Source organism: Cetorhinus maximus, chromosome 14 (genome assembly GCF_964194155.1).
Source record: "Cetorhinus maximus chromosome 14, sCetMax3.hap1.1, whole genome shotgun sequence".
Taxonomy (NCBI): Eukaryota; Metazoa; Chordata; class Chondrichthyes; order Lamniformes; family Cetorhinidae; genus Cetorhinus; species Cetorhinus maximus.
Window position 1 is genome coordinate 113,668,359 of NC_135892.1, and position 71,091 is coordinate 113,739,449.

The following is a 71,091-nucleotide window of genomic DNA, read 5'->3' on the forward strand; positions in this document are numbered from 1 at the left end:
ATTCCCAGCATCTACTGTTTTTACTTCACAAATTCTAGCATCTGCAGCATTTTGCTTCAGTCCTCAACGCAGTGTTTATATGTGAGTGTGTGTGTGGATATGCATGAGTGTGTGTGTTTGGGAGAGTGTGTGCATATGTGAGACAGAGTGTGTGTGTGTTTGTGTGTGTGTGTTTGCGTGTATGTGGATATGTGTTTGTGCGTGTGTGTTTAGGAGAGTGTGTGTGAGTGTGAGTGTGTGTGTGTGTGCATGTGTGTGTGTATGTGTGCGTTTAGGAGAGTGTGTGTGACTGTGCGTGTGTGTGAGTGTGCGTGTGTGTTTAGGAGAGTGTGTGTGAGTGTCTGTGTGTGTGTGTGAGTGTCTGTGTGTGTGTGAGTGTATGTGTGTGTTTAGGAGAGTGTGTGTGACTGTGCGTGTGTGTGAGTGTGCGTGTGTGTTTAGGAGAGTGTGTGTGAGTGTCTGTGTGTGTGTGAGTGTCTGTGTGTGTGTGAGTGTATGTGTGTGTTTAGGAGAATGTGTGTGACTGTGTGAGTGTGCGTGTGTGTTTAGGAGAGTGTGTGTGACTGTGCGAGTGTGAGTGTGCGTGTGTGTTTAGGAGAGTGTGTGTGAGTGTGCGAGTGTGAGTGTGCGTGTGTGTTTAGGAGAGTGTGTGTGACTGTGCGAGTGTGAGTGTGCATGAGCATGTGTCAGATACAAAACTTTAAGCAAGCATGAGAAAATTCTGAGCCAGCATTTTATTTTGAACTCCTGTTTCTAATTTACTCAAACCAGCTGCAATTCATTCTGTCGAATTTCCAGAAAATTGAAACCGGTTGAACCTAGGGTTGTTGAACTTGTACTGGAACTGAGAAGCAAAGGGCTTACTGTACACGCTTTGAAGAAGGAAACAGGGCGTGTGCTGCACAACATCACGGCAAGGAATCTTGCAGCAATCGGAGTTAATCCCCTTTCATTCTCCGCACCACAAGAGTGAAAAAACACACTGTGTACAGTCTGGAAACAGTGATGTTGATTGATAAGTTAAAGTGATCAATCTCCAGGACACTGCTATGTGCAGCACTGGAGAAATATCATTGGGGCATTTAAAAAGTTTGTCCTTGTTTCATTTTCTTTGAACAGATGCTCTCTTTACCAGATATAAAAAAATGAAAATGGGAAAAAAAGGCTGTTTGGCTGACAGTCAAAGAGTCTGTTTGCTTTCCAATTGGTGTAGGAAGGTGGTGCGTCATGAGGATACATGTTTTGGCAGACTAATAGCTGGAGTGTGGGCTCAAGTCATGTGATGAAACCTTCAGGAATACATTTAATCACAGTTGGGGTGGTAACGGATGACAGATCCTGTCGTGGGTGGGTAATTGCCTCAGTATAATAACACTCAGGTAGTGATGGTCACCATCCACCCCTAGGTGTCTTCCTGGGGTCCAGTTCCAGAACTGCACATTTCTCCTGAGCTTTAAACTGAGGTCCTTGCCTCCTCTTTAGGATGGAGGTAAAAGATCCCACAGCTCTATGTTGAAGAGGAGCAGGGGAGAAATCCCCAGTGTCCTCAACTAACATCACTGAAACTCATTGCTGCTTTGGGATCTTGCTGTGCATTAAGCAATTGTTATGTTTTTTACGTTACAACAGTGACCGCACTTCATTACTGCATCACTGGCTGAAAAGTTCTTTGGGATGTCCTGAGGTAGTGAAAGGTGCTATATGAATGCACAGCTTTCTTTCCTCTTGTTCTTTATCATCCAAATGTTCGTTCTTCAATTGGAAGCCAGTTGGTTGGTATGAGCAAACTATCTGACCTTTGCATTGAGTAACAGTTGAGTCTTAAATGGCCTCACTGGTCAATGGGTAACTTCTTGCACAGATAATAGGGACACAACAGCCTCTAACTCATCTCCAATGCAACAACTTGCATTTATATAGCGCCTTTAACATAGTAAACCACCCCAAACTGCTTCAGAGCAGTGTTAACAGACAGAAACAAACAGGGCAGGAAGTAGCACTTAAGTGGCCGTTAATTGACAGCTTACGGTCCTGAGTTGGGGCAAGAGGGGCTGGGCAACAGTTGGCCCCGCCCACCCCAATGTGAAAGTGCAGCGAGGTCCTGGGTGGGCAGGTAGGGGGTGGGAAAGTTATCTGCAGAACTGTGCAGACCCCTCCACCTGTAAACCCCTCTGCGGAGGAACACAAAAATTCTGCCCTTGGCATAAAATGAGATACAGGTAGCAGAGTTTTGGATATGGTTAAGTTAGTGTAAGGTGGAAGGTGTCAGAGCAGCCAAGAGGGTAATGAACTAGTCAAATCCAGAGTAACAAAGGAGTAGATGCGGATTTCAACAGCAGCTGGGCTGAGGCAGAGGGGCAGAGTCAAGTGATGTTATGGAGCTGGAAATAAGTAGTTTTGGTGAAGCGTGGAGATGCAGTTGGAAAGGCATCTTGGGATCAAATATGTCAACAAGTTTAAGAATAGTCTGGGTCAGCCTCGGTGTGTTACCAGGGAGAGGGATGGAGTTTGATGGGTAAGGAGCAGAGTTTATGGTGGGGACTGAAAACAATGGCTTTTGTCTTCCCAATACTGGAACATGGGAATACTGGAGCAGGAGTAGGCTATTCAGCCCCTCGAGCCTGCTCTGCCATTTACCTAGATCATGGTTGGTCTTCTACCTCAATGCCACTTTCCTGCACTATCCCTTACTGCCATTGGTATCTGGAAATCTATCAACCTCTGCTTTGAACATACTCAGTGACTGAGCCTCCACAGCCCTCTAGGGTAGAGAATTCCAAAGATTCACCACCCTCTGAGTGAAGAAATTCCTCCTCATCTCATCCCTAAATGGCCTGCCTCTTATTCTGAGGCTGTCTCTCCTGGTTCCAGACTGCCCCAACCAGGTGAAACATCTATCCTGCATCTGCCCTGTTGAGCCCTGTAAGAATTTTGCACACTTCAATGAGAATACTACCAACTGGGTATTTATTCTCTAGAGTTTAGAAGAATGAGAGCTGATCTACTTGAAACATACAAGATTCCCTGATTGAGTGGGTTGGCACTGAGGGCTGGAGTTTCCAGGGACCTTCAAATAGTGGGGGGACCTGGATCTGGAAGTCCCGCCTCTATTCCAATAAATCCTATTTTCGCAGGGGGAGGGAGGGAACTCAACAGGGCCATTTGAACTTAATGATGAGTTCAAACAGACCTCAATTTCACTGTCCTGCAGTGTGGGAGTTATGGACCTTCAGGAAAGAAAGGGGTCTTGACAGCGTAAATGCTGAGAAGTTTTCTCCCCTTGTGGGAGAGTCTAGGACCAGAGGACATAATCTCAGAGTAAGGGGGGGGGGTGCCCATTTAAGACAGAGATGAGGAGGATTTTTTTCTCCCAGAGGGTTGTGAATCTGAGGAATTCTTTATCGCAGAGGGCTGTAGAAGTTGGGTTGTTAAGTATATTCATGGCTGAGGTAGATAAATTTTTAATCAGTAAGGGAATAAAGGGTCATTGGGAAAAGGCAGGAAAGTGGAGTTGAGGATTCAGATCAGCCATGAACTCATTGAATGGCAGAGCAGACCTGATAGGCTGAATGGTCTTATGGTCATCTGTGCTCTTGGAGGGTGGTTAAGGTCCGTAGAACTGTCAAGTTATTTAAAAGGCCAGCCCTTTAAAAAATTGAAATAAAGCTGCCTGACCTTGTCTGTGTGGGTTGAAAAATATATTTTCTAGTAATTTCAATAGTTGTTTGTTGAGATAAACCTAAGTGCTATCATTATAAAGGCTTGGCTGCTGTTCATAGCCTATAATTATCATAGTGGGGGGCTATAAGTTCACAGTTTGATTGAAAACTCAAAGAGGTTATTAAAGGATTAGCTGTCTCTGATGTGCAGTTATGAATACAAATGTTTACTTCTAAGGGATTAAGTACTTGAGGATATTTAAATGTATTGAGTGGGCTTTCATGAATGGGTCTTTTTTATATAGTGAACTCTATAATAACTATTTAGAACTTTATTTTATCTCAGCATGGATCCTGAGGTCTGCCCATGGTGGATACTGGGTAAGTTGGCAAGGAGGATGTAAGGGCAAAGGGTGGTGGGCAGGGGTCATGAGTTTGCATGGATTTGCACTAAGTTGGCAAAGGGGGTATGAGGACCCATGGGGATGGGTGGGGGTTCATGAGTTGGCATATATGGGCATGAGGAGTTGGTGGAGGGGGTTGAGAGGGTGTGAGTGGTGAGGGCTAGAGGGCTTAATAGCTAACAAAACAATTTGTTCAAGTCCCAGAGAACCAAGGCAGACCTTTTAAGCAGCCTGCCTCACATTCGGCAGTCCCTGTGGCAGTCTCTGATCTGCGTCCAGGGGCAACCAGCCCAATTCCACCCCACACCCTCCCCCCTGAAGTAGAAGTTGTGCAATTTGGGGCACTTTTTTCTGAGATGGGTGCACCAAGTGGAGAAATTTCCCAATTTGAGCTACCCACCTCAGGAGCGAAAATCCAGTCCTGAGAGGTTGATTCCCCTAGCTGGGGAGACTAGATTTTCAAACTAAACTTTAGGGAATGGGGAGGGTGGGTGCCTGGGGAGGATTCTGCCACCAAGTGACTCTAACGCCTGAGGAAATGTTTTTGAAGGTTTCATTGTTGGGTCAGGCTTCAGGGCTGCAGGAGACCCTGGGCTTCTCCTACTCTAATCCCATTCTGGCCATGGGCAGAATTTTACACAGGTTGTGCGGGCATGTGCCCAGCCCAACAGGCATGTGTAATCGCGCAAGAAGACGTCAGGGTGGCGTTTGGCATCATTGGGCACTCACGTGATATTTCGCTGGGCGGGCTCACCCACCAACAATTAAACGGGCAACTAAGCCCGTTAAGGGAGCAATTGAAATCGATTTTTTTGTGGCCCATCCACTTATACAGTTGGTGGACGGGCCAATGGACCAGGCGGCCTTTACATTTTCGCTGACACCTCGATCCAGGGTGGGGTGAAATGTCCGGGTGAAATATAATAAAAAAAAGAGATCAGGGGACTGATGTTTTTTTGAGCTCTGCTGTCAGGTGCTTGAATGTGCTGCATAGACACAGTTTGGTGCATTTTTTTCTTGTCATTTAACCTGTCCAGGTCAGCAGCTCCCTGAGGCAGCTCCACTGCAGCTGTCCGCCTTCAGGGAGCTGATTGGAAGCGCCAGCCCACACCCTCACTTTTGTCCGCACCCGCTCTCTTCCTGCCACCCCACCCCCCTCTCACCCCCCGACAGCATTGAGGCTCTCTCAGTGCGTGCTTCACACTGCCCGCCCACTAATTGGCCAGCCAGCAGGAAGTTGCATTCGGGCAGAAGCTCATTTCACATCCGCTTCTAGGCCCGCCGATCGCGGACGCCTGAGGAACGTAAGATTCTGGCCCATGATTCCTTCCGGACACTTCACGGGTCCGTTGGGTCCATTCCTGCCACCACCTGTCCTGCTCAGGTTATTCCCAGCCATTGGCTCACATCATTCCTACGGGAATCACGGACAGTGTATGCTATAAGACCTTATGTCTGTTTCCCCCTCACCCTGTCTCAATGCTCAATCCAGGGCGTTGGATTTTGTACCTTTTGTAGCTTTTATGCCGCAGTCTTTATTGAGAAAATGTCTGTTTTCCAGCAATTACATTGTTGTTTAATCTAAATAAAGATCCTTCCATAGGGAATAAAATTGCTTTTAGCCACACTGGTTAATTTTCGTGTCTAACTGAGATTTAAAAAAACATGAGAAAGAGAGATAGAAGAAAGAGAGAGAGAGAAACAGGGAAAGACAGTGAACGAGGGAGAAGCAGTAGGAAAGGAACCGATTGAGAGGGAGAGAGATAAAGAACGAGATATGGAAAAAGAGAGAGGGTGAGACTGACAGAGAGGGAGAGAGCGAGACAGAGAGAGAGAGAGACAAGAGGTAAAGAGACAGTGAAACAGTGAGAGTGAGAGAAAAAGAGGGAGAAAGTCGGAAATAGAGTGAGGCAGAGAGAGATGGGGAGGGACACAAGTATAGCTAAATGAAATGTTATGGAACAAATCCATGACTGAGTCCAACTGAATCTATAGATGAATGAACTGTCTGGGCTAAATGGCCTGTTTCTGTGTTGTATATCCCATGTAACCTAATAGGAGAAGGGATTTACCTCCTCTTGTTAATGGGATGTGGGTGTCTCTGGCAAGGCCAGCACTTATTGCCTACCCCGAGCTGCAGTGAGAAGGTGGCAGTGAGCTGCCTTTTTAAAATGCTCAGTGTGAGTGATGTCGATGCATCCACAGCGCTGTAAGAAACGGAGTTCCAGGATTTTGATCCAGCAAGAGTGAAGGAACAATGATGTAGTTCCAAGTCAAGATACGCGTGACTTGGGGTAGAATTTTCTAGCCCCCCTGCGGTGGGTTTAATGGCGGGCAGGGGAGGACGATGTGGCAGGAACTGAAAAATTGGTTTCCCTCAGGCGAAAAACCAGGGCAGGAACATGTGCTTCTACCCGTCATTGGTGAGTCACCATTCCTGCCAGAGGACTCTGTTAACTGTTTTACATCCCATTAATGGGATGTGGATGAAGGTCCAACCGGAATCCTCAACCCCATGTATTACTTTCTACGCCGCCGGTGGGATATTACAAAGGTCCGGAACACATCCAGACCAACGTGGCATGCACATGTCGGACTTACCTGCAAGAAGGCTTGGGGCAGCTTGCGGAGATCGGAAGGGAAGATGGAGGTCTCCAGCGACCGAGGATCCTGGGGCACCATGTACAGCAGTGGGTGGGTGGAGCGTCCACCAGGAGTGTCTTCGAGCTGCAGCAGCTTCTAGGAGGTGGATCCTCTATCTTGAGGGTCTTCCAGGAGGTGGATCTTTTTCTTCAATGGTGAGTAAGTTGATATTCAGATGCCTTTTAAATACTGCACCCTGATATGGATATGGATATGACCTATCCAACCTGTCCCACTGCGCAAAAAGTCAGGAAACTCCTGAGTGCATAATTAACTAGGCCAGTGTCACCTGATATGATGCAAATTCCAACCAGCCTTCGCAGCGAGAAATTCTCCCCCTTCCTGCCCTCACCAAGGAACTTAGCCCCGGGATGGTTGGAGTTGACGGTGTTCCCATGATGTTGCTTTCTTGTTGATGGAGGTTGTGGATCCAGAACATTCAGTCAAACAGATCTGAATCTATTACTGCAATGCATCGTGTAGATGGTACATATCACAGCAACTGTGAATCAACTAGAATGGTGAGAATTCATCACAGTCCTGACTTGAACCATATAGATGGTGGAAAGGCTTTGAGGGGTCAGAAGATGAGATACTCACCGCAAAATACCTAGTCTCTGACCTACTCTTCTATCCACTCTGCCCGTGTGGGGGTCCAATTAAACTTCTTGCCAATGGTAACCCCCGAGATGTTGGTGGTGATAGACTCAGCGCTGACGGTGCTGTTAAAGCTGTGAATTTGGTGGGTGCCATGGTCTCATATTCCATTTGATTTTAAAGGGATATTCACCAATGTTTCTTAATCAGCTTCTTTCTGCTGTGATGCACTTTGAGTTCTGATGAAGCAGCAGCCATTTTGTGTAGACTGGTGCCACAGAATTCCACTCTGGTGAGATCAGAATTGTGGAGCCACTGATGATAATCCACTAACCCCATTTGATGACGTCAGATGCATGTAATTACTCAAAACATGTCCTCAGTTCTAAAATCAGACCTGAGGCATATGCTTTCATCACTCTGACTTAGTCTAGTGCCAGGGTCCATTGGAAATGACATATAGCTCTACAGATCTAACATTCTTGTATTATTCCATAGGATGTGGGCTTCACTGGCTAGGCCAGCATTTATTGCCCATCCCTAATTGCCCTTGAGAAGGTAGTGGTGAGCTGCCTTCTTGAACCGTTGCAGTCCATGTGGTGTAGGTACACGCACAGTGCTGTTAGGGAAGGAATTCCAGGATTTTGATCCAATGACAGTGAAGGAACGGTGATATATTTCCTAGTCAAGTTGGAGGAAGGAGGGAGGGGGGAGGAAAGGAGGAAGAGATGACGGAAGGAGGAACAGAGTGAGAAAGGGAAGGAGAGAGAAGCAGGAAGGAAAGACATTAAATTGTTTATTGCCATTCTAATCCCTGTGTATAAATGATTCAGAAGGAATCAGACAGGAGCATTGAAGAGCAGCATTATACACTACTTGCAAAAATCCCAAAATACTTATCATGAATTACTTTTAGAAAGTGCAGTGACTGTGAGTCAAAGTGTGCACAGCAAGACCCTGCCAATAGCAATGAGGTAAAGGGATAGCTTGTCTGCTGTTGGCAAGGTAGGTTGCGAGAAATAATAAGGAAATGAGAGGGGATATTGCAGGAGGGAGAAGGGAAGGCCGGGTTCAGTAAGTTTCCAGACCCACGCAGGCCTCTTTGATCCTTCAATGACCCTGCAGCCTACCCTACTTGACAAACCCTAGTAGAGATGTGGAGTTTTGTTGGAGAGGAACAGGCTTCTCTCCTAGAGCTGAATTAGCCTAACTCCGCCCATGGGTTGTGATGTATTTTGCAGAGGTACTGCCCCACCATCCACCCAGATATAAAAATCAACATCATCTGACTTCTTAGCCAGATATTCCTCAGCAGCAACAGCTACCATTCACAGCAAACTACCTTCACTGTCTGTGTCCAGTTCATAGTGTAAGTTAGGCTGCTCACTGCTGTTCAGAAGACAAGTTCATGTGACATTTTTTTACCTCCACACGGTAAGCAATTTTAGAGAATCTTTTCTCACCTAAATTAATTCCAAAAAGAGAAAATACATTGGGATCTGAATTTATTCCAAGCTGTTTTAGTTATGGAGATTAATCTTTTCAATTAAAATCTGTTGTCTTCAATGTTGTTGTTGTGTGAAGTAAACGTTTGTTCCCTGACTGTTGAAGGCGTGATTCACACTTTGACTGTACACGTGATTATATATGTGTTCCCCCCAAATCACACAGGCTCTGTGTGTGTGTATAAGTTCCAGTCCTAGTTTAGTGTGTGCTGTGGGTGTGAGTTATCAACTTTAAACTGGGTGAGAAGGAGAAAAGTTTCACTCGAACAGGGTATTGTCAAACATTTGAAAGGAGGTGTCCCTTTTGGAATGAATGTTAGCCCGTGGGTGGCAGACTCATTTTGTAATTAGTGATACTCTATAAACTCCCCTCATTGTTACAAACCCATCCACAGGCTTCTCTGAGTTAAGTTCAATGTGAAAGAAAATTAGTTCTGAATTTTGTCTCTGAACTGATTATTAGCAATAGTGATGTGAATTTGGAACTGGCTGCATCACCAGGGAGTGTTTTGGTTTCGTTGAGGTCACTCCTGAGCCTGGCAAGCTTTACTCTGCAGTGATGACGCTAGAAGAGACATCCTTTCGCTGAGTGAAAAGATGTGTTTGGGAAATATAAGACTAACTTTAAGTGTACTTTCAGTGCAAACGCCTGTTTCCATAGTTACTATGTGTTGCTCCCTTCAGTTCATCCCAATGGTCAGTCCATTGGTGAGCTGCTCACACAGCCCTGAGAGAAAGCCTCTTGTCAAGCATTGGGCTGCATGGGTTATATTGGGAAGTTTATTATCCTTGTGTCTATTGATTGTATTTTTGTAGAAGTCAGTATGGAGCTGACAGTGAGACTGTCAATAATGTATCCTCACAGCTGAGAATTACACAGTGTTACACAGGAATTACAATATTACAAAATGGAAACAGATCATCCAGTCCATGTTTGGATTTATCCTCCACACAAGCAGTATCCTCATCCCATGTGCCTGCTCCTATTCCCATATCCCTCTCTTCCCTTCTCCTTCAATCACCTCTGTGACCCAGCCTGGCCTGGTCTCTGCTTCAATCAGTAACTCCAGTTTCACAGATTCACAACCCTCCATATAAAAGAGCTTTGCTGCTGTCTGCCTTAAATCTCCCTCACTTTACTTTCTATCTCTGTCCTTTCCTGGCTACAGGATTAAATATACACTCTGTCTGCTGATCGAGTATTTAAAACTTCAGGGACAAAATCTAAAAGGAAATTGATTGTGTTGAATGGGAAACCATCTCACTGCACTGCCCAATCAGACAGCCCCAAATATGAATAAGTATAGAACAGCACTAAAGGGTGATCCCCATTCCTCCACCCCCAACACCCCCAACACGTTGTCTCTATGGCAACTCAGCCTTACCAGTTTTCCATTCAGACCTTTGGAAAATGGAAGTACACTCCCTCTCTCATTACAGCATTCCCACTGGGCTGTTGTGGACACGGTGTAACCCCAGCGACATACCCTCTCTCCAGTGTGTCTGACCATTAAGGGCGGCCCCCAGAGATTCGGGTGCTCCTCCTTCACCGCCTCCCCCACACAAAAAACATGTTCCATTTGTTACTTATTAAAGTAGCAAAACATCCCAAAATACTTCACAGAAGTGATTATCTAACAAAATTTGACACTGAGCCACATAAGGGGACATAAAAATATCAAGAGCTTGGTCAAAGAGGTAATTTTTAAGGAGCATCTTAACATAGGAACATAGGATTTAGGAGCAGGTGTAGGCTTTAAGAAGGAGAGAGAGGTTCAGAGGTGGAGAGAGAGGGAATTCCATTGCTGAAAACAGATTGAAAATCGGGAATGTCCCAGGTCAGAATTAGATGAATGCCTTGGAGAGTTGAAGAGCTGGAGGATGTTACAGAGTTAGGGTGGGGCAGGACCATGGTGGGATTTAAAAACAAGGATGAGAATTTTAAAATTTGTAGATACTGATTTGCCTGGAATATGAATGCATGAAGTGGCGGCACAGTGATATACAGTCAGGAGGGAGTTGCCCTGGGAATCCTCAATATCGACTCCGGATCCCATGAAGTTTCATGGCATCAGGTCAAACATGGGCAAGGAAACCTCCTGCTGATCACCACGTACCGCCCTCCCTCAGCTGATGAATCAGTGCTCCTCCATGTTGAACACCACTTAGTGGAAGCACTGAGGGTGGCAAGGGCACAGAATGTACTCAGGGTGGAGTCCTTCAATGTCCATCACCAAGAGTGGCGGTAGCATCACTACTGACCGAGCTGGCCAAGTCCTAAAGGATATAGCTGCTAGACTGGGTCTGCGGCAGGTGGTAAGGGAACCAACAAGAGGAAAAAATATATTTGGCCTCATCCTCACCAACCTGCCTTCGCAGATGCATCTGTCCATGACAGTATCAGTAGGAGTGACCACGGCACAGTCATTGTGGAGACGAAGACCCGCCTTCAAATTGAGGATACTGTCTATCGTGTTTTGTGGCACTACCACTGTGCTAAATGGGTTAGATTTCGAACAGATCTAGCAACTCAAGACTGGGCAGCTATGAGGGACTGTGGGTCATCAGCAGCAGCAGAATTGTACTCGAATACAATATGTAACCTCATGGCCCGGCATATCCCCCACTCTACCATTACTATCAAGCCAGGGGATCAACCCTGGTTCAATGAAGAGTGCAGGAGGGCATGCCAGGAGCAGCACCAGGCATACCTGAAAATGAGGTGTCAACCTGGTGAAACTATAACACAGGGCTACTTGCATGCCAAACAGCATAAGCAGCAAGTGATAGACAGGGCTAAGTGATCCCACAACCAACGGATCAGATCTAAGCTCTGCAGTCCTGCCACACCCAGTCGTGAACGGTAGTGGACAATTAAACAGAAGGAGGAGGCTCCACAAATATCCCCATCCTCAATGATGGAGGAGCTCAGTACATCAGTGCAAAAGATAAGACTGAAGCATTTGCACCAATCTTCAGCCAGAAGTGCTGAGTGGATGATCCATCTCCGCCTCTTCGGAGGTCCCCAGCATCACAGATGCCAGTCTTCAGCCAATTCGATTCACTCCACGTGATATCAAGAAATGGCTGAAGGCACTGGATACTGCAAAGGCTATGGGCCCTGACAATATTCCAGCAATAGTCCTGAAGACTTGTGTTCCAGAACTTGCCGTGCTCCTAGCCAAGCTGTTCCAGTACAGCTACAACACTGGCATCTACCTGGCTATGTGGAAAATTGCCCAGGTATGTCCTGTGCATAAAAAGCAGGACAAATCCAACCCGACCAATTACCTAAACAAAAACAGAATTTACCTGGAAAAACTCAGCAGGTCTGGCAGCATCGGCGGAGAAGAAAAGAGTTGACGTTTCGAGTCCTCATGACCCTTCATCAGAACTGAGTGAATATTAGTAGAGGGGTGAAATATAAGCCAATTACCAATTACCTCCCCATCGGTCTACTGTCGATCATCAGTAAAGTAATGGAGGGGGTCATCAACAGTGCTATCAAGAGGCACTTGCTTAGCAATAACCTGCTCACTGATGCACAATTTGGGTTCTGCCAGAGTCACTCAGCTCCTGGCCTCATTACAGCCTTGGTTCAAACATGGACCAAAGAGCTGAACTCCAGATGTGAGGTGAGAGTGACTGCCCTTGACATCAAGGCCGTATTTGACCGAGTGTGGTATCAAGGAGCCCCAGCAAAACTGGAGTCAACAGGAATCAGGGGGTAAACTCTCCGCTGATTGGAGTCATACCGAGCACAAAGGAAGATGGTTGATAGAGGTCACATTCCATGAATGAATTTTTAAAAAACCATCAAGTGACCATTCCCAGGACAGCATTGGCAATCCCCTATGCGTGTCTCTCGACAAACCTTGTGGTAAATGGAGAGCAGTTACATTGGATTTGCCTTGGGAATTACACTGATGTTATACAAAGAATTATGTTACCTCAGAAATCTGTTGGAATGTAATATAGAGGAGGAATTCTACTCAAAATCCTCAGGTGTCCATAACAGTTAATCTGTGCAGCATATTCTATTATCCGCAGATTCATTTGATGTCTTATTTGTTTGTTAAGTGAAACCTTTTAGCATATGTAAAAGGTTTCTTTTCTACTTCCTCAGTCCAGACTGGAAGGAATGCTGAGGTTATCAACAAAAAGGGACAACCATTTCTTTACAATGACCTGAATTATTTGGGTTTGGTTTTGAAGGGGTGAAAGTGAGGGGCATCACTGAATTCACAGGTATCACTGCAACTTGATTACTTTGGTCTCAAAAGCCAAACAATTTCTGAATTTTGAAACTTTAACAAGGAATTATCTGTGAGAAGTTATGGAATATGTGGAGCGTTCGGCTGGTGTGAATTACCTCCCATCACAACCACTATCTCCCAGAGTCTGACCAGAACAATCATGGAAAACCTTTAATCAAATGGCAACATACAAAGAACTTTCACAAGCCGCCATTGCTTGGTTAAGGAGAGTACTTGATTCAGTCAGCTACCATTGGTGTCTTTTCTTAGTTTTTAGCAACTCTACCCACATATCCATTCCTGCACCTACCTGCCTCGCCAAATGTGCATCTACCAAGAATAACTATTATAGACACTTCCACCTTGCACATTAACAAAAAGGTACAAGTCCTCGGAACTATCCTTATTGATGTTTGTATTAATTACCTTTGCATTATCCATGAATTCTTAGATTTGTGATCTTTATACCAGACAATTTTAGGGAAGTACAGTACAAGGTCAATAACTGATTGGTAAGACATTAAATTAAATTAGTCCCCTTGTAAATAGAAAGAAAAAATACATTCATATCTCACCTTTCACAACCTCCAGACATTTTAAAGCGCTTCACATTGCAATGAAAGGCTCTTAAAGTGTAGACCCTGGTGTAACATAGGAAATGCAGCAGCCGATTTGTGCACAGCAAGCTCCCACAAAAAGCAATGCAGTAATACCCAAATAAACTGTTTTTGTGATGTTGTTTGAAAGTTAAATATTGTCCTGGTCAGCAGGGTTAACTCCTTTGCAGCTTTCAGATGGGGCCCTTGGTTTACTGTCTCACCTGAAAGGTGGCACCATGGACGGGTAGCTCCAGTGAGACTGTCAAACCGGAGATTTTAAGTCATTGGAGTGGGACATAAATGAGCAATTTTCTGACTCAGGTGAGAGTGCTTCCAACTGATCCATGACAAACCTGACAAAGAATAGTGACTGTGTTCTGAAGTATTGGCAGTTGATTCAAGTACCTAGTCCCTAAAGTTCTACATGAGGCAGAGACAAACAGTTCACATCAGCATAAGGGCATTTATAGAGGACAGGCTTTCCATTTTAAAAGTGAGACTTTATTATTTAGCTACAGCAGGGTACCCGAGGAAAAAAGAACAGGAGATTCCAATCCTATGAGGACCTTGGACTTGCTGCCACTTCCTGCCCAACAGGGTAAAACTATTGAGCTGCCAGAGGGCGGAAATGAGGTGGACAGCGTAGCTGCATGTTGCCCCACGTTTCCTGGCATATCAGCAGGCACAACTGACCCCCTGACTGGCCATCCTGTGGGGAACCAGGGTGGATTTTGCCTGTCTGCAGTCAGTCTGTGGGCCAATTGGACTTTGTGATAAAGTTGGATCAATTGTGGGTATGTAGTCTGTAGACATGAAGAATGTGCGTCAACCACTTGTCCCTTTACCTTCAACCTCTTTACATACCTCCTCTTAAATGCCTCCTCTCTCCATTGCCACCTTTAATCCCCTTCATTACATTCCCCATCCATATAGCCTCCATTCCCTAATATTTGACTCCTAATTGACACCCACTTCCCCTGCTCTTGGATGTATTATTTCTGCTACTTGACCCTCCCAGACAGTCCTAACCCCATTAGCCCCCTCTAGTACAGCTTCTCGCCCACTCTCTGATCCACAGTAATAGGTTATTTTCCTCTTCCAGATCTGCTATCCCCTCGGGTAGACATCTGAATGGCCCCAGCTGATGCTCAGCTAAGTCAGTTCTGGGAGTGATGTTTGTACAATGCAGAATACCAGAATTTTGGGATGTTGATGGCTGCAGACTTTTCCAGAGGATATTCTTGTAGCCCTGTGGAATGTATCAAATCAAAGAACTAAATGGCATCAGACCCATTACCCCCAACTGAACACCTTGAGCTGTTCCAGCTGTGGATGATGTGAAACACCTGAGGTCTTCATGTACTTGAGTAATCAGCTGGGGAGATGGAGATGGTTTGTGATGGGACATTGGTTCTGTGTTATTTACTGTGGCATGGTTCCTATCACTGGTTGTACTGAGCCGGGTCTATATTCTAAAAATGTGTTGGAAACCGGGAAATAAAACTGAAACCATACTAACCGCTCGCTGGTTGCACTTATACGTTGCAGTCAGAAGTTGCACTTGGACACGGGGTTTGGGCTAGCATGTGAGTTGGTGACCCCTCCTCCCCACTCCAATGGGTGGATTATGGAGAGCCCATAAACTCTCCCACTGTCAAGGGCTTCCCCTCTGTTGGCTTTGTTACACCAATTGCAGGAGCCTCTCAGAATGTTAACTGACCTGAGAATCTTCCAACACTTCACACTGTTCTCCAAGGAAAGGGTGTGTAGGTACCAAAGCAGCAAACAACTCATTCTTAAACCAATTTGACTGCCGTGCCTCATGAGAGAGGCTTGATAGATTCATCAAAAGGCTTGATATCACTTGGAGAATCTAAATTTGGGCTGGAGGTTGAGATATAACGCACTAAACAAATAAATTCTTGGGAATTAATCTCGAGGCAAATATGCTGCCTGCGAAAGAGCTGCTTGTTTTCCCTTGATCCTGCTACCCGAGTGCTCGCTCAGCCCAGACTGATGGTGATTTTTGCCATCTTAACAATCAGAAGAACCTGGAGCAGGAAATGCAAATGCCGCACAGTTGTAGCAGTGAACAGACTTGATGGATTGGGGTTAAGTTGCATTGAGATGTGTTATTGGAGCAGACAGGTTAGCTGTCTCTGAACACATTGCCGGGCCTGGGACCACTTGAACATTGGATGGTGAGAGTAGGAGGTTAGTTCATTCAGCACTGACATTGTCAATTGAAAACTATGAGAAGTCACCAAAAACAACTGTCATCATTGGGAGGAAATAATAAAGTCAATACTGAGGATAATGTAATGGACAAGGCTGTGAGAAAGTATCTCATTCTTGCTCTCAGAAATCTCCCCAGATGTTTTATGCGCCATGAATTAAAGGTTGATAGTTTAGTGGTTATGTTACAGAACTTGTAATCCAGACCAATTATCCAACAAGTGTGATTTCAAATCTAACAACTTGCAATTTGAGAACTTTAATTCAGTTCTCAAAAACTTGGAATTAAATAGCTAGTCGGCCTCAGTAAAAGTGACCATGGGCAGAATCTTCTGGTCGGCCTGTGGGGGTAGGCCCCGCACGGCGACATGTAAAATGACGCGCGGTGACATCGGGCGTGCGTCCCGACGTCACCGCACGGTGTTCCGATCTTCCGTTCGGTGGGCACGCAGCGGAGTCGGCTGCACACCCACCGAACTGTCAAAGGCCTGTTCAGACCATTAATAAACTAATTAAAGCAATTGTCAGGGCTGCCTGTCCAACTTTAAGGTTATCAGGGCAGGTGAAGAGCCCAGGCGGCCTTCGCATTTTTCATGAAACCTCATCCACGGGCGGGATGAGGTTTCATGAAGGGTTTATAAATTAAAATAAAAATTTTAATTAAAATTCATAAACATGTCACAGCTCATGTGACACTATCACATGAGGGGACGCGTCTAAATATTTTTTTTTTCAATGTTTCATACTTAAATTAATCTCCCTGAGGCAGCTCCGTGCTTCAGGGAGATTTCTGCACTCTTTCGCGCGCAGGCCCCAACTCTCCCTCCTCCCCCCGCCCGCACAGGTAGCGCTGAACGCTTCTGGGTGCGTATCACACTGGGCGGGCCTTAATAAGCCCACCCACATAAAATGGCAGCGCGCAGCCAATCACGGGTGGCGATCGGATCCGCGCCTGCTCCCGACCGGGAGAAAATTCTCCCCGAAGAAGTTCTCTGACTGTAGTAAAAAACCAACTGGTTCACCAATGTCCTTTGGGGAAGGAAACTTACTGTCTTTTCCCAGTCTGGACCTTTGTCTGACTCCAGCCAAAACCAACATGGTTGGCTTTTAACTGCTGACAAAAGTGACCCCGAAGCCACTGAGGTGTATCAAACCTTCACTGGACTGCAGTGGTTCACCAAGAAGGGCCACAAACGCCTCCTCAGGCCAATGGGCAATAAATGCCATCTTCGCCAGTGATGCTGAGAATGTTCCCATACAGCTAAATGTGTCAAGCCGTGTGCGCATAGCAGGATCTCACCATCATCCTTGGCGTGAATAATCGGTTTGTTTTTGCTGATGTTGATACCTAGCGCTGTAATGCGGGGTGGGGGGGTGGAAGATTAGCAGAGACTTGTTAGAATATGGGGTGGAATTTTACACCAGCAGGATTTTATGGCCCCGCCCAAGTCAATGGGCAGAATTTTGACCTTGGCGGGCGGGACGGGATGGGCGGTGACAGTCGGGAAGCTGAACACCCACCCGCGATCGAGGCTGGAAGGCGATGTTACGTTGGCGGGCCTGCCCAGCGTGAAACATGGGCAGCAGCGCTCAGTGCTGAGTGCAGGGTGGGGGGAGGATGGTGAGGAGGGCGAGTGCGAACTTGGTGCATGCGGGCAAGTGCACGCCCGAGAAACTCCCTGAGGCACAGAGCTGTCTCCAGAAGATAAAGAGTTTTCAGAAAAAATAATAAAGATTCGAAAAATGTAATAAAACATGTCCCCACATGTGATTCTGTCACACGAGCAGGGACATGTTACAAATGAAATTTTAAAAGTTTTTATTTTATTTTTATTCGATGTTGGAAACCTCATCCCGCCCGCTGCTGATTCCTGCGCACGCTTGCCGACCAAACTATCGTGTGACTGGGCGTTGACATCGGGATGTTCGCCCGACATCATCACGCGTCATTTCGCGCTGGAGCAGGCCTGGCACACGCCCACCCACCCACCGAGCTGAAAATTCTGCCCCCTTGGAGTTTCGAATGGCTTGCTGCATATCATGGCCTCACTCCCACCGCAATGGGACCGGAAAACTCTGGCCCATGGATTTTCCAACCGGAACCAGAGGGAAGCAGAAATACACATCAGCTTTTAAAAAATAAGTAGGTCAATATTTGAAAAATAAGCGTTTTTTTAGGTAATTACTTAGAATTACATAGACTGGAAAAAAAGCAAGAAATAGGCCATTCGGCCCAACTCATTGATGCTGTTGCTCCACTGAGACCCCTCCCAGTGAGTTCCACATTCCCCCCACTCCCTGGGTAAAGAAGTTTCTCCTGAATTCCCTACTGGATTTATTAGCGATTGTCTTATAGTTAGAATCCCCCAAAAATGGAAATATCTTCTCCCACATCTACCCTTTCAAAACCTTTCATAATTTTAAAGACTCTACCAGATCATCCCTCAGCCTCGCCTTTTCTAGAAACAAGAGCCCCAGCCTGTTCAGTCTTTCCGGATTGTTATGACCAGTCCAACAGCTTTCAGTCGGAAAGCCTACATTCTGAACACATCTTTCACCATGGGTGAGAAGATGGACAGGAAAAGGCCCAGATCTGAGTTGTGCTCACTGCCTGTTAGATACCGGGAATGCACCTGCACTGACCTCATCCACGTGATGGACCTGGTGTCGTCAACTGACCATCTCATCAGGGACTGCTTCTAAACTTTGCTGTTGTCAGGTTGTTTTAGGAAGTAAGAACAGGAATAAACCATTCAGCCCCTCGAGTCTGCTCCACCATTCAACAAGAATGGCTGATCTATGCCTCAACTCCATTTACCTGCCTTTGTTCCAAATCTGTCTCGATATTCTTAAACAACAAAAATCTATCGATCTCAGTCTAGAAAGCAGGTCTGTCTTGAAACCGTCAGCATCCATGGCTTTTTGGGAAAGGGTGTTCTAGATTTCCATTGGTGTGAAGTAGTGCTTCCTGACATCACCCCTGAATAGACCGGATCTAATTTTACGGTTATTCCCCCTTGTTGACTCCCCCCACCAGAGGAAATAGTTTCTCTCTGTCCACCCTAACAAATCCTTTAATCATCTGAATCACCCAATAACCTTCTATACTCGCAGGAATTAATATAAGCCCAGTTTGCCTTCATAATTTAACCATTGAAAGCCCCATTAATTAAAAAAAACAAAACTACTTTAAGTGTTTCTGATAAAGATACCAATTTAGACACAAAAACGTTAAAGCATAACATTAATTTCAGAGAGTGGGCAGTAATCTCTACCTTTTTCAGCCTTTTCTTTTGATAGCTGCTCTGTTTTTGATTGGAAAATTTTACAATGCTATTGTGATTCTGGAATGCAAATTTGACCTATAGTTGACTTGGAGCATTTAATAAACAGCATTTTCTTCCTAATCAGTCAGTCTCGCCAAAATCACAGAACTTCCTGTTTGTGTGTTTCAAGGTTTTGACCACAGGCAGTATAAACGGAGACTGACGGAGAGTGCTTAAAAACTGCACAGCCAAATTTCTGGAAAAAATAGCAGACGCACGGACCAGATCAGCAGCTGGGAGGCTGGGCAAGTGATAGGGAATCAGCCAATCGCCTCTCACACCGGCAGCACCAGTGAAAAGCGAGGAGCCCTGGGGGAGACGCTGAAGATAGCAGCTGGCAAAACAGAAAGGGAGTGGTTCAGCTAGTGAGTGTGTTTAAACTATAGTGTAACAGGCCTCCTGGATTCGATCAGCAAGCACAGCCTTCCGACCATCCTCAGCTCCCCAGGTACATTATTACTGAATGCCTCACCTCTCTCCTGACTGTTTAATTATCGTTTGCAGCCCCACCACAGGTATAGAAGCAGGCCAAGCTCCAGCATGAGTCAAAGGAGAGAGAGAGAGAGCAAGCGGCCGGGCTTCTGGGTTCAGTCATAACCCTGTCAACAGGCCGCATTTAATGATGATAATGGATACAGCAGTAACCAACACATAGCAACTAACTTCAAGGCAAATAGAGCATGTTGGTTGTCTGTGTGTGCGTGTGGGGGTGTCGGTGTGTGTATGGGGGTGTTGGTGTGTGTGTGGGGGTGCTGGTGTGTGTGTGTGGGCCTGGCTGTCAGTGTGTTTGTGGGTGTGTGTGGATGTGGCTGTCAGTGTGTGTGTGGGTGTGTGGGGGCGTAGCTGTCAGTGTATTTGTGTGTGTGGGTGTGACTGTCAGTGTGTGTGTAGGTGTGGCTGTCAGTGTGTTTGTGTGTGTGGGTGTGGCTGTCATTGTGTTTGTGTGTGTGTGTGTGGCTGTCAGTGTGGGTGTGGCTGTCAGTGTGTGTGTGGGTGTGGCTGTCAGTGTGTTTGTGTGTGTGGGTGTGGCTGTCAGTGTGTTTTTGTGTGTGTGTATGTATGTGGGTTGGCTGTCAGTGTGTTTTTGTGTGTGTGTATGTATGTGGGTTGGCTGTCAGTGTGTTTTTGTGTGTGTGTATGTATGTGGGTTGGCTGTCAGTGTGTTTTTGTGTGTGTGTATGTATGTGGGTTGGCTGTCAGTGTGTTTTTGTGTGTGTGGGTGTGGCTGTGAGTGTGTGTTTGTGTGTGTGTGTGTGGACGTGGCTGTCAGTGTGTTTTTGTGTGTGTGCGTGTGTGGGCGTGGCTGTCTGTGTGTGTGTGTGTGTGGGCGTGGCTGTCTGTGTGTGTGTGTGTGTGGGCATGGCTGTCAGTGTGTTTTTGTGTGTGTGTATGTGTGTGGGCGTGGCTGTCAGTGTGGTTGTGTGTGTGTGTGTGGCTGTCAGTGTGGGTATGGCTGTCAGTGTGTGTGTGGGTGTGGCTGTCAGTGTGTTTGTGTGTGTGGGTGTGGCTGTAGGTGTGTTTTTGTGTGTGTGTATGTATGTGGGTTGGCTGTCAGTGTGTTTTTGTGTGTCTGTATGTATGTGGGTTGGCTGTCAGTGTGTTTTTGTGTGTATGTATGTGGGTTGGCTGTCAGTGTGTTTTTGTGTGTGTGTATGTATGTGGGTTGGCTGTCAGTGTGTTTCTGTGTGTGTGTATGTATGTGGGTTGGCTGTCAGTGTGTGTTTGTGTGTGTGTGTGTGTGGACGTGGCTGTCAGTGTGTTTCTGTGTGTGTGCGTGTGTGGGCGTGGATGTCAGTGTGTGTGTGGGCGTGGCTGTCTGTGTGTGTGTGTGTGTGTGTGTGTGGGCGTGGCTGTCTGTGTGTGTGTGTGTGTGTGTGTGGGCGTGGCTGTTAGTGTGTGAGTGTGTGTGTGTGTGTGTGGGCGTGGCTGTCAGTGTGTTTTTGTGTGTGTGTGGGCGTGGCTGTTAGTGTGTGAGTGTGTGTGTGTGTGTGTGGGCGTGGCTGTCTGTGTGTGTGTGTGTGTGGGCGTGGCTGTTAGTGTGTGAGTGCGTGTGTGTGTGTGTGGGCGTGGCTGTCAGTGTGTTTGTGTGTGTGTGTGTGGGTGTGGCTGTCAGCGTGTTTGTGTGTGTGTGTGTGGGCCTGCCTGTTAGTGTGTTTGTGTGTGTGTGTGTGTGTGTGGGTGGGCCTGGCTTTCAGTGTGTGTGTGTGGGTGTGTGTGTGTGGGTGTGGCTGTCTGTGTGTGTATGTGTGTGTGAGTGTGGGTGTGTGTGTGTGTGTGTGGACGTGGCTGTCTGTGTGTGTGGGGGTGTGTGTGTGTGTGTGTGGGAATGGCTGTCAGTGTGTTTGTGTGTGTGTGTGTGTGTGTGGGCCTGGCTGTCAGTGTGTTTGTGTGTGTGTGTGGGCCTGGCTGTCAGTGTGTTTGTGTGTGTGTGTGTGGGCCTGGCTGTCAGTGTGTTTGTGTGTGTGTGTGTGGGCCTGGCTGTTAGTGTGTTTGTGTGTGTGTGTGTGTGTGGGCCTGGCTGTCAGTGTGTTTGTGTGTGTGTGTGTGTGTGTGGGCCTGGCTGTTAGTGTGTTTGTGTGTGTGTGTGTGGGCCTGACTGTCAGTGTGTTTGTGTGTGTGTGTGGGCCTGGCTGTCAGTGTGTTTGTGTAGGCCTGGCTGTCAGTGTGTTTGTGTGTGTGTGTGTGGGCCTGGCTGTCAGTGTGTTTGTGTGTGTGTGTGGGCCTGGCTGTTAGTGTGTTTGTGTGTGTGTGTGTGTGTGTGTGGGCCTGGCTGTCAGTGTGTTTGTGTGTGTGTGTGGGCCTGGCTGTTAGTGTGTTTGTGTGTGTGTGTGTGTGGGCCTGGCTGTTAGTGTGTTTGTGTGTGTGTGTGTGGGCCTGGCTGTCAGTGTGTTCTTGTGTGTGTGTGTGGGCCTGGCTGTTAGTGTGTTTGTGTTTGTGTGTCTGTGTGTGTGGGTGGGTGGGCCTGGCTGTTAGTGTGTTTGTGTGTGTGTGTGTGTGTGTGGGCCTGGCTGTTAGTGTGTGAGTGTGTGTGTGTGCATGTGGGCCTGGCTGTCAGTGTGCTTGTGTGTGTGTGTGCGTGTGGGCCTGGCTGTCAGTGTGTTTGTGTGTGTGTGTGGGTGTGTGGGCCTGGCTGTCAGTGTGTTTGTGTATGTGTGTGTGTGGGCCTGGCTGTTAGTGTGTGAGTGTGTGTGTGTGCGTGTGGGCCTGACTGTCAGTGTGTTTGTGTGTGTGTGTGCGTGTGAGCCTGGCTGTCAGTGTGTTTGTGTGTGTGTGTGTGTGTGTGGGCCTGGCTGTTAGTGTGTGTGTGTGTGTGGGTGTGTGGGCCTGGCTGTCAGTGTGTGGGTGTGTGGGCCTGGCTGTTAGTGTGTTTGTGTGTGTGTGTGGGCCTGGCTGTCAGTGTGTTTGTGTGTGTGTGTGTGTGTGGGCCTGGCTGTCAGTGTGTTCTTGTGTGTGTGTGTGGGCCTGGCTGTTAGTGTGTTTGTGTGTGTGTGTGTGTGTGTGGGTGGGTGGGCCGGGCTGTTAGTGTGTTTGTGTGTGTGTGTGTGTGTGTTGGGCCTGGCTGTCAGTGTGTTTGTGTGTGTGTGTGTGTGGGCGTGGCTGTTACTATGTTTGTGTGTGTGTGTGGGTGGGCCTGGCTGTTAGTGTGTGAGTGTGTGTGTGTGCGTGTGGGCCTGGCTGTCAGTGTGTTTGTGTGAGTGTGTGTGTGCGCGTGTGGGCCTGGCTGTCAGTGTGTTTGTGTGTGTGTGTGTGTGTGTGTGTGGGTGGGCCTGGCTGTTAGTGTGTTTGTGTGTGTGTGGCCTGGCTGTTAGTGTGTGTGTGTGTGTGTGTGTGTGTGTATGTGTGGCCTGGCTGTTAGTGTGTATGTGTGTGTGTGTGGGCCTGGCTGTTAGTGTGTTTGTGTGGGCCTGGCTGTCAGTGTGTTTGTGTGTGGGCCTGGCTGTTAGTGTGTGTGGGTGTGTGTGTGTGTGTGGGCATGGCTGTCAGTGTGTGTATGTGTGTGTGTGTGTGTGTGTGGGCGTGGCTGTCTGTGTGTGGGTGTGTGGGCCTTGCTGTCAGCGTGTGTGTGTGGGGGTGTGTGTGTGTGTGTGTGGTTGTGTGGGCCTGGCTGTCAGTGTGTGTGTGTGTGGGTGTGTGGGCCTGGCTGTCAGTGTGTTTGTGTGTGGGCCTGGCTGTCAGTGTGTTTGTGTGTGTGTGGGTGTGTGGGCCTGGCTGTCAGTGTGTTTGTGTGTGGGCCTGGCTGTCAGTGTGTTTGTGTGTGGGCCTGGCTGTCAGTGCGTTTGTGTGTGGGCCTGGCTGTTAGTGTGTGTGTGTGTGTGGGTGTTGCTGTTAGTGTGTGTGTGTGGTTGTGTGTGTGTGTGGTCCTGGCTGTCAGTGTGTTTGTGTGTGTGTGTGTGTGTGGGCGTGGCTGTCTGTGTGTGTATGTGTGTGTGAGTGTGGGTGTGTGTGTGTGGGCGTGGCTGTCTGTGTGGGTGTGTGTGTGTGTGTGTGTGTGTGGGAATGGCTGTCAGTGTGTTTGTGTGTGTGGGTGTGTGTGTGTGGGCCTGGCTGTCAGTGTGCTTGTGTGTGTGTGTGTGTGGGCCTGGCTGTTAGTGTGTTTGTGTGGGCCTGGCTGTTAGTGTGTGCGTGTGTGTGTGTGTGTAGGCCTGGCTGTCAGTGTGTTTGTGTGGGCCTGGCTGTCAGGGTGTTTGTGTGTGTGTGTGTGTGTGTGGGCCTGGCTGTTAGTGTGTTTGTGTGGGCCTGGCTGTTAGTGTGTTTGTGTGTGTGTGTGTGGGCCTGGCTATCAGTGTGTTTGTGTGTGTGTGTGTGTGTGTGGGCCTGGCTGTCAGTGTGTTCTTGTGTGTGTGTGTGGGCCTGGCTGTTAGTGTGTTTGTGTGTGTGTGTGGGCCTGGCTGTTAGTGTGTTTGTGTGTTTGTGTGGGCCTGGCTGTCAGTGTGTTTGTGTGTGGGCCTGGCTGTTAGTGTGTGTGTGTATGTGTGTGTGTGTGGGCGTTGCTGTCAGTGTGTGTGTGTGTCTGTGTGGGCGTGGCTGTCAGTGTGTGGGTGTGTGTGTGTGTGTGGGCATGGCTGTCAGTGTGTGTATGTGTGTGTGAGTGTGAGTGTGGGTGTGTGTGTGTGTGTGTTGGCGTGGCTGTCTGTGTGTGGGTGTGTGGGCCTTGCTGTCAACGCACGTGTGTGGGTGTGTGTGTGTGGGTGTGTGGGCCTGGCTGTCAGTGTGTGTGTGTGTGTGTGTGTGTGGGTGTGTGGGCCTGGCTGTCAGTGTGCTTGTGTGTGGGCCTGGCTGTCCATGTGTTTGTGTGTGTGTGGATGTGTGGGCCTGGCTGTCAGTGTGTTTGTGTGTGTGTGTGGGTGTGTGGGCCTGGCTGTCAGTGTGTTTGTGTGTGTGTGTGTGTGTGTGTGTGGGCGTGGCTGTCTGTGTGTGTATGTGTGTGTGAGTGTGGGTGTGTGTGTGTGTGTGTGGGCCTGGCTGTCAGTGTGTTTGTGTGTGTGTGTGTGTGTGGGCCTGGCTGTCAGTGTGTTTGTGTGTGTGTGTGGGCCTGGCTGTCAGTGTGTTTGTGTGTGTGTGTGTGTGGGCCTGGCTGTCAGTGTGTTTGTGTGTGTGTGTGTGGGCCTGGCTGTCAGTGTGTTTGTGTGTGTGTGTGTGGGCCTGGCTGTTAGTGTGTTTGTGTGTGTGTGTGTGTGTGGGCCTGGCTGTCAGTGTGTTTGTGTGTGTGTGTGTGTGTGTGTGGGCCTGGCTGTTAGTGTATTTGTGTGTGTGTGGGCCTGACTGTCAGTGTGTTTGTGTGTGTGTGTGGGCCTGGCTGTCAGTGTGTTTGTGTAGGCCTGGCTGTCAGTGTGTTTGTGTGTGTGTGTGTGGGCCTGGCTGTCAGTGTGTTTGTGTGTGTGTGTGGGCCTGGCTGTTAGTGTGTTTGTGTGTGTGTGTGTGTGTGTGGGCCTGGCTGTCAGTGTGTTTGTGTGTGTGTGTGGGCCTGGCTGTTAGTGTGTTTGTGTGTGTGTGTGTGTGGGCCTGGCTGTTAGTGTGTTTGTGTGTGTGTGTGTGGGCCTGGCTGTCAGTGTGTTCTTGTGTGTGTGTGTGGGCCTGGCTGTTAGTGTGTTTGTGTTTGTGTGTCTGCGTGTGTGGTTGGGTGGGCCTGGCTGTTAGTGTGTTTGTGTGTGTGTGTGTGTGTGGGCCTGGCTGTTAGTGTGTGAGTGTGTGTGTGTGCATGTGGGCCTGGCTGTCAGTGTGTTTGTGTGTGTGTGTGCGTGTGGGCCTGGCTGTCAGTGTGTTTGTGTGTGTGTGTGGGTGTGTGGGCCTGGCTGTCAGTGTGTTTGTGTGTGTGTGTGTGGGCCTGGCTGTCAGTGTGTTCTTGTGTGTGTGTGTGGGCCTGGCTGTTAGTGTGTTTGTGTTTGTGTGTCTGTGTGTGTGTGTGTGTGGGCCTGGCTGTTAGTGTGTGAGTGTGTGTGTGTGCATGTGGGCCTGGCTGTCAGTGTGTTTGTGTGTGTGTGTGCGTGTGGGCCTGGCTGTCAGTGTGTTTGTGTGTGTGTGTGGGTGTGTGGGCCTGGCTGTCAGTGTGTTTGTGTGTGTGTGTGTGTGGGCCTGGCTGTTAGTGTGTGAGTGTGTGTGTATGCGTGTGGGCCTGACTGTCAGTGTGTTTGTGTGTGTGTGTGTGTGTGTGTGGGCCTGGCTGTTAGTGTGTGTGTGTGTGTGGGTGTGTGGGCCTGGCTGTCAGCGTGTGTGTGTGTGTGTGTGGTTGTGTGGGCTGGCTGTCAGTGTGTGGGTGTGTGGGCCTGGCTGTCAGTGTGTTTGTGTGTGTGTGTGGGTGTGTGGGCCTGGCTGTCAGTGTGTTTGTGTGTGGGCCTGGCTGTCAGTGTGTTTGTGTGTGTGTGGGTGTGTAGGCCTGGCTGTCAGTGTGTTTGTGTGGGCCTGGCTGTTAGTGTGTTTGTGTGTGTGTGTGTGTGGGCCTGGCTGTCAGTGTGTTTGTGTGTGTGTGTGTGTTGGGCCTGGCTGTCAGTGTGTTTGTGTGTGTCTGTGTGTGGGCGTGGCTGTTAGTATGTTTGTGTGTGTGTGTGGGTGGGCCTGGCTGTTAGTGTGTGAGTGTGTGTGTGTGTGCGTGTGGGCCTGGCTGTCAGTGTGTTTGTGTGAGTGTGTGTGTGCGCGTGTGGGCCTGGCTGTCAGTGTGTTTGTGTGTGTGTGTGTGTGTGGGTGGGCCTGGCTGTTAGTGTGTTTGTGTGTGTGTGGCCTGGCTGTTAGTGTGTGTGTCTGTGTGTGTGTATGTGTGGGCCTGGCTGTTAGTGTGTATGTGTGTGTGTGTGGGCCTGGCTGTTAGTGTGTTTGTGTGGGCCTGGCTGTCAGTGTGTTTGTGTGTGGGCCTGGCTGTTAGTGTGTGTGGGTGTGTGTGTGTGTGTGGGCATGGCTGTCAGTGTGTGTATGTGTGTGTGTGTGTGTGTGTGGGCGTGGCTGTCTGTGTGTGGGTGTGTGGGCCTTGCTGTCAGCGTGTGTGTGTGGGTGTGTGTGTGTGTGTGTGTGGTTGTGTGGGCCTGGCTGTCAGTGTGTGTGTGTGTGGGTGTGTGGGCCTGGCTGTCAGTGTGTTTGTGTGTGGGCCTGGCTGTCAGTGTGTTTGTGTGTGTGTGGGTGTGTGGGCCTGGCTGTCAGTGTGTTTGTGTGTGGGCCTGGCTGTCAGTGTGTTTGTGTGTGGGCCTGGCTGTTAGTGTGTGTGTGTGTGTGGGTGTTGCTGTTAGTGTGTGTGTGTGGTTGTGTGTGTGTGTGGTCCAGCTGTCAGTGTGTTTGTGTGTGTGTGTGTGTGTGGGCGTGGCTGTCTGTGTGTGTATGTGTGTGTGAGTGTGGGTGTGTGTGTGTGGGCGTGGCTGTCTGTGTGGGTGTGTGTGTGTGTGTGGGAATGGCTGTCAGTGTGTTTGTGTGTGTGTGTGTGTGTGTGTGTGGGCCTGGCTGTTAGTGTGTTTGTGTGGGCCTGGCTGTTAGTGTGTGCGTGTGTGTGTGTGTGTGTAGGCCTGGCTGTCAGTGTGTTTGTGTGGGCCTGGCTGTCAGGGTGTTTGTGTGTGTGTGTGTGTGTGTGGGCCTGGCTGTTAGTGTGTTTGTGTGGGCCTGGCTGTTAGTGTGTTTGTGTGTGTGTGGGCCTGGCTATCAGTGTGTTTGTGTGTGTGTGTGTGTGTGTGGGCCTGGCTGTCAGTGTGTTCTTGTGTGTGTGTGTGGGCCTGGCTGTTAGTGTGTGTGTGTGTGTGTGGGCCTGGCTGTTAGTGTGTTTGTGTGTTTGTGTGGGCCTGGCTGTCAGTGTGTTTGTGTGTGGGCCTGGCTGTTAGTGTGTGTGTGTATGTGTGTGTGTGTGGGTGTTGCTGTCAGTGTGTGTGTGTGTCTGTGTGGGCGTGGCTGTCAGTGTGTGGGTGTGTGTGTGTGTGTGGGCATGGCTGTCAGTGTGTGTATGTGTGTGTGAGTGTGAGTGTGGGTGTGTGTGTGTGTGTGTTGGCGTGGCTGTCTGTGTGTGGGTGTGTGGGCCTTGCTGTCAACGCACGTGTGTGGGTGTGTGTGTGTGGGTGTGTGGGCCTGGCTGTCAGTGTGTGTGTGTGTGTGTGTGGGTGTGTGGGCCTGGCTGTCAGTGTGTTTGTGTGTGGGCCTGGCTGTCCATGTGTTTGTGTGTGTGTGGATGTGTGGGCCTGCCTGTCAGTGTGTTTGTGTGTGTGTGTGGGTGTGTGGGCCTGGCTGTCAGTGTGTTTGTGTGTGTGTGTGTGTGTGTGGGCGTGGCTGTCTGTGTGTGTATGTGTGTGTGAGTGTGGGTGTGTGTGTGTGTGTGTGGGCCTGGCTGTCAGTGTGTTTGTGTGTGTGTGGGCCTGGCTGTTAGTGTGTTTGTGTGTGTGTGTGTGTGGGCCTGGCTGTTAGTGTGTTTGTGTGGGCCTGGCTGTCAGTGTGTTTGTGTGTGTGTGTGTGTGTGTGTGGGCCTGGCTGTTAGTGTGTTTGTGTGTGTGTGTGTGTGTGGGCCTGGCTGTCAGTGTGTTTGTGTGTGTGTGTGGGCCTGGCTGTCAGTGTGTTTGTGTGTGTGTGTGTGTGGGCCTGGCTGTCAGTGTGTGTGTGTGTGTGTGTGGGCCTGGCTGTCAGTGTGTTTGTGTGTGTGTGTGTGTGGGCCTGGCTGTCAGTGTGTGTGTGTGTGGGCCTGGCTGTCAGTGTGTTTGTGTGTGTGTGTGTGGGTGGGCCTGGCTGTTAGTGTGTTTGTGTGGGCCTGGCTGTCAGTGTGTTTGTGTGTGTGTGTGTGTGTGTGGGTGGGTGGGCCTGGCTGTTAGTGTGTTTGTGTGTGTGTGTGTGTGTGTTGGGCTGGCTGTCAGTGTGTTTGTGTGTGTGTGTGTGTGTGGGCGTGGCTGTCAGTGTGTGTGTGTGTGTGTGGGCCTGGCTGTTAGCGTGTGAGTGTGTGTGTGTGCGTGTGGGCCTGGCTGTCAGTGTGTTTGTGTGTGGGCCTGGCTGTCAGTGTGTTTGTGTGTGGGCCTGGCTGTTAGTGTGTGTGTGTATGTGTGTGTGTGTGTGTTACTGTTAGTGTGTGTGTGTGGTTGTGTGTGTGTGTGGTCCTGGCTGTCAGTGTGTGTGTGTGTGTGTGTGTGGGCGTGGCTGTCTGTGTGTGTATGTGTGTGTGAGTGTGGGTGTGTGTGTGTGTGGGCGTGGCTGTCTGTGTGGGTGTGTGTGTGTGTGGGAATGGCTGTCAGTGTGTTTGTGTGTGTGGGTGTGTTTGTGTGGGCCTGGCTGTCAGTGTGTTTGTGTGTGGGCCTGGCTGTTAGTGTGTGTGTGTATGTGTGTGTGTGTGGGCGTTGCTGTCAGTGTGTGTGTGTGTCTGTGTGGGCGTGGCTGTCAGTGTGTGGGTGTGTGTGTGTGTGTGGGCATGGCTGTCAGTGTGTGTATGTGTGTGTGAGTGTGAGTGTGGGTGTGTGTGTGTGTGGGCGTGGCTGTCTGTGTGTGTGTGTGTGTGGGTGTGTGGGCCTTGCTGTCAGCGCACGTGTGTGGGTGTGTGTGTGTGGGTGTGTGGGCCTGGCTGTCAGTGTGTGTGTGTGTGTGTGTGTGTGGGGGCCTGGCTGTCAGTGTGTTTGTGTGTGTGTGTGGGTGTGTGGGCCTGGCTGTCAGTGTGTTTGTGTGTGTGTGTGTGGGTGTGTGGGCCTGGCTGTCAGTGTGTTTGTGTGTGTGTGTGTGTGTGGGCGTGGCTGTCTGTGTGTGTATGTGAGTGTGGGTGTGTGTGTGTGTGTGTGGGCCTGGCTGTCAGTGTGTTTGTGTGTGTGTGTGTGGGCCTGGCTGTTAGTGTGTTTGTGTGGGCCTGGCTGTCAGTGTGTTTGTGTGTGTGTGTGTGGGCCTGGCTGTTAGTGTGTTTGTGTGGGCCTGGCTGTCAGTGTGTTTGTGTGTGTGTGTGTGTGTGTGGGCCTGGCTGTTAGTGTGTTTGTGTGGGCCTGGCTGTCAGTGTGTTTGTGTGTGTGTGTGTGTGTGGGCCTGGCTGTTAGTGTGTTTGTGTGGGCCTGGCTGTCAGTGTGTTTGTGTGTGTGTGTGTGGGCCTGGCTGTTAGTGTGTTTGTGTGGGCCTGGCTGTCAGTGTGTTTGTGTGTGTGTGTGTGTGGGCCTGGCTGTTAGTGTGTTTGTGTGGGCCTGGCTGTCAGTGTGTTTGTGTGTGTGTGTGTGTGTGGGCCTGGCTGTTAGTGTGTTTGTGTGTGTGTGTGTGGGCCTGGCTGTCAGTGTGTTTGTGTGTGTGTGTGTGGGTGGGCCTGGCTGTTAGTGTGTTTGTGTGGGCCTGGCTGTCAGTGTGTTTGTGTGTGTGTGTGTGTGGGTGGGTGGGCCTGGCTGTTAGTGTGTTTGTGTGTGTGTGTGTGTGTGTTGGGCTGGCTGTCAGTGTGTTTGTGTGTGTGTGTGTGTGTTGGGCCTGGCTGTCAGTGTGTTTGTGTGTGTGTGTGTGGGCGTGGCTGTCAGTGTGTGTGTGTGTGTGGGCCTGGCTGTTAGTGTGTGAGTGTGTGTGTGTGCGTGTGGGCCTGGCTGTCAGTGTGTTTGTGTGTGTGTGTGTGTGTGTGTGGGCCTGGCTGTTAGTGTGTTTGTGTGTGTGTGTGTGGCCTGGCTGTTAGTGTGTGTGTGTGTGTGTGTGGGCCTGGCTGTTAGTGTGTTTGTGTGTGTGTGTGGGCCTGGCTGTTAGTGAGTTTGTGTGTGTGTGTGGGCCTGGCTGTTTGTGTGTTTGTGTGAGCCTGGCTGTCAGTGTGTTTGTGTGTTGTCCTGGCTGTTAGTGTGTGTGTGTATGTGTGTGTGTGTGTGGGCGTTGCTGTCAGTGTGTGTGTGTGTCTGTGTGTGGGCGTGGCTGTCAGTGTGTGGGGGTGTGTGTGTGTGTGTGTGTGGGCATGGCTGTCAGTGTGTGTATGTGTGTGTGTGTGTGTGTGTGTGTGTGGGCGTGGCTGTCTGTGTGTGTGTGTGTGGGCCTGGCTGTCAGTGTGTGTGTGTGTGTGTGTGTGTGGGCCTGGCTGTCAGTGTGTGTGTGTGTGTGTGTGTGGGCCTGGCTGTCAGTGTGTGTGTGTGTGTGTGTGGGCCCGGCTGTCAGTGTGTGTGTGTGTGTGGGTGTGTGTGTGTGTGGTCCTGGCTGTCAGTGTGTTTGTGTGTGTGTGTGGGTGTGTGTGTGTGGGTCTGGCTGTCAGTGTGTTTGTGTGTGTGTGCCCAGCAAACATTTTTCACAGCATAGTGCTGGAAATAAATAGAAAGCCTTCAGCGTACAAAAAAATCCTTGTTCAGGAAACAACTGGGTTGTGTGATTAAATTCAAGCCAATAACTGTTAGAAATGTTCAGCAAAGGGTTAACGGTTCAGAACTACCTGATGTTCAGAGTTGGATGCTGGATGCGAAGGGTGTAGTGGGGAATAGGATGTAGAGGGACAGTGCGGTAGGGATAGTGTTGTCCAGTTGGTTGGGGATACGGGGAGAGTGCAGGAAGGATGTGGGTTGTGTGAGGGACAGCCTGTTGGGGATGGGGGTTACAGAAGGAGAGTGTGGCGGGATTAGGAAGAGTAGAGAAACTCTCCTGTGACAAGGCCTGAGTACATTTCTGGAGGAATCTAAGGATGGGCAGTAAATGCGAGCCAACGATTCCAACATTCCGATGAACTTCAGAAAAATAACAGGCGCTTTTTCTAAATGGCACCATTTCAACAAAGAGGCAGAGTTCAAATAAAGCTACAGCAGAGAAAGACACATATGTTATACTGAGAAGGAAACAGAGGGGAGATGAGAACTTATTTTACACAGTGAGTCATTGTCTGAAAGAGCAGTGGAAGCAAATTCAATAGAAACTTTCATAAGGAAATCAGAGATATATTTGAAAATGGAAAATTCCCAGGGCCATGGGGAAAGAATAGGGGAATTGAGACTAATTAGATGGTTCTTCGAAAGAGCTGTCAGGCAGATGGGCTGGATTGAACCAGTCGGTGTGTAGCGAGGTGAATCCCTTTCCAGACAGAATGCCCACTCTCCAGTCTGAGTGCACTTGTGTTCAATGAGGTTCTGTGATCACATAAATACTTTCCCACAGCGAGAGGACCTGAATTGTGCCTCAGTCTGAACAAACTGGTTCTTGACCAGGACCATGGAGTTTTTAGAGGCATTCTCACAATCCAATTGGTTAAGCATCTTCTCGTCGATGTGAACTTGCTGGGGTGTCAGCAGGTGGGATGACTGAGTAAATCACTTCCCACGCACACAGCAAGCCTCTTCCCAGTGTGACTGCACTGGTGAATTTCCAGCAGGGATGGGTAATTGAATCCCTCCCTGATGTGCTGTAAGAATTAATGATTTGAAATGACTGAAGCCTGGGACTAGTTGTAGAGGCGCAATAACTCAAGGCATTGATCTGATATGTTTTTGAGAAAGTTTCTTACCTAAAGGTAGCTCCAGGGATTGGATGACCTGATGTATCATGGGCATAATGTCAAAGGCTAACACTCATTATCCTCCAATCCCCATGGCAGCATCAAACAGGGGTGGGGGGTGGGGGAAGGAGCAGGGCTTGGTGGGTGGGTGGAGGGAACAGGGCTGGGCAGGGGTTTGCGGGGAGGGAGCAGGGGTGGGTAGGGAGGGTGGCGGAGGGAGGTGAGTTTGGACAGAGATTCTCGGAGCACCTGCAGGGACAGAGTGCATAGTGACGAGGTCTCAAATCTCCCAGTTAAACTTGTCAGCAATGTTCCCTCGAAGCCACAGAGCAGTGCAAAAACCTGAAAGACGCTGCACACAACTCAACCCTGAAGTTGCTGTGCATGTACGGTCCTGCACAAATTTTAAAGAGGCCGTCACTTAAATAAATCGCCCACATCCGCCATTAAATTTTGGATATGTCGCTTGCCAATTCTCCAGGATTATCCAGAAATTTCCTTGAATTGAAAATTAATCTCCAGGATATTTTCAATAATGATAGTAGATTGTGCCTGCTTCATATCTTTGAACAATTAATCCTGGCTATTGGAGAAAGAAAGGCAGTTTGACCGAGAACAAAGACGAATCTCACTTGGCAACAGTCAGTTATTAGCTGTTGGGAAGGGAATGCAGCAAGAGGGTGTGCCAGGAAGTGTGAGGTTCAAGGTGACAGCACATGTGATAAAGACTCTTGGTAAAGAGATTTAACAACCTGAGTCACTCTGATCCCTTGGGGGCAGCTTTGCAAATGCAGGAGAGTGTTTGCCCTCCACCAAAGGGAGGGGCAGAACATGGAGAAAGCCAATCTGTAGCAAACAGACATTACAGGGAGTGTCAGCCCCAGAGCAGCCAGGTTCTCTGGTTGTGATGTAACTGGAGCTCAGGCTCCTTGGCAGAACTACTGCTTTTGTTTGGTAGTCATAATAGAAACAGGGGTATTGTCAGGAGATAAGCAGCAACAAAAAAACAACAAACACAATTCAACCCAAAACCATCTCTCAGTCTGCCTGCGGGCAATCAGTGACGTTGTGTCTGAGTGGGTGAGGTAGTCAGTCCGGGCATCCAGCTTTAATGAAGTGGTGTATTTACTCCAGTGACTAACTTCGTTCAGTAAAGTGTTTGCAGAGGCTTTGAGCTCTGTGGCTGCCTGTTAAAAGGGAACATTAGTACTGTGGGTTAGAAGGTGGGTTTGATGTTTTAACATTACAGCATGGCAGAGATGCGTCTTAGGCTGCAATTCGTTTAAGTGAACCTAAAAGAAAGGCTTGCGTTTATACAGTGATTTTAATAAATTATGGGTTAATTATCTCAAGAAAGGTTTTAATATTCTTTGATGGGGGGGCCAGCATTTATTGCCCATCCCTAGTTGCCCTTGAGAAGGTGGTGCTGAGCTGCCTTCTTGAACCGCTGCAGTCCATGTGGTGTAGGTACACCCACAGTGCTGTTAGGGAGGGAGTTTCACTATCCAAATAAAAGCAAAAAAACTGCGGATGCCGGAAATCCAAACCAAAAACAAAAATACCTGGAAAAACTCAGCAGGTCTGGCAGCATCTGCGGAGAGGGACACAGTTAACGTTTCGAGTCCGAATGACCCTTCAACAGAACTAAGTAAAAATACAAAAGAGGTGAAATATAAACTAGCTTAAGGGGGGGGGACAAGTGGAGCTGGACAGAGGGCCAGTGATAGGTGGAGATAACCAAAAGATATCACAGACAAAAGGACAAAGAGGTGTTGAAGGTGGTGATATTATCTAAGGAATGTGCTAATTAAGGGTAGAAAGCAGGACAAGCAAGGTACAGATAGCCCTAGTGGGGGTGGGGTGGGGTGAAGGGATCGAAATAGGCTAAAAGTTAGAGATAAAACAGTGGATGGAAATACATTTAAAAATAATGGAAGTAGGTGGGAAAAGAAAAATCTGTATAAATTATTGGAAAAAAGGGGGGATCGGAAAGGGGGTGGGGTTGGGGAGAGAGTTCATGATCTAAAATTGTTGAACTCAATATTCAGTCTAGAAGGCTGTAAAGTGCCTAGTCGGAAGATGAGGTGCTGTTCCTCCAGTTTGCGTTGAGCTTCACTGGAACATTGCAGCAAGCCAAGGACGGACATGTGGGCATGAGAGCAGGGTGGAGTGTTGAAATGGCAAGCGACAGGGAGGTTTGGGTCATGCTTGCGGACAGACCGAAGGTGTTCTGCAAAGCGGTCACCCAGTCTGCGTTTGGTCTCTCCAATGTAGAGGAAACCGCATTGGGAGCAGTGAATGCAGTAGACTAAATTGAGGGAAATGCAAGTGAAATGCTGCTTCACTTGAAAGGAGTGTTTGGGCCCTTGGACGGTGAGGAGAGGGGAAGTAAAGGGGCAGGTGTTGCGCCGTCTGCGGTTCCATGGGAAGGTGCCATGGGAGGGGGTTGAGGTGTAGGGGGTGATGGAGGAGTGGACCAGGGTGTCCCGGAGGGAACGATCCCTACGGAATGTCGCCGCAGGGGGTGAAGGGAAGATGTGTTTGGTGGTGGCATCATGCTGGAGTTGGCGGAAATGGCGGAGGATGATCCTTTGAATGCGGAGGCTGGTGGGGTGATAAGTGAGCACAAGGGGGACCCTATCATGTTTCTGGGAGGGAGGAGAAGGCGTGAGGGCGGATGCGCGGGAGATGGGCCGGACACAGTTGAGGACCCTGTCAACGACCGTGGGTGGAAAACCTCAGTTAAGGAAGAAGGAGGACATGTCAGAGGAACTGTTTTTGAAAGTGGCATCATCAGAACAGATGCGACGGAGGCAAAGGAACTGAGAGAATGGGATGGAGTCCTTACAGGAAGCGGGGTGTGAGGAGCTGTAGTCGAGGTAGCTGTGGGAGTCGGTAGGCTTGTAATGGATATTGGTGGACAGTCTATCACCAGAAATTGAGACAGAGAGGTCAAGGAAGGGAAGGGAAGTGTCAGAGATGGACCATGTGAAAATGATGGAGGGGTGGAAATTGGAAGCAAAATTAATAAAATTTTCCAGGTCCAGACGAGAGCATGAAGCAGCACCAAAGTAATCATCGATGTACCGGAGAAAGAGTTGTGGGAGGGGGCCGGAGTAGGACTGGAACAAGGAATGTTCCACATACCCCATAAAGAGACAGGCATAGCTGGGGCCCATGCGGGTACCCATAGCCACACCTTTTATTTGGAGGAAGTGAGAGGAGTTAAAGGAGAAATTGTTCAGTGTGAGAACAAGTTCAGCCAGACAGAGGAGAGTAGTGGTGGATGGGGATTGTTCGGGCCTCTGTTCAAGGAAGAAGCGGAGAGCTTCACTATCCATCTTGCATTGTCTTAATAGGCTGGAGGAATTGTCAGACAATACAAGACCAAGGTCCATCTAGTTACCTTCTACCATCCCGTTCTGGCAGTCAGATTATCTAACCAGAAAAGAGTTATTGATTAATCAAAGTGATCAATCTCTATCAGTGAGTCTACAAATGAACCAGACACGAGGTGAGGAAAATGCCAGTGATGGGGAGCTTTAGGAACCATAGATACAAAGTCCCAAACTACACTCACCACACGTCATGTGCCAAAATACTCACATACTATGGCCCAAAATGTTCTTTTCTGAAAGGGATAGGAAGATAGGAACAAGAGTAGGACATTTATCCCCTCAAGCTTGTTCCGCTATTCAACGAGATCTTAGCTGATCTGCGACCCAACTCCATATGTCCGTTATTCCTTAATACAAAAATCTATCAATCTCAGATTTAAAATTAACAATTGATCAGCTGCTGTTTGAGGAAGGGAATTCCGAACTTCTACCACCCTTTGTGTGTCAATAATTTCACTCTTGAAGTGTCTGGATCTAATTTTTAAACTCTGCCCCTAGTCCCAATCTCCCCAACCAGCAGAAATATTTCCTTTCCATCTAATCAATGTGTTCCCCTCTTGAAAACTTTGATCAAATCACCCCTTTACTTTTTAAATTTCATGAAATCCAATGCTAGTTTGTGTAATGTCTCATCATAATTTAACCCCTGGAGTCCAGATATCATTCCGATAAATCCCCCAGAAGGAAAAATCAGTCAAACTTGGAAATGAAGGGTACCGGTAAAATTTGTCCGAATTGGCCTTGTATACCTTAAAATGGAACTCCACTATTACTGGTGCCAGTATTGCTGATTTTTACTTGGATTCTTCCTTCTTTCTCCCACTCCCCACCCCCAACACGGTCAATATGGTGATTGCGGCAATGCAGCACTCCCTCAGTATTAGTGTCAGCCTAGATTTTTGTGCTCAAATCTCTGGAGTAGAACTCGAACCCACAACCTTCTGACTTGAAGGTAAGAGTGTTTCCACTGTAAAATCAGATTAAAGAAAGGAATTCACACCCACTGTCTTTCTGGTGTCCTGCACCCCCACCCGCACCCCCAATCTGCTTCTTCAACTGCATCTTCAGTCATCTCACCCGCCTTTTCTAAGTGTGGAACCCACAGCTGCTCACAGTAACTCCGGGTGTGATCTAACCAGAGCCTTTGAAGAGCTGAAGCATGACATCTATGCCACTGCATTTTAGTCCTCTAGATATAAAAGTCAGCATTCCTTTAGCCTTTTTGATTATTTCTGTGCCTACTCATGACATTATCTACTGAATCTCTCTAATCGGTACTTGAATGAACCAATTATAGTTGGTCACATTGTCTCCCCTGGGAGTTTATTCCCTAGATTGTCCATTCTCACTGAAACAGTATTTCTACAGATTAGCTTTAACTGTGCCCTCCTGACAGGCACGGGCCATGCCCCCCTGGCTCCTTTGTTCTGATTGTACCCCAGCGAGAGGTCTTAGAGCATTTAATGAGGGAGAAGGATGGGGAAAAACACATGGCAGTAGTTGGAGAGAAAAGGCAGGCGAGATGACTAAAGATGCAGCTGAAGAGGTAGATGTAGCTGGGGAGAGAGGAAGTAGGAAGAAGATTGGGGATAGGAGTATGTGAGATATGTAGGTGAGAGATGGCTGGAGGCTGTGTTACTTATTGGAGGTGAGGGGAGGTTGTGCGGTACACCAGAACAGTGGGTGTGAATTCCTTTCTTTAATCTGATTTTACAGTGGAGACATTCTTACCTTTGAGTCAGGACATTATGGGTTTAAGTTCTACTCCAGAGATTTGAGCACAAACGTCTAGACTGACACTCCCAGTTCATTACTGAGGACTTTCGGAAGCGCCCTATTTCAGTTTGAGATGTTAAACCTGTCTTCCCTCTCAGGTGGATGTAAAAGATTATGGCGTAATTTGAAGGACAGAGAGTTCTCCCTGATGGTCTACCCAATATGTCTCACTCAGTCGAATCATTTTGCAATGGTAGAACTCCAGCTGGCCCAACAATAATCATTCCTGTAAACAAATTTAGACTTATGACCTCAAGGCATCCCAAAGTGCTTTATGGAAATCTGCTCTTCTAACTGGCTTCCTGCGCACCTTCCTTCCTGTCCTTTCCCCTCCCTCCCCTAGGTAGTACAGCATTCAGCCATCTCTCCCCTAAAGTCTGCCATTTTCTTTCTATAGCGCAGCCTCCACTGCACACCCACCCCCTTCACCCCCACCCTGCCTCCACCCCCTTCCTGCTCCCTCTCAAAACCACCTTCAAAACCTCTTCCAACATCTCACTCTTCATCACTTTATCATGAAGTATTTTTAAATTGTAGGCAGTGTTTCAATGCAGGAAATGCAATGGCCAAGTTGAGCACAGCAAGATCCCACAAATAGGAATACGACAATGAAATTATCAGCAGTTTTTAAATTGCTGTTGCTTGAGTGATACATATTGGCTGGGACACCAGGGATAACTCCCCTGCTGTCCTTCCAATAGTGCTGTGGGATCATTTTCTCCCCACCATAGTGACAGATGAAACCTCAGCTGAATGTCTCGTCCAAAGGATGGCACCTCAGACAGTGCAGCACTTGCTCCTTGCTGCCTGGGGTGTGTCAGCCTGGATCATGTGCTGAAATCTGTGAAGTCGAACCTGAACCTGCAAACGTTTACCTCAGCGGTAAGAGCGCTCCCACTTGAGTCACGGCTGTCATCTGTCTTTGATTAAGTCGAATGTCCCTGATTTTGTTGACAGGATATTAACTCAATCGCCATGTCAGCGGGAGAGACACAGGTCGTGGCAAAGGTCAACACCAGCGTCAAGATGCTGAGTGCGACGGAGGAGATCAAGACTCACCTGGAACTGATCATGAAGTCCCATGCCAACTGGGAGGAGTTTCTGACAGCCGGGCCCATCTCCATAGCGATTTTAGGTGAGCTGATATTCATTTCTGCGGCGGAGGCATTCCAGGTGAAACTCAATGTGGCTGAGAAAACGTTTCGCTTCTTGCGACACCCGGAATCATTCCACGCCTGCTTGCTGCAGGTGAGTGACCAGGGCTGGAAAGCCTTCAACAAAGCTCACAAGAACATGGACCAGATCCGCCTCTACTCCTTGACAGCCCCAAAGCATCTGGCCAGTGCGGTGCAGGTGCTGAGCCAGGACACGAAGGTGATCAAAGCCATGCTGCCCAGTCGCCTGAACAGCATCAAAAGGGTGGCGGAGCAGTGCCAAGGCCTGGCGACTTCGGTTGAGGAGGAATTCACCTCGCTCATCGACTTGGTCCAGGAACTGCTGGAATTCTGTGCCAGCTCCCGAACTGAGCACCACGCAGCCCTGGACAAGGTCAAGCAGACGCTAGCGAAGGCTCAGTTCCAGAAGGAGGCAGCAGAGAAGGAAAAGAAGAGGGTGGAGACTCAGTGCAGTGCGGTGTCTGTCAAGCTGGAGGAGGCCCGTGCTGTATACCAAAAGGCGGTGAAGATGATCCCCACTGGGAAGAACCTGGTTGGAGTTTACGTCACACAGTCTTTACTTGACTTGTCGAGCAGTCTTGTCACGGAGCTGGTGACGATGGGCATGACGGAGCCACTGAGTCTGGCCATTGAAATCACTGAGGCAGCAGCACATCATGTAAAGAAGAAGGTGCAGAAAAATAAACCATCACCGGATGAAGACGCAGACCAGAGGTCAGGGGACTCAGCCAGCATCTATTTGAAAGGGATGGAGATGGTAGTGGCCAGCGCATTGCTTCAGGACCTTGTCTCTGAGAGTGGGGCCATCGACACCAGCAGGTTACACGGCGCCAACTCACAGAACAGCAGCTTGGCTGACTACAAGCTGATGTTTCAGAACAGCCTGAGCGAGATCAAGCAAGAAGAAGACTGCAGCACCAAGAAAACAGCCCTGAATTTGTGCGAGGCAGGGATTACAACATGCGAGCAGCTGGAGGAGGTCACTAAGTGTGAGAAGCCCGATGAGGCTCAGTTGGAAAGTCTTGGCAAAGCCGTCAAGGAGCAGAATGCTAATGTTCTAAAGTACTTTTCAGACATCAAAAGATCCACCAACGTTCCAGCCTTGACTCCGCAACTGCCAAATCTAACCAATACTGCCAACCTGGACAAGGTGCAGGAAGGTCTGTCAAAAATGGTTCTGGATCAAGCCTGCTTTAAGGTAGAACAAGCCAAAAGCCAATTAGATTCCAGCAGAGAGGAGTATCAGAGAATGTCTGAGACAAAGGATAAGGTGGCTAAGGACCTTGATGAGATCTTGCTCACTATGATGGAGTGTCAGGTGAAGGAGATAGACTATGACACAACTCTCAAGCTGCTCGCAACGGGCCTGGATGCATTGAGCCAAGTCAAGGGGCTGTGGGCCAAGATGAGCAACTTCTTCCAAATGATGTCCAATCTGATTAAGGTCTCTCTCTCTGACACCCTAACGCAGTTTACAAGTGATAGTGAGGCTTGTGAGGCATTCCCAGGATATTCTGAGGACTCTTTTGTCAAGGACCTGATTTATACAGAAGCCTTTCAGGCTTGTAACATTGCTAACCTGTGCCACATGATCTCAGGGACTTATGTTGAGGTATCTCAAAAGCACCTAAGGGACCAAGTCTCCTGTTTGGAGACATACATCAATCTGAGTCCCTCTGACCCTATGTTTAATGTAAAGCGCAGCAAACTTCAGGAAGATTACACAGCCACAAAGGAGGCAGTCAACCAAATGGTCATGAAAAACAAACAGGAGTTTGAGATGCAAATACAACAGAGGATTGATGACATCAACTCCACATTAAAGGACATCCTGCCTCTTACAGAAGGACAATAGAGCAAGATACTCAGGAGCAGCCGGAAGGAGGAGCCTGAAATGGACATTCAGATGCTCCTCTAACTGAGGAGGTGAATCACGTCAACTTTATTCTTCTCCGCCGATGCTGCCAGACCTGCTGAGTTTTTCCAGGTAATTCTGTTTTTGTTTTGGATTTCCAGCATCCGCAGTTTTTTGTTTTTATTTTTGCTCTTGTGCAGTCTGTTCATGGATTCTGCCAATCTTGCACCAGGCTGGCATGAGTGCCAATTGCTATAGAGAATAAATCAGCTCCATGTTCCCTCTCTAAGCCACACACCATCCGACTTGGGCATATATTGCAGTTCATTCATCGTCACTGAGTCAAAATCATAAAACTCCCGAAAAAGGAAGACAAACTTGTATTTATACAGCGCTTATCATGACCTCAGAACATCCATCTCAAAGTTCTTTACAGCCTATTAAGTACTTTAGAAGTGCAGTCACTGCAGTTTGGTAAGGAAAAGCAGCAGATAATTTGTGCACAGAAAGTTTATTAATCTTTTTTGGTGATGTTGGTTGAGGGATAAATATTGGCCAGGAGATTGGGGAGAACTCCCCTGCTCTTCTTCCAAATAGTGCATGGAATCAACTGAGAGGCAGGCCACAGACAATCTAACATGAACTGAGGAAGCACCTTCACCATACGAATGGTTCATGAAGGCGGCTCACCACCGTCTTCGCAACCAATTAACTAGTGCTGGGAAATGAATGCTGGCCTTGCCAGCGGCACCCACACCCCAAAAATAAACGGAAATGAAACATGAACTTGTCCTAGGAACCAGGTAGTAAACACAGAGTGAGCATTATGGCTTTCCACATGCCTTATACAGGTCTGGTGGCACTGCAGCTTTGTGTGGGGGTATGAGCAGTGATGGTTTCCAGATGTGGAGGGAGTTAAAAAAAAATTTAAAAACACATCTGGTTTTAATTCTAAGACTTTTTCAGGATTGCTAAAATCACAATAGCAAATTCCAGATGAACACACCCACATCGTCCAAGGTAAGTGTTTGAGTATACTGTCCCCGGTAGGAGTAATTTTACTGGATATTTTGAAATCATGTTGCTCCTGCTAAGGTGGAAGCTCCTTTAAATTCACGAGTGACACACCATTGATGAACATGGGTTATTTTCACTCCAGTCCAGAATCGTCCAAGCTTTGGGTGGGCTGTGAGTGTGGAAGTCAGGAGGCTTGCCCTGGGCGAGGGTGGGGATGGTGGTGGTGGTGTTCTGGAATGTTGGATGATTGCCAGGCCCACCTCACATAACAACCAGTGGAAATCTCAATCGGTAGGGGATGGGGAGATGGCTGAGTTTTCTGCCAATGACCCACATGCTAATATACAACATTGATGGGGGATGTGTACAGACGTTTGAAATTGACCCAGCAATTTCACCCAATCCTCCAGCAATGGGACCCAATGGGACTTTACCAGCTGAGACCTGACATGGCATCTGAACTGGGCATTACTAAGCTGCTGACGAGGGCGATCCACCCTGGAGATGATCGATTGCCTGGTTGCTGTCATCAATTTAAATTGAAGATATTAAAACTACATTTTCTGGGCCCTGCTGTTCTTCCCACACTATCATGGAACCGTTTATGTCCACCTGAGAGGGCAGTCAGGGCCTTGGTTTAATGTCTCAGGTGGAAAGGTGTAGATAATTCCATAAAGTTACTGTCTCTGGGAGTAGATAAGGGAATGTGCAACATGAGGTGCAGTGAGGTGGGAATATTGGGAGGGATGGTTTGATGGATTGGGAGAGGATGGGAGGGGAGAGAGGGGGTAAAGTGGGAATGAGCACAGCCAATGTTTCACTCCTGGGAAAACTGAGACCTCAATATCAAGCTTGTCAAACCAATATTCACTGTGAATGGATGGAAACTGGAAATAGAGAAAACAGCAATAGGTTACACAAAGGTGTCTTGATTTCAATAAGCAAATGGTTTCAGTAGGCTGTATTTACTGTATTCTGACAGAAGTATAAAAAAGTTTTAATAAATAATAATTGGAAAAAAGTGACAACTTATTTTTGTATTTTCGATTTTTCCTTGGTTATTGTAAACCATTCTCTGGCTAAGCTCGGAGCTGGAGGTCCAGAGTGGGAAAGCGGCCTTTACCTTCTCCTTGGCTTTCCTTGTTTCCCATGGGGGAAGAACACCTTCTCTAGCCTTATCTCCTGATGGTATGACTGAGACCATGAATTGGGATCACTGGCTACAAAGCCCATCCCCAATCCTTGCACAGCCTGACATGTCACTTCTCTGAGGTGGGAATGAGAGGGAACGTTCAGAACTTCTCCCAAGTGACTTTGTTCCATTACAGAATTTTCAGCATGTTTGCCAAAAGCCTTGAAAAGAAAGGACTTGCAATTTTAGTTTCTTCTGGAGTATGATTCAACCCCAATATCAGTGTTACACTCATTCATCCATCCAACACAACAGAAAAAACAAACAAGGCCACCAGCTCAAGCAGCTCCTAAACTTGTCCACATGAGGAGATTATCACAAGCATCCAGTCCAGTTACCTCCAGCCATGGCAACTGGTTTCATACATGCTTCACTTTAGATGCCATTTGTCTGACTCCATCTTGCTCCAACCTGACTCCAAGTTGTGGTTGACACACTGAGGCTCACTTCACACCTCAAACATTCAATCTCTGTGCAGGTGGCTTAATTTTATGGCCCAGGATTTGATGCACAGTGTCCGTTTTTTCAGGTGAGTAATGTGTACTGAAGGGTGCGACACAACATGCACTGTGTGTGAGCTGAGCCCAAGATGGAAGTGTGGCACATGCCTTATTGGTTAAGAAGATGTCCTTAAAAGGGCCCAAAAACCTGTCAACACAAAGATGAGAAGTTACCTGGAGGTGGAGCCTGGGAAAGCAGGAGTGCCTCATTCTGGCTCCACCTTAACACTGCAGGTTGCTGCCCACCACCTCCCGACTGCCTCACTCCCTCCCCTCATAGACTGATGCTCTTGGCCAGTCTCACAGCCACTGATCTCTCTCACCACCCCTCCACCGCCTTCTAAAGAAAAGATGAATCCTGTAGATCACCAGTAATGTGCAAATGAGACCAGTGACCAGTTTCCAGTGGTCTTATCACCAGACATATTAAGTGTGACCAGGAGACATGCACTTGGGTCACAACCCCCAACACCCCCATCCCCCCACTGCAACCAGAAATTTCAGGACTGTGCATACAGGCACAGTAGTGTAATGGGAAGTCAGTGGACTAATACTCCAGAGAATCTAAGTTCAAATGCCATCATTGGTCATTTGGGAATTTTAATTCAGTTTAAATCTAGAAAAAAAAATCTGGTTTCAGTAGAAGTGACCACGAAGCTGTTGGTTGTGTCAACAAACTTCACCACAGACCGCAGTGGTTCAAGAAGGCAGCTTACCACCATCTTCTCAAGTACTAGGGATGGGCACTAATTGCTGGCCTTTCCAGCAATGCCCACATTCCCAAAATGAATAATAAAGTATTTATTTAAATGACGATCCAATTTCTAGGCCCATGTAATTAGCAATGCAACTCAAAGTACGGGAGATCCAATAGGTTGGTGCCACCAGGTGATAGGACATACACCCAGGTGTGTGACTGCCTGAGGTACTTGTCTCAGGTGCTCCATTAGGGGCAGGTAGAGATGGCCACCCAGATGGTGCATCATAGGTGGGGAGGAAGGACCCAGGGGATGGAACAATCTGGAACTTCTTCCCGACAAGCAACAAGAACAGACACTCGAAGAGCAAGCTACCTGAATTCCTCCTCAGCTGAGCTGAACTCCTTGGGAAAAGAGCAGAGAGGAATCAAAGTTAGTCTCCACAATCAGTCCAAAATCACAATTCCTCCTGACCTGAGTCCAGCTCCAAAACCACAAGACTCACAAGCCAAGGTTTTTTCTTTAATTTGACAATTAAACCTTGTTGGATAATCAGGGAACTGTTAATTTCTGTAAGAAAAGCTTACTGACACAAATCCTTTTTGCTCCTTAAAGATTCTCTCCTCTCTTCATTATCTGGTCCTATTTTCAAAGGAAATTGCACAATGGTCAACTAATCCTCAAATAATGTATTCACTGTTTCAAGTTGATGTTGTTTGAAAGGGAGGATCACTTATTTAGGACAAAAACAAAAATACCTGGAAAAACTCAGCAGGTCTGACAGCATCTGTGGAGAGGGATACAGTTAATGTTTCGAGTCCGTATGACCCTTCATCAGAACTAAGACATATCAAAATGAGATGAAATATAAGCTGGTAGAAGGGGGTGGGACAGGAGAGCTCGATAGGGGGCCAGTGATAGGTGGAGGCCAAGAAGAGACTGCCAAAGATGTCATAGACAAAAGGACAAAGGGATGTTGATGGTAGTGATATTATCTAAAGGATGTGCTAATGGGGACACTAAGGGAAGCAAGCTAGTGGCAGATGGCCCTAGTGGGGGTGGGGTGGGGGGAAGGGATCGAAATGGACTAAAAGGTGGAGATGAAACAATAGATCGAAATAAATTTTAAAATAGGAGGGAAAAGGAAAAATATAGTTGTAAAAAAATTGTAAATTATTAGAAAAAGGGGGTGCAGATGGAGGAGAGAGTTCATGATCTGAAATTGTTGAACTCAATATTAAGTCCAGAAGACTGTAAAGTTCCTAGTCGGAAGATGAGGTGCTGTTCCTCCAGTTTGCGTTGAGCTTCACTGGAACATTGCAGCAAGCCAAGGACAGACATGTGGGCATGAGAGCAGGGTGGAGTGTTATTAAGGATTCTATTCTCTATTCCCAAACCCCCATTTGCTCTCACCTAACCAGTGAGGAGCTGTGGGATTACCTCATCCCACACCTCCTCACTGCCACTGATTATGAGAAAATGTGTAGCAATAAGTCACGATTAGCGACCTTTTTTATGTTTGCTCAGGTACCTGGAAATGGATACAGCTCAGTATTCATACCCCAATCCCCCAACAACCCTCTCCCTAACAGCACTGTGGGTGTACCTACACCACATAGACTGCAGTGGTTCTAGAGGCAGCTCACCACCACCTTCTCAAGGGCAATTAGGGAACAGCAAAAGTTGGCCTTGCCAGTGATGCCCACATCCCATGAACGAATGTACAAAAAAAAACAATGAAGGGCTATCATGTGATTATCCTTCCGACTTGGAGCCCTGGGTTTTAATTCATTTTGAGATATTGGGGAAGTATCGAGACTCTGTTGGCCGTGAAGGGTGAAATAAGTCCGAGACGTTCCCACTCCAGTTCGTAATGTACACAAATCATCACTAAAGCTCAAACTGCACCCACCAACCATTTCTCCTCACAACATCAGATGCTGAAGTGTTTCCTATGGGTGGTAAATGGAAATGTCAGGCTGATGGGGAGGTGCCTTCCTGAGGTTGGGGATGGGATACATTGCAGTTGAATTTCTGGGATTATTCTCCCGCATTCCCACTGTTTACACTGTTTCTCTGGGGTTACTGCTGAAGCAACAGTGGGAATTCCGGGGCAATTCCCTACAGAAATTTCACCCTGCTGTTCAGTCAAACAATAACGTTCCTTTCACTGAAGTGAAACCCAGCCTGCGAGTGCCTTACAGGGAGAGAGGAGGCAATCATAGAATCAAAGAAATTTAGAGCACAAGGAGCCCATTTGGCCCATTGTGTTCATGCTGGCTGACAAGGAGCCATCTAACCTAATCCCACCTTTCGGCTCTTGGTCCATAGCCTCATAGGTTACAGCATTTCAAGTGAATATCCAAGTACTTTTTAAATGTGCTGAGGTCTTCCACCTCTACCACCTTCTCAGGCAGTGAATTCCAAATCGCTACCACCCTCCGGGTTAAAACAAATTTCCTTTGTATCCCCTCTAAACCTCCTAGCTCTTGCCCTAGGTTTATATCACTTGGTTATGGATCCCTCAACCATCGGGCCTTCCTATCCACTCTATCTAGACCCATCAGTTTTATACACTTCAATTTTTTTTTCATTCATGGGATGTTGGCATCGCTGCCTAGGGAGCATTTATTGCCCTTGTTCAGAGGGCATTTAAGAGTCAACCACATTGCTGTGGGTCCGGAGTCACATGTATGCCAGACCAGGTAAGGGTGGCAGATTTCCTTCCCTAAAGGACATTAGTGAATTAGCTCTCCTCCGTCTCTTATGCTGCAAACAAAACAACTCTAGCCTGTTCAATCTTCTTCATAATTAAAATTTTCCAGTTCTGACAACATGCTCACAAATCGCTTTTGTAGAATATTCTCTCTAGTGCAATCACCCCCTTGCTGTAATGTGGTGACCAGAACAGCATGCAGTCTCTGGCTGTGGCCTAACCAGTGTTTTATATGTTCTAGTATAACCTCCCAGTTTTTATACTCGAGACTTTGGCTAATAAAGGCAAGTATTCCGCATGCCTTCTTGACCACCTTACCTACCTGTTTCAACCTCTTCAGGAATCTGTGGACATGCACTCCAAGGTCTCTCTGTTCCTCCACACTTCTCAGTATCTTACCATTTATTGTGTATTCCCTTGCCTTGTTAACCTTCTCCAAATATATTATCTCGCACTTCGCTGGATTGAACGAAATTTGCCACTGTTCCGTCCACCTGACCAATCCATTGATATCTTCCCGCAGGCTACAGCTTTCTTCCTCAGTATCAACCACCCTATGTTTTTGAACTCTCAGAGATTTGCATACACATTTGCTCTTCCACCTCCCTCTGATTGTTTGTGTGTCTATAACACACCCCCAGCAGTGAGTTGTGAATGCCCCTTTTTCGTTCTTCAGTTTAACCCATTTGGCTTCATTTGATGATCCTTCTATCCTATCCCCCCTCACGGCTATAATTGCTTCTTTAATCATTATTGTAATTTCCCTTCCTTTTTTATCCCCACTTCTCTATCTCGTTGAAAACCCTGTTAACAGGAATGTTGAGCTGCCATTCCTACCCGTCTTTAAGCCATGTCTCAGTAATAGCGATAATATCTTACTCCCATGTGTCCATCTGCTCTTAGCTCATCTAAGTTATTCCCTACATTTCTTGCATTAACATCTGTATCATTTAACGCTACCAAATCCCTTGTTGACAAAAGATTAAGAGTTCCATTTCCCATCAGTGGCAGCCCTCAATGCAACTATTTAAGTTTCTAAAACTAGATGTCTACATAATAAATGATACCATTTACTGCCTGTGTGAAGCTCAGTGCCGCACCACTTATCAAACATCTGGTTTCCAAGCCAGCTCTCACTTTATCAATGAACCATTTGTCCCTCTAGAAAGTATATCTTTCCCAGGTACTAAATGGTTAAATGGCTGAATGTTAACTAAAATCATTAAGGAGGCAGCTCACTACCACCTTCTCAAGAGCAACTAGGGATGGGCAATAAATGCTGACCCACCCAGCGAAGCCCACATTCCATGAATGAATAATTGCCTATCCACAGGGACCCTGGGCTATTTCAGCAGTATGGAGCAGCTTCTCAAACATATGGTGGCTCAGTTCAGACTCATACATTATTTCATCCTCCTCTTAACACAAAACCAAATCAGCACTTCGACCAATTTGGATTTGGGAACCCTTCTTCAGATTGAGTCTAATATGGAGAGCCTTCCTTCAAGAATGGTTTGTGTCGCTATTTTTCACCTTTGTTCATTAAAGGGAAAGGTGGCTAAATACACCCATTGTCATCTTTGTGTTTTTTATTCTTTATTCTTTCCCTTCCTTTGTTTACCCCTTCATGACTTTCTCACCTCCTACACAATCCATTCTTCAACTAAGAGGGAGGACAGTTCGTTTTATTCTAGGGGATCTCTTCACCAGCTAAGGGACCTCATTGAAAAGAGCGGCAATGAATGAGGGGTAAAAGGAAGGGGCTTCTCATGTGATATCAGAGCAGTCGCTGATGTGTGACTCCCAGGAGACATCCAATTAATCTGCTCAGTGTACATCATTTATTTCGATTTAAACAAGGCTTTTAATAAGATTAAGTCTCCTGAAATGAATAGCAAATCATCTAATTGAATTGAAAACTGCCTTGGCAGCAGGGAAAAAAAAAACTAAATTTGCTGATAAACAGAAAAAGGCCCATCAGGCAGAACATAAGTCCCCTTTTTAGATTATTGATGAACAATATGGAGTAGTCAGCATGACTTCATGCTTTGAGCTATAAAGCAAATTATCACACACTGAAGCAAAAGAATGAAGCTTAACCTATCCAAATCATTGGCTCAGCCATGGTTAGAATATTGGATCCAAGTTTGAGCACCTTATTTCAGGAATGTTGTCAATTTCCATGGAGAAAGTACAGAAGAGTTTCTCAGAGATGATACCAGGGATGAGGGACTTTAGGAGAAGAGGGTAGAGGTAATGAACAAAGAATTGGGTCAAATTTTATGAAATGTTATAGTGCAGTCAATAAGAAAGGCCTACATCCACTGATTAGGGAATGAAGCTTCATAATGACAAGTGATTAGAAGGGTTAATTTTGTAAGACTCCTCTTAAACATCCTCACCAGTAACAGCTGCAGTTGGGTATTGGGGCTGAAAGGTCTGGTCTATTCTCTATTATGCTGCTTCCCCCTCGCTAGTTGTGAGGCCCCATCTGGTGTTAGGGATTCACACAATTACTCTCATTAATGCAAACCTAACATGACTGAAGCAGGACTAGAGGTTAGCAGGTTTATGGTCCTCCAATGGAGTCGTTTACAAATGGTCGCCCTGTGACAGGAGATAATGTTTCATCAATCATCAAAAAGTATGTGCGAATGAATAAGACACTGAGTGAAAGTTATAGAGTTAAGCACAGACACAGGAACAATTTCTGTGTGGGACAGGGAGGCTTCTGTTTTGCTGTGATCATTGGAATGACATCTAAAGTAAGCAACCGATTGGTGTTGGGTAGATCAGAAGGTTAAACAGATATCTTGGAGCATTTGATGTAGGAGCTATTTCCCAGGAGTTGGTCTTCTTGTAGTTGTCATTGTGGTTGGTCACATCTCCCAGGGATTAATTTCTTTAAATGTATTTATTTATGGGATGTGCCCATCCCTAATTTCCCTTGAGAAGGTGGTAATGAGCTGCCTTCTTGAGCCATTGCAGTCCATGTGGCGTAGGCATTAGGAAGGGAGTTTCAGGATTTTAACCCAGTGACAATGAAGGAACGGTGATTTATTTCCAAGACAGGATGTTGAGTGGCTTGGAGGGGAACTTCCAGGTGGCGGTGTTCCCATGTGTCTGCTGCCCTTGTCCTTCGAGATGGTAGTGGTCATGGATTTGGAAGGTGCTGCCTAAGAAACGTTGGTGAGTTCCTGCAGTGCATCTTGTAGATGGTACACACTGTTGCCACTGTGCGTCGGTGGTGGAGGGAGCGAATGTTTGTGGATAGGGTGGCAATCAAGCAGGCTGCTTTGTCTTGGATGGTGTTGAGCTTCTTGAGTGTTGTGGGAGCTGCACTCATGCAGGCAAGTGGGGATTATTCCATCACACTCCTGACTTGTGCATTGTAGATGGTGGACAGGCTTTGGGGAGTCAGGAGGTGAGTTACTCATCGCAGGATTCCGAGCCTCTGACCTGGACTTGTAGCCACAGTATTTATCTGGCTAGGCCATGTATGGATGTCTTCAAGCATTGTTTAAGTGACTCAGCCCTATGTCTTATTTTAAAGGAGATATTAACTCATAATGTAACCACTTCCCCTTCCTCGTTACCCTGGGTATTACATGAACAGGAAGCCTTTTCTTTTCTTCACAGATGGCTTGCAGGGGAATAGGGAAAAATCAAAAAGAAGGATAATGTTTAACATTTTCACTTCCATCAAGATTGAATGTCCCCAGTGCCCAGTCTCAGTTACATAGAACTATATGCAAGTAGTAATCTGCAAACTGCACTGTTTTTAAAAATTCATTCATGGGATGTGGGTGTCGCTGGCTGGGCCAGCATTTTTATTGCTCATCCCTAGTTGCCCTTGAGAAGGTGGTGGTGAGCTGTCTTCTTGAACCACTGCGTTCCATGTGGTGTAGGTACACCCACAGTGCTGTTAGGGAGGGAGTTCCAGGATTTTGACCAGCGACAGTGAAGGAACAGCGATATATTTCCAAGTCAGGATGGTGAGTGACTTGGAAGGAAACTTCCAGGTGGAGGTATTCCCATCTATCTGCTGCCTTTGCCCTTCTAGATGGTTGTGGTCGTGGGTTTGGAAGGTGCTATCGAAGGAGCCTTGGTGAATTCCTGCAGTGCATCTTGTAGATGGTACACACTGCTGCTACTGTGCATCGGTGGTGGAGGGAGTGAATGTTTGTGGATGTGGTGCCAATCACGTGGACTGCTTTGTCCTGGATTGTGTCAAGCTTCTTGATGTTGTGGGAGCTGCACTCATCCAGGCAAGTGGGGATTATTCCATCACACTCCTGACTTGTGCCTTGTAGATGGTGGACAGGATGTGGGGAGTCAGGAGGTGAGTTACTCATCGCACGATTCCTAGTTTTTGACCTGCTCTTGTAGCCACAGTATTTATATGGCTAGTCCAGTTCAGTTTCTGGTCAATTGTAACCCCCATGATGTTGATCGTGGGGGAGTCAGCGATCGTAATGCCATTCAACATCACGAGGTGATGGTTGGATTCTCTCTTGTTGGAGATGGTCATTACCTGACACTTGTGTGGCACGAATGTTACTTGCCACTTGTCAGCCCAAGCCTGGATATTGTTCAGGTCTTGCTGCATTTGGACATGGACTGCTTCAGTATCTGAGGAGTCGCAAATGGTGCTGAACATTGTGCAATCATCAACGAACATCCCCACTTCTGACCTTATGATGGAAGGAAGGTGATGAAGCAGCTGAAGATGGTTGGGCCGAGGACAATACCCTAAGGAACTCCTGCGGTGATGTCCTGGAGCTGAGATTATTGACCTCCAACAACCACAACCATCTTCCTTTGTGCTCGGCATGACTCCAACCAGTGGAGAGTTTTCCCCCTGATTTCCATTGACTCCAGTTTTGCTAGGGCTCCTTGATGCCACACTCAGTCAAATGCTGCCTTGATGTCAAGGGCAGTCACTCTCACCTCACCTCAGGAGTTCAGCTCTTTTGTCCACGTTTGAACCAAGGCTGTAATGAGGACAGGATCTAAGTGACCTTGGCAGAGCCCAAAGTGGGTGTTAGCGAGCAAGTTATTGCTAAGCAAGTGCCGCTTGATAGCACTGTTGATGACCCCTTCCGCTGATGATGGAGAGTAGACCGATGGGGCGGTTATTGGCCGGGTTGGATTTGGAGGTGTAGTCTTTCAGATGAGACGTTAAACTGAGGCCCCGTTTGCCCTCTTAGGTAAAAGATCCCATGGCACTATTTTGAAGAGCAGAGGATTTCTCCCCAGTACCCTGACTAATATTTATCCCACAAAAAATCACTAAAATAGATGATTTGGTCATTCTCACATGTTTGCGGGATCATGCTGTGTGCAAAATGGCTGTTGTGTTTCCTACATTCTCTATATTCTTACAGTGACTACACTTCAAAAGCTTTTCATTGGCTGTGAAGAGCTTTGGAGCATCCTAAGATCATGCAAGGTGCTATATAAATGCAAGTCTTTCTGACTTTCTATAAACAAGGAGCAAACTCAGTTATAAATGGGAATTTGAATCCTTTGATATTCAGTTTGAAGTTTAAGAACTTAGGGATTTCTGGATGAAAAAAGATCAAGGTCCATTTAATTCTCCATCTACCATCCTGGTTGTCACATGGCGCAATAAAATGTGAGTTATTGGCTAATCATAGAAATCAATTTCTGTCAATCAATGAGTCTACAACAAAGCCAGACATGAGGTTAGAAAACTCCCAGTGGGGGAGAGCTTTGGGAATCATAGGCCCAAACTCACTGTGCCTCCCAAACTACACTCATCACACATCATGGTTCAAATTACTCAAATACTGTGTCCCAAAATATCATTTTTTGAAAGAATTCGATCTGATTTGTGAGTTAATCAATGCTGTCTACTTCCATCTCTCTCCTCCAGGAGCCAGTTCCAGAGATTGACCAAATGTTCAACAAAATATTGTCTACACAGGTTAGTTATTAATTTCCCCACCCCCTTTAAACTCAGGTTGCGATCCCTGGTTCTATTATTCAGCTTGTCATGGTCAACATTATCCAGTCCCTTAAGAATCCTGAATTCAGCAATCCTATCATCACCCAATCCATTTATGGTGTGGTATTTCTTTTGTTTATATCTATACTGGATGCCAAAATGCTTCTGGTAAAACCTTATGTTTTACTGTGCTGTTATCATACAATCGAAGGAAACTAAAAATCTTTCTTTCCTGTGAGTGATGCCTTTTTTTTTATGGTTTATTCTTTTAGCGGCCTGAGTGATGGTAAAATCAGAAATGAGGACCAAACTCTGGAGAGCAGCCAGGAACACAGCTTCACACAATAAATATTGGTTGTGCTATCAACACTCATATTCTAAGAAAGAATTTGATCTGGGGGCAAAGCCATGCTTCAGGAGATTAAATGGGTGGTGAACATACATGGTCAGTGAGAGGAGAGGATTTGATGGGCTAATTGGCTCTTGCTGACCCACCTCCTTGTGTTGATGGACTTTAATGGGATCTCCCTTGTGTGCATCCATCGGGGACTTGAAATTCCACAGAGCCTCTACCAAACTCTCCCAAAACTCTGACACGACACGGGTCAAACCCCAGGGGAACACTGGAATGGCTGGAGGCCATTTAGCCCCTGGAGTCTATTTCACCGTTTAATGAGATTATGGGGGTTGACTGTATCCATATCCCTGCCTTGGTTCTGTAACCCTTAATACCCCTGCTTATCAAAAATCTATCACTCTCAGTTTTGAAAATTAAAAACTTCCCTCCTCCCTTTCTCCCCCAGCCTCAATGTTTTGGGAGAGAGAGTTCCATATTTCCATTACACTTTGTGTGAATAAATGCTTCCTGACATATCATCCCTGAATGTCCTAGGTTCTTTGCTCTGGAATTCCCTCCATAAATCCCACCCACCTCTCTCTCTCCTCCTTTAAGACATTCCTGGAAATCTATCCATTATTTCCTTTATATTTCAGTGTCAGATGTTGTTTGATAATGTTCCTGTGAAGTGCCTTGGGGTACTTTACTACATTAAAGGTGCTTTATAAATGCAAGCTGTTGTTGATCCATTGGGAACTGAGCCAATGAAATCTCGTGAAGAGAGACTTTTTACAGAACAAAGTAACAATGTGCAGACAGAATTAGGACTGATCAGAGTTCCATATGTATTTTTATTGTGCTTTCCAGCACAATTTTGAATATATACCTACCCAGAGTGAGCCTGCGATGTGTTCTAGTTTGCACTGAGATATCACACTGTCGGGTGAAAGAGGAAAACTGATTATGAAAAGGTCTGTTTATGTTTGAGCAGCTTTAACCCTAAAGCAGTTATCTCATCCTGGGATATAAATCCACTGTGAGGAAATCCTCTGTGGAATTCATCAACCGCTCCGATCTTTGGATGATGAAATGGAGGCTATACAAAGAACTATTAGCAAACCCCTTAATTGGATAGAAAACAGGAAACTAAAAACTAAACACCTGGGATGTATCTAGGGGCGAGTATTTCCAACACATCACACTTGTTTCTTCTGGTAAATCATGACCTCGATGGGCTGAATGTTCCTAATCTGTGTTTAAAATTCTTGTTCCCCTTTTCTTTAAAATGTTGTCCTTGTGATGCCATTTGTAAAAAGCTGTTCAACCAGCTAAACTGGATTAGCGACTCTCTCCGATACAATCAGATCCTGTGCTGCAAATGCAAGCATTCCCATTGATCTGGGCTGTGAATTACTTCAACTCTTGTCTTCTGAGTTTGTGTTGTTGAAAAGGCACTTGCTTACATTAAAGCACAGCAAGCCATAGAGGGTGAATCCAGCCTCCCCGAGAACTGGGTTGAGTCTGCATTGAGTCTGCAGCCCCCGAAGGGTCTGTGGAAAGTTTCAAGGGTGCGCCAAATGAGAATCCCAGGGCCCACCCCTCTTTTTGCCCTTTATTCTTTCATTGAATGTGAGCATTGTTGCCCATCCCTAATCTCCTTTGAACTGAGTGGCTTGCTAAGTAAGCCATTTCGGAGGGCAGTTAAGAGCCAACCACTATTGCTGTGGGTCTGGAGTCACACGTAGGCCAGACCAGGTAAGGACGGCGGATTTCCTTTCTTAAAGGGTGTTAGTGAACCAGGTGGGTTTTTACAACAATCGATGATAGTTGTCATGGGCATTATTACTGGGACTAGCTTGAAATTCCAGATTTATTTCATTGAATTTAAATTCCACCAGCTGCCGTGGTGATTTTGAACCAATGTCTCCAGAGCATTAGCCTGTGCTTCTTGATTACTAGTCCAGTGACATTACCACTATGGCACCATCTCCCCCACTCCTCTCCTGAATCCATTAATGGCAGTTGGCATTGGACTCTTTTTCCAGCAAGCCATTCAGTGTGCACTCTCCTGTTGCCATGTCTAAACCAGGTAAGAGGAACAAGGGGTTGGTGGGGTTTGATGTCCGCATGTCAGGTAATGAATCAAGAATTAACCAAGAGTGCTGGCAAATGTCCAGCTGACTTCACCTTTTGTCTTTTTGTGGCTGACAACTGCTTGTTTGTGGCGGCTGTTTACATGCTTGAGCTCAACTGATAAAACTTCTCACTGTTACCTCCACGACCGAGAGTTCACTGTCCTGATTCTGAGTGCCAGGGGCATCACTCATCTGTGGTGTAGGCAGCAGTGAAAGTTGACCATGTGCACCATTTTGCTTTTGGCAGTGAGCCTGGAGCTTAGGTACACATTGTTCATGGTGACCCATCTGATTTTCTGTTGTGGGGTCTTGCTGTGCATGACTATTGTTGCTTTTTTTTAAAGTGTTTGACAGCGTCACTCAGGACCAGCAAAACAAGTTTCACATTAAGTTAATGAAACTGAACTAATAATAAATGTATTCAATTGCATAGCTAATTTTTATACAGGAAATAAAATTGAGGGGTTACAGGAAGTCAGTGGAAGTTTTATAAAACAGGAGGGTGGATCTCAGAAGCAAAAAGGATTGAGAACCCCTGATCTTCCCGATACCATCATTGTAAATGCAGTTAACCTCACAGAGTCTGTGCTACCGCACAAAGAGATAATCAAATTGTTAATATTATGGTCTGCCTCAAAGCCTGTCTTTTGTATAATTTGTACATTTAAATTATAAAGTATTCTAGTATTTTGTGCTTCTTTGTTTTTCACCTTAAAGGAGTAGATTCAGCACGTGTGTGAAGACGCCTGGATATAATTGGTAGCTCAGTTAGTTGGACACTACCTATTTGAACCACAAAATGCTGGGACGTAGGTTGGACCCTGATCAAGTTTCAGCTCAGATCCAAAAATAAAATACTGCGGATGCCGGAAATCTGAAATAAAAACAGAAAGTGCTGGAAAAACTCAGCAGGTCTGGCAGCATCTGTGGAGAGAGAAACAGAGTTAACGTTTCTGGTCATGGCCTTTTGCCAGATGTCAGATACTCATCTGTCAAGACATGTCAAGTGAGGCAAAGGTATTATACCATCTTCTGCATAAAATATATTATCCAGTGCCTGGCTCAGAAACGTGGTGCTGGAAACCTGCATTACATGCTGCTTCTAGACTACAGTCAGTCCATAATCTGAAGATACCAAGAGGGATTAGGACTCATCAACCAGGATTCACCCCCACATGGACCTGAAATGACAGAGATTGAGAAGACAAAGGTGGAGAGTTACTCTGCAGTTTCAAACTGTGTAGTGCAGATTGAGAGGGACTGTTGTATTGTGCTTCAACATCTGCGACTCTGCACAAAACGAGTTCTTAATCTCAGCTCCAGAGTTCTCATGAGGAAAGAAGACAAAGTAGGAGAATTTACCCAGGCCCATCCTCTCCCATTTTCTCTGGTCAATAATGTGAGCGAGACAACAATAAGAGACTGAATGAAAATTCAAGCCAGCTTGCAATGAAACCCAATGATAATGTTGATGATGTGTCTCACTGGGTGGGATTTTCCATTTTTGAAACTAAGTGCTGTGGCAGGCGGGTCCTGCAGTGCGTGTCCTGCTGGTTGGAATGGCAGGAAATTGTGCCCGATTCTGTGCTCAGGAACTCATTAATTACGCACAGGTGAGTAGTTCATCGAATCATCCAGTGGGTTGGTAATTGATACCAGGTAGTGTCGAAGGGGCACCATATTTAAATGCCACCAAGCACATATATTTCACTTTCTCCAGCCTACCAGTCTCCAGTAGACCACAGAGATGTCTGGTGACCAGACGAGGAAGGCTGCACCCCCACTTCTGCCCCGCCACCCTCAAAGCCTTGATCCAATGGGGATCCTCTGTGGCTGCATAGCAATGTGCTTTACCCCAGGGACGGCTCCATGAAGCACATAAGCCTCACCTCTCCAGCCTGGGAGGCCTTAGCAAAGGCTGACCACCGCAACCCACAACGCCACCCAGTGCAGGAAGAGGATGAATGATCTCATCTGCTCCACTGGGTAAATCACCCTTCAACTCACCCCAACATCAAATGTTCATCAAGGCATCATTCACTCAAACGGCTACTCACTTCAGGGATCTCACACAACCATTAGCGGGGGACATTTTTCACCACTGATTGTCTCATGGAAGCTTTCACATCATCACCATACCATCTATCATGCTGCTCACACTCCATCCTCAGCCCCTTCGAGGGAGGGCTCACCACACACAGGGGGCATGCATCTCACCCAACCTCTGTCTATCCCTTCTCATCATATTCTTTTCTTTCTTTTGTCTTCATCCAGGGCAAGCTGACCCACAACTGATGGGAAAGATCCCAGAACAGGAGCCAACATAATGCCCTTCACCCAGTTTGAGGAGGATTCTGCCGAGCTGACTGGGGAGGACAGGGATCGCTCCTCTGGGGAAGGGGAGATCGGCTTGTCCCAGAAACCTAGTACAGATGACACCTCCATGAATTCACCACATCCTGACATTCACAGTGACTGATATACAATCTTGTAATCTACCTGCTCATGAACTATAACTCTCTTCTCTCTCTTATAGGCACCAGCAGATCTAGGCACACGAGGTGGTCCAACATAAGCCCCAGCCCCCAGATCACCTTGGATGAGGAAGCTGAGGAAGCCACTGAGGAGGAACCATCACGGTGCTAACCTGCATCCTCCACAAGCGCAGAGACACACAACTCAGTGGGTCAATTGCTCTAGATTAGTCTCAGGGTCACTTACTGGAGAACACCTCACTGACATGTCCCCACAGTAGTCAGAGGCAGGGACAGCCCAGGTCTCCAGCATTCAGAGGGCTGCTGGAGATCAGCCACACGCTCCATCCAAGTCAGATGATGAGCCTCTGTGAGCAGCCGCAATCTCAATGCTGGAAATGCAAAGGCAGAACATCAGGCAGCAATTCGACAGTCATTCAGCAGACTGGAGTGAACAATGGAGGAGTCTGGCCGCGTTCTGTCAGATGCCATGGATCCAACATGCCAGTGCCTCAAGGTCACCATGGGAAGGTTGGCAACCACCATGTAGCCTTTGATCCAGCAGGTTTTGCCAGATTTGCACTTGGCCCTGGACTCTATAGCCACACACAGTGTTGGGCACCATCAGTGTCTAGGCATGAGAGAGACGAGGCATCTTGACCTCCCTCCAGGTGCCTCTTTTCCTCAAGGAATCAGGGAGGGGCCCTCAGGCATTCACAGGGAGGAGAAGCATCAGCCAGACACACTGGGGGCCTACACTCAGGGCAGTCCAAGGTTGTCCAGCTGCTCCGAATCCCCTCTGCCTGTGTCCCCATCCACTCCAGCTGCTCAGGCCAAGGAGGATGCATCTGCCCCTGAGCAGGAGACCCTTATCAGGCCAGGGTCCTCCAGGCCTCGGGCCACCAGAGATTGTCCACTAAGGTCTTCACAGACATCAGGACGCAGCGGTCAGCAGGCTGCCTCCACCTCTGTTGCGGATGTCGGGGCTGCACCCAGACGTAGAGGTAGAGTTCAGAAAATGATAAAATATTGAAACCACTTTTGAGTCATGGATGTGCAACCACTGCCAAAATATTGCACTTTTATTAATACATTTGATGTTTCTGTGATGGCTAGGCCAACTGAAGGCGTTGTGATTGTGTAGACATGACTCCTCTTATTTGGAGGTCAGGCATCCTCTCAGTCAGTGATAGTCTCCCTCTGTGAGATTCACATTCACATGATGTCAGCCTCACTGAAGATAGTTTTTGCACCCTTGTGTGATGTCATGGAGATGTATTAAAATCTTTATTGGAAGTGTGTGATCAATGCGCTTATAACCCTTTCTCATCACAGCTTACCATTGTGTGAGGGCAGCTCAGCAGCCTTGATTGATTAGCAGCAGTTGTGTCTGCTCAGTGGTGATGCCAAATGAGTAGACCTGGACAAGAGGATGATATCCCCAACCATGTCCTCATCTCACTGGCCGCTGTGGTTTCTCATTAATGTGGTGACAACTGCATCAAGTAAGTTGCCACAGCGTTCTCGCTGTCGTGTCAACTCTCAATTCCCAGAGTGAGCGGATACAGGGTGCACCGCTGACCTTCTTAGAGATCATGGCCTGGTCAATCATGAGGCTGGGAGATGCAAGGCCGAATGCTGAACTTGCTGTCGATGTGACTGCTTGGACATCCCTTTCAATGTAATGGAATGGGATTAAGGGACAGGAGGAATGCGGTCATACCCCGCTGCCTTCACTTTACTCCTCCTGGAATCTGCCAGTAATGAAAATAGCACGGGCACATCTTCTACGTCATGGTTCCTCGATGGCATTGCCCATGTCATAAGAACATAAGACATAGGAGCAGAAATTAGGCCATTCGGCCCATCGAGTCTGCTCCACCATTCAATCATGGCTGATAAGTTTCTCAACCCCATTCTCCTACCTTCTCCCCGTAACCTTTGATCCCCTTACCAATCAAGAACCTATCTATCTTGGTCTTAAATACATTCAATGACCTGGCCTCCACAGCCTTCTGTGGCAATGAATTCCATAGATTCACCACCCTCTGGCTAAAGAAGTTTCTCCTCATCTCTGTTCTAAAAGGTCTTCCCTTTACTCTGAGGCTGTGCCCTCGGGTCCTAGTCTCCCCTACTAAAGGAAACATCTTCCCCACGTCCACTCTATCTAGGCCTTTCAGTATTCTGTAAGTTTCAATCAGACCCCCCCTCATCCTTCTAAACTCCATCGAGTATAGACCCAGAGTCCTCAAACATTCCTCATATGTTAACTCTTTCATTCCTGGAATCATTCTCATGAACCTCCTCTGGACCTTCTCCAGGGCCAGCACATCCTTCCTGAGATACGGGGCCCAAAATTGCTCACAATATTCTAAATGTGGTCTGACCAGAGCCTTATAAAGCCTCAGCAGCACATCCCTGCTTTTATATTCTAGTCCTCTCGAAATAAATGCCAACATTGCATTTGCCTTCCTAACTACCGACTCAACCTGCAAGTTAACCTTAAAAGAATCCTGGACTAGGACTCCAAAATCCCTTTGCACTCCAGATTTCTGAATTCTCTCCCCATTTAGAAAATAGTCTATGCATCTATTCTTCCTACCAAAGTGCATGACCTCACACTTCCCCACGTTGTATTCCATCTGCCACTTCTTTTCCCATTCTCCTAACCTGTCCAAATCCTTCTGTAGCCTCCTCACCTCCTCAATACTACCTGTCCCTCCACCTATCTTTGTATCATCTGCAAAGTTAGCCAGAATGCCCTCAGTTCTTTCATCTAGATCATCAATGTACAAAGTGAAAAGTTGTGGTCCCAACACTGACCCTTGCGGAACTCCACTAGTCACCGGCCGGCATCCTGAGAAGGACCCCCTTATCCCCACTCTCTGGCTCCTGCCAGACAGCCAATCTTCTATCCATGCTAGTACCTTGCCTCTAACACCATGGGCTCTTATCTTACTGAGCAGCTTCCTGAGCGGCACCTTGTCAAAGGCCTTCTGGAAGTCCAAGTAGGTAACATCCATTGGCTCTCCTTTGTCTAACCTGCTCGTTACCTCCTCAAAGAATTCTAACAGATTTGTCAGGCATGACCTCCCCTTGATGAAACCATGCTGACTTTGCCCTATTTTACCATGCACTTCCAAGTATTCTGAAATCTCATCCTTAATAATGGACTCTAAAATCTTACCAACGACTGAGGTCAGGCTAATCGGCCTGTAATTTCCCGTCTTTTGCCTCACTCCCTTCTTAAACAGGGGGGTTACATTAGTGATTTTCCAGTCCTCTGGGACCCTCCCTGACTCCAGTGATTCCTGAAAGATCACCACTAACGCCTCCACTATCTCTTCAGCTATCTCCTTCAGAACTCTGGGGCGTAATCCATCTGGTCCAGGTGGTTTATCCACCTTCAGACCTTTCAGTTTTCCTAGCACCTGCTCCTTGGTAATGGCCACCATACTCACCTCTGACCCCCGACTCTTTTGAACTTTGGGGATGTTACTCGTGTCTTCCACCGTAAAGACTGACGCAAAGTACCTATTCAGTTCCTCCACCATTTCTTTGTTCCCCATTATTATTTCTCCAGCGTCATTTTCCAGTGGCCCAATGTCCACTTTTGCCTTTGTCTTACCCTTTATATATCTAAAAAACTCTTGCAATCTTCTTTTATATTACTGGCTAGTTTACCCTCATATTTAATCTTCTCCCTCCTTATTTCTTTTTTAGCTGTCCTCTGTTGGCCTTTGTAGGCTTCCCAATCCCCTGGCTTCCCACTGCTCTTCGCCGCATTGTATGCTTTCTTTTTAGCTTTTATGCTGTCCCCGACTTCCCTTGTCAGCCATGGTTGCCTCGTCCTCCCTTTAGTATGCCTCTTCTTCCTAGGGATGAATTTTTGCTGTGTCTCCCAAATTACTCCCAGAAACTCCTGCCATTGCTTTTCCACTGTCTTTCCTGCTAGGCTCATCTCCCAGTCAATTCTGGCCAGCTCCTCCCTCATGCCTCTGTAGTTGCCTTTATTCAACTGTAATACTGTTACATCTGATTCCAGCTTTTTCCTCTCAAATTGCAGGGTAAATTCTATCATATTATGGTCACTTCTTCCAAGGGTACCTTCACCTTAAGCTCCCTTATCAAATCTGCCTCATTACACATCACTAAATCTAGAATTGCCTGTTCCCTAGTGGGCTCCACCACAAGCTGCTCCAAAAAGCCACCTCGTAGACATTCCACAAATTCCTTTTCTTGGGATCCACTACCAACCTGATTTTCCCAGTCTACCTGCATATTGAAATCCCCCATGATCACTGTAACCTTGCCTTTCTTACACGCCTTTTCTATCTCCTGGTGTATCTTGAGCCCCACATCCTGACTACTGTTCGGAGGCCTGTATATGACTCCCATTATGTTTTTTTTACCTTTGCGATTCTTCAACTCTACCCACACAGATTCTACATCATCTGACCCTACGTCATTTCTTGCTATCGATTTAATTTCATTTCTTACTAACAAAGCAACCCCACCCCCTCTGCCAACCTGCCTATCTTTTCGATAGGATGTATATCCTTGGATATTTAGCTCCCAGTCCTGATCCCCTTGCAGCCATGTCTCCATGATGCCCACCACATCATACCTGCCAATTTCAATCTGCGCCACAAGCTCATTTACCTTATTTCGTATACTGCGTGCATTCAGATACAACACCTTCAGTCCTGTATTTCCCGTCCCCTTTCTCATTGTCGTCCCTTTATCTGATGTGCTTGAAGTTAGATTCCTAGCCCTTTCCAAACACTCTGTCCTATTTTGTGTTCTGGAGACTTTAATAGCCTCTCCTGGGCTCTCCTTTCTTTTCAGTTTTTTCATAATTTTCCATGAAGTTGAATCCACCCCCCCCACACGCTAACCTGCTGCTTTGTTTCCCATTAGTCATACTTCTTGGAGTTTTACCCTTCCCTCCCCCCCACTTTCTAGTTTAAAGTCCTGTTGACCACTATATTTACCCTTTTCGCTAGAACATTGGTCTCAGATCGGTTCAGGTGGAGACCGTCCCAACGGTACAGATCCCTCCTGTTCCAATACTGATGCCAGTGCCCCACAAAATGGAACCCCTCTTTCTTGCACCACTCCTTTTGCCACGTGTTTACTTCCCTTATTCTCGTGTCACTATGCCAATTTGCACGTGGCTCAGGTAGTAATCCAGAGATTATAACCCTTGAGGACCTGTTCTTTAATTTAGTTACCAGTCCCTGATAATCCCCAAACAGGTCCTCTTTCCTAATCTTACCTATGTTATTTGTCCTGACGTGGACCACAACAACTGGATCCTCCCCCTCCCTTTCCAATATCATTTCAAGCCGGTCAGAGATGTCCCTCACCCTGGCACCGGGCAGGCAACATACCATGCGGGACTCTCGATCCTGCTTACAAAGGATGCTATCAATTCCCCTAATTATAGAATCCCCTACAACTACCACTTGTCTTTTTGCTCCCCTCTCTTGAATGGCCTTCTGTACCACGGTGCCGTGGTCAGCTAGCTCATCCTCCTTACAGCCCTGTTCCTCATCCACACAGGGAGTAGGTACCACGTACCTGTTGGACAAGGTCAAGAGCTGAGGCTCCTCTGTTCCTGAACACAGGATCCCTCTACCTGCCTCACTTGCAGTCACACTCTGCCTACCCTGACCACTGACCGAACTTGAGGTACTTAATCTACCGGGTGTGACTGCCTCCTGAAACAAAGCATCCAGGTAACTCTCCCCCTCCCAGATGTGCCACAGCGTCCGGAGCTCGGACTCCAGCTCATCAATTCTGAGCCGGAGTTCCTCCAGTAACCAACACTTGCTGCAGATGTGGTCACTGTGGCTCGCAATGGGATCTGCAAGCTCCCACATCATACAGCTACAGCACATCACCTGCCCAGCCATCTCGACTTCGATAATTAATTTACTAATTAGCCTTGCAGTGTTTTTTTTTTCAAATTTGTTGCAGATTTCCTACCAACCGATCAGGTCACAGCTTTCCTGTGATGTCACTTTTTCAGTTTTGGCTTCAGTTACTCTGTGCCCCGAGGTCACCGCTCCGGTGCTCCTCCCACCGAGCCTGCTCCCTGGAGACAAGGCCGCCAATCCCCAAGGTAAGCTAGATTTATACTCACCGCTCTGGTGCTCCTCCCTCCGAGTCTGCTCCCTGGAGACAAGGCCGTGAATCCCCGAGGTAAGCTAGATTTATACTCACCGTTCCAGTGCTTCTCCCTCCGAGTCTGCTGCCTGGAGACAAGGCCGCGAATCCCCGAGGTAAGCTAGATTTATACTCACCGCTCCAGTGCTTCTCCCTCCGAGTCTGCTCCCTGGAGACAAGGCCGCGAATCCCCGAGGTAAGCTAGATTTATACTCACCGTTCCGGTGCTCCTTCCTACGAGTCTGCTCCCAGGATTTACTCACCAATCATCTGCTTTTTCTTTAAAATCCACTTTCAGAAGAGTGTCCCTCGCAGGTCTGGTGCACTCCTGAAGGCACTGCCTCTTCCTCTCTATTTTTTTAGGTTTGTGGAGGAGGGAGGGATGGAAACACTACAGCAATGTAATGCTTGGGGCTATTCCGTTCTTTGACAGTGTGTCCTCCTCAATTCCCTCCTGTGTCACGGTGTCTGCGGTGACTTCTCCCTGAATGCTTCAGTCACTTCTCCCCAATGCCCTCTGTTGGATGCTCTTCCTTCTGTTGAGTGCAAGAGTCCTTCTCCTCGATTCCCTCCTGAGTCACGGTGGCTGCGGTGACTTCTCCCAGAATGCTTCAGTCACTTCTCACCAGCACCCTCTGTTGGATCATCTTACCCTACATCGTTTCTTGCTATCGATTTAATGTCAGCTGACCCACATCACCCTCTTCAGGTTCCTGGCCCTCCAGCATTTCATCCTCCGAGGATCTCTCATCCTCCTCCATTTCTCCCTCTGGCAAGGGATCACCCCTTTGAAGCAGCAGGTTGTGAAGGGTGCAACACACAATGATGATGTTGGAGACCCAGCCTGGAATGTTATGCAGTGCCCCACCTGAGCGGTCCAGACGTCGGAAGTGCATCTTCAGAATGCCAATTGTCTGCTCCATTGGGAAGCATGTGGAGCTGTGAGCTGTGTTGTACCTCTCCTCTGAGGCACTCTGAAGATGTCATGAGCCAGCGTTTCAGTGGGTACCCCTTATCCCCAAGCAGCTATCCCTGTAGACACTAAGGCCCTTCGAATACCTGAGGCACCTGGGAGCGACTCAGGATGTAGGAGTCATGGCAACTCCCAGGGTACCTGGCACAAACGTGCAGTATGTGCTTCCGATGATCACACACCAGTTGCACATTGATGGAATGAAACTGTTTACGGCTAATAAACAATAGGGGCTGCTGTCATGGAGCTCTTAAAACTACATGGCTCCAGTCGATTGCACCCTGCACTCTTGGGAAGCCTGAGATACCTGCAAACCCAGTGACTCTCGCAGCCTGGCTATCTTTATTAGGGGCAAACCTCACATAATGATGACCCTCGCTATAGAGGGCATCTGTGATCTTGTTGCATCTATGTGTGGTGGACTGCGAGATGTCACATAGGTCACCTGTGGATCCCTGGAACGATCCACAGGCAAGGAAACTGATTGCGGCGGTTACCTGCAAAGCCACTGGCAGGGGATAGCCTCCCACTCCACGGGCTGTTGGTTCCCAAGGGATGTGACAGATGTGATTGATCAGAGCTTGGGACAAGCTCAGACATTAGTGGCATTGTTTCTCACTCATCCACAAATAGAAGAGCCTTCTTCAATAGACCCTTGGTCTAACAAGTTGCCTCTGTGGTCTGGGTCTATCCTCCTGATCCTCATGTTGCTGCTGTGGCTCTCCTGCACCCTGAACCTCAGTTGGGGCCTCCTCCTGAAGCTGCGCCCAGCATCGCCTGATCCTTCTTCTCCGCTTCCATTGTATTAGAACCCTCAAAAAGGCAGCATTGAGCCCTGGATCCATAAATGTCTTGTCCTTCTCTCTGAAATAATAGATTGGATAGATTAATGCATCACGTTTGGAAATAGTGAAGCTCAAAACCTTGGACCAAAAGCAACTGTAATGGTCTGTATCGGCTTCTGCCCTGCTAGCCTTGTTGCTGATGCAGCCTTGTTTCTGAGGTGCTAACAGACACATCGAGGTGACGAAGATGCCATCCCTGAGAGGCAACATCTGAAACCCACAGAGGTTGGAGAAGGTTTGAATGACATGCGTGACCTGACCTAACTCATTGCTCCAATCTCAGATCTGGCAGACTGATTAACAATAAGTTGCTCATGATTAATGACTGGTGCCCTTTGGCCCGTTATGGATGCTAATTCTGGAAATCACATGAAAGTTTTTCATTGATGGAATGCCACATATGCGGCACCTATGCCTGTTCATGGTTGCCTGCATTCCAAAATTTCACATTCCTGTGTGTTAATGTTGAAATGCAATGACTGTGATTTTAAGCCAGCAAGTTCCACATTTCCCTGCTACAACGCGGCAAAAGGCACGGGTTCCAATGGCTAGCCTCTCAAGGAAGTGTTCCTCTCTCTCAGCTCTGACTTGATTGTAATCTTGTGGTACCAACAAGTTAGAGGGTGCCCGCAGAAGGGGCCCCTTAGTCCAGTGGTGCAGTCCTCCCACAGTGCCTCAGATATAAATCTCCAGGCTCAGATGAAATGTATCCCAGGCTACTATGTGAGGCAAGCGAGGAGATTGCAGGGGCTCTGACACTAATTTTCAAATCCTCTCTGGCCACAGGAGAGGGGCACCAGAGGACCGGGGGACTGCGAATGTGGTACCATTATTCAAGAAGGGTAGTAGGGATAAACCAGGTCATCACAGGCCAGTGAGTCTAACATCAGTGGTAGGGAAACTATTGGAAAAATTTCTGAGGGACAGGATTAATCTCCACTTGAAGAGGCAGGGATTAATCAGGGATAATCAGCATTGCTTTGTCAGGGGGAGATCATGTCTAACAAACTTGATTGAATTTTTCGAGAAGGTGACTAATTGTGTAGATGAGGGAAGTGTAGTTGATGTAGTCTACATGGACTTCAGTAAGGCTTTTGACAAGGTCCCGCATGGTCAAGAAGCCCATGGGATCCAGGGCAATTTGGCAAATTGAATCCAAAATTGGCTTAGTGGCAGGAGGCAGAGGGTGAAAGTTGAAGGTTGCTTTTGTGATTGGAAGCCTGTGACGAGTGGTGTACCGTAGGGATGGGTGCTGGGATCCTTGCTGTTTGTAGTGTACATTAATGATTTAGACACGAGTACAGGAGGTATGATCAGTAAGTTCGTAGATGACACGAAAATTGGTGGTGTCATAAATAATGAGGAGGAAAGCCTTAGATTACAGGATGATGTAGATGGGCTGGTAAGATGGGCAGAGCAGTGGCAAATGGAATTTAATCCTGAGAAGTGTGAGGTGAAGCATTTTGGGAGGACTAACATGGCAAGGGAATACACAATGAATGATAAGACCCTAGGAAGTACAGAGGATCAGAGGGACTTTGGTGTACATGTCCATAGATCACTGAAGGCAGCAGCACAGGTAGATAAGGTGGTTAAGAATGCACATGGGATACTTCCCTTTATTAGCCGAGCCATAGAATATAAGAGCAGGGAGGTTATGTTGGAGCTGTATATAATGCTTGTTAGGCCACAGCTGGAGTACTGTGTGCAGTTTTGGTCGCCACACTATAGGAAGGATGTGATTGCACTAGAGAGGGAGCAGAGGAGATTCACCAGGATGTTGCCTGGGCTGGAGCGTTTCAGTTATGAAGAGAGACTGGATAGGCTGGGGTTGTTTTCCTTAGAGCAGAGAGGGGGGATCTGATAGAGGTGTACAAAATGATGAAGAGCATAGATAGGGTAGATAGGAATAAACTTTTCCCCTTAGCGGAGGTGTCAATAACCTGGGGGCATAGATTTAAGGTAAGGGGCAGGAGGTTTAGAGGGGATTTGAGGAAATTATTTTTCACCCAGAGGGTGGTTGAAAGCTGGAACTCACTACCTGAGGGGGTAGTAGAGGCAGGAACCCTCACAACATTTAAGAAGTATTTAGATAAGCATTTGAAACGCCATCGCAACGGCTACGGACCAAGTGCTGGAAAATGGGATTAGAATAAATAGGTGCTTGATGGCCGGCACGGACACAATGGGCCGAAGGGCCTGTTCTGTGCTGTACAATTCTATTACTCTATGACCCCTCCCATCCAGATTCGCTTCTACTTTCAATTTATAACTGCGCCATTAGTTTGAAAGTGCAAGATGGTAGTTCTCCACGATTACTTTGAGACCAACTTCAACATTCCCTCTCCCACTGTCTGCATTCCAGGTATTTACCTGGAACCTCACAATGTGGAGGTAGAGCTTCCTCCTCTTGTTCTCCAGCCTCCCCCAGTATTACTGGATTTCATTGTTATTGAGCCTATCACTACTGACGTGCCCATGCCCCATACACATCTTTGCCCCATACAGATCTTTACCCCCCACCTCCATCTACAGGTTGTGTGCACGGTCACCTACAGAGGGGGCCCACCCCCACCCAGAAAGCTTCATATACCCCCCATTTTTTAATGTTTTCTCCAAATGCAGGCTGCACATGCCTCCCATAACCATTACCATCCCATCTGCAGACCAGTACAGAGACAGTCAAGCCAACGCACATGGGCTGTGAAAACGCCCAAGCTGTGCATTATCCCAATTGAGCATACAGCCCTTGCTGCTGAAGCAGGAGTATAACATATGTGCCATGCATAGCCCTGCAGCAGCTGCAGTATAGACCTGCGGTATCACTGCACCCCAAGACTGTCTCTTCTCTATCACTCTTGACTATGAGGTCCACAGAGCCCAAGGACAGTCCGTTACTCTCTCACTCCTGGTTGTGAGTCCAACGACAGTCTGTACTTTGTCACTCCTGACTGTGAGCCTAAGACATGTCTCCACTCTCTGGCTCCGACCTGCTGGCCCCAGGCCAAGGACTTTGACTTTTAATGAGTTCTCCATTGCCCTCATGACTGAGCACTACACTATCTCCCTTCCACCACTCCCCACACTTCAAGCGTCTCTGTGCGACCCATTCCTTTTGTGCCACGCTACCAAACACCACCACCCCCCGACCCCTGCCACTTTCCTATTCTGGAGTCTGTGTGCATCCCCTCCCATTTGATTCCCAACCCTCGGTCTTCCCTCTGTCTGCTATTGTTCCCCTTCCTCCTTCACCCCCTTGCAAAGTCTTCATACTGCCTTCCATCCTTCCCCCTCCCTCCTCCCCCCTCCAACCCCTTGCAATGCCTTCCTGCCCTTTTGACCCCTGGTGTCCATTATCCTTTCCCCCACCCCCAGCTGAAATACTGGTCTCTGTCTGAATGTCCAGCTCTGCCTCAGTACCACTGCACAGTGCTGTCCTTCAGGACTACGGAGGTACCCACCAGGACCAGACCAACCTCACAGCCCCCAGCAGTGCGGCATCGCAACAAGACTGGTGCAGCACTGAGGTAGGCAGGCTATAAGTGTAGCACTCTCCTTGAAATCATGAGCGAAGTGAGGTTTGACTGCTGCGCGATTTCCCGCTAGTGTGACGCAAGATTGGAAGGCAGCACGTGATTCTGGCGAGCAGCAGATAAAATGAGCATTCATGAAATGGTGATGAATTTAAATGGCATTCATGCACGAGTCAGCGGGATACCCAACTCTCGCTGTTCTACAGTATAAGGTATAAATGGCCCAGTTTTACATAAACTCAGTGCTCAGGACAGTCAGAAACTGCCCAATTCAAAGATTCTCTGAAGGATACCCCACCAAATACAGACTGCCTTTGTAGCATTGGCTGAAAGTAATTTTAATCATTTTAAGGTTTGTGATTTTCAAAAACTAGATCCACAACACTTGATATGACTGTTGACGGTGATCTTATCATTCTGCTGACGCTGTCAAGTTTATTTCAAACAACAGATATTATTGTCTGGAGATTTTTTCTTTAGCAGTTCATTTTTTTCCACTGTTGGTCATGTTTTCCATGGCACTATACTTATCTGCCTGGACTATATTCAAAGGGTAACTAACAGGAAGTTAGTGCTGTAACACTGGAACAGTTCTGCAGGGAGTGTTTTTTTTATTAAGTATGCTGACTCTTCTATATACTTTCCAGCTGTGTTCAAGTAAACAGATTAAATATGAAACATGTTCAATAATTATGGGAACAGACTACATTGTGCAAATAGACCAAAACCGAGAAGCAAGGATCAGGCAACATTAAAACATACCAATATAGAAATAGGAAGAGGTTACTTAGAACAGGCTTTCATTCAGTGAGATTATGGTTCATCTGAAATCTAACTCTGTTTACCCACCTTTGCCCTATATCTCTTAGTATCTTTAGTTAACAAAACATTATCAATCTCAGGTTTAAAATTAACAATTGATCCAGCATCAACTGCCATTTCCGAAAGACAATTCTAAACTTCTGCCACACATTAATGTAGAAGTGTTTCCTAATTTCACTCTTGAAGTATCTGGCTCTAATTTTTAGACTGTGTCCCCTATTGCTAAACTTTCCAACCAACAGAAATAGTTTCCCTCTATCCGTCTTATCTGTACCCTAAACATCTTGCAAACTTAGATCAAATCATTCCTTAAACAGGAAACGCCTAGTTTGTGTAATGTCACTTGCTCTTTCGATTGCTTTAAAGCTGTTAATCTCTAACTTTCTCCAGTTCTGATCTTCTCCAGCTGTTTTCATTACCTAGTTTGTGTAATCGCTGCTCGTATTTTAACCCTTTGAGTCCAGGTGTCATCCTGTTGTAAACCAATGCACTAGCATTGAACAAGAATGGCAAAAAGGCAAAAAGGGTATAAGTTACAACAGCAAAATGACACTTTGTCCAAATGTACACGGGCCAGATGACAATATTTACAAAGGCTTTTGGGGAAAGTTAAAGTACATAAAAAGCAATGACCTGTTTTGTTTTTTTGCAGATATTTCCTCCTTGGCCTTCTTTCTGTGTGGGACCCACGTGTTAGCCCTTTGAAGAGAGTCTTTACAGCATTTAATGCTCGTGCCAGAATAGCTGCATGTATTAAAAAGTGGAATGTGCTTTTGGATCATTTAGCAGGAGACTTATTTCCTGTCATGACAGGCTGTCTCTAGGCAACAAGTCTAATTGTTACTGAAAAAAAGCATATGTTAACCCGCCAGCTCTTTAAATTGGGTCATTCCCATCGAAACAGCTTACAAAGTACAATTAGGGAAAGAGTGCTGTGTTGAAAAGATTTACTGAATAACTTTCTTCTTTGAATTGCAATAATTATGAAACTCATTAATAGAGAATTGGTCTTTGTTTCAATTGAACATCCTGTCTGTACGAGTTCTAGGCCCAAAACAGGAAGCATTTGACCTCAACAAACTCTCAGAAACAAAAGAGCAGCTCCTGTTACCAGAGCATCATTTTGCTTCGAACAAATTTTCCGGTTTCTTTGCAACTTGCCAACTCCTCAGGATTATCCTTTTAACTAAGTCTAAATCAGTATCTCCACATTGACCATTTGAAGTGATGTTCTTAATGAGATCATCTTTTACCTCTAAATCTTGGGTTCCTTTCTGGCTAAATAGATGGAATGTAAGTCTCTTATTTTCATCAGCTGTAATGTAAAATGGCTTCAGGAATGTGGGCAACAATTCAAGAACTCTAGTACTGCATTAACTAATCCCAATCTTGTACTTAGGCCCACTCAAAACACCAAAGAAGGGCAAAT

At 47.2% G+C, this 71,091-nt stretch overlaps 1 protein-coding gene and 1 long non-coding RNA gene across 2 annotated transcripts; both read left to right on the top strand.

The window, feature by feature from the left end:
* The first annotated feature begins 19,404 nt into the window (after positions 1–19,404).
* Positions 19,405–42,307, top strand: LOC144689977 (uncharacterized). The gene is made up of 2 exons (XM_078557514.1): positions 19,405–19,672; positions 38,206–42,307. The coding sequence occupies exon 2, from the start codon at positions 38,224–38,226 to the stop codon at positions 40,276–40,278; it is 2,055 nt and encodes a 684-aa protein (XP_078413640.1). The 5' UTR covers positions 19,405–19,672; positions 38,206–38,223; the 3' UTR covers positions 40,279–42,307.
* A 25,914-nt stretch (positions 42,308–68,221) lies between these two features.
* LOC144689987 (uncharacterized) lies at positions 68,222–70,842 on the top strand. The gene is made up of 2 exons (XR_013578742.1): positions 68,222–68,834; positions 70,315–70,842. It is a non-coding gene; the product is annotated as an uncharacterized LOC144689987 (long non-coding RNA).
* Positions 70,843–71,091: the final 249 nt, after the last annotated feature.

Bases quoted from the DNA above. Each gene is read 5' to 3' on its own strand.
- LOC144689977 (XM_078557514.1), top strand. From the start codon at position 38,224: ATGTCAGCGGGAGAGACACAGGTCGTGGCAAAGGTCAACACCAGCGTC.